Genomic DNA, 72,089 nt, shown 5'->3' on the forward strand with positions numbered 1-72,089 from the left:
TTATGATTAGAGATACATGCCTACGCAAACAACATCCACAAGTGTTTGAATATTATATGACCACACCAGGGATGCACTATCTGTGACGCACACACCGAAATGGCCAGTTAGAGACAGTCACGGATAGTACTCGGTCCAGCCAACCCTTTAAAAAGCATATGCATGAAAGAGTCGGGGCTCACTGCCAGAGGTCCATGAGGCCTCTGTCACTCCGAGCCCAGCGCTGTATGTACTTTACCTGTGACTTCTGTGACTTGAATAAAACTGCTATTGGGAACTGCAGAACTCTCCGGCTGAAATCCTCGGACTGTCAATAAAAGAACCGGGAGAATCTAACAACAGAGCTCCACGTTCTGCAGAGGGGGAGTCAGGAGGAGCTGCTGTGGTGGAGTGAGGGCACGCCGGCAGATAAAAGCTGGATCGGGGTTTGGCTTCGTGGTGCGGCTCACAGTGGACTGGAGACACCGGCGCCCCGTAGATCCTCTTTGTCCTCTGCAGCCGTCTGTGGAGAAAGAAGAACTTTCTTTCTTTGCATGGAGTGTGAGAGACGCTGTACAGCCGAAGGGCCCGTTTCCTCCTGCATCCTCACTTCTCTCTTCTTTCCTCCTTTTTTTCACTTTGACTTTGATCTGCTCTCCTTTCAACTCCTCACATATGTTGGTAATAGCCTTGGCGTTCATGGAGATTTTCTCCTCCAGTGCCGGGTAACGGCTGGATAATGCATTCACGCCTTTTGAGATGACAGCTCTGGGGACGGTGTCCTCCCTCTCCTCTGCTGCTCCTCGCTGGGGTTCGGGACTCTTCACAAGTGTGTCGGGTGTAAAACACACCTCACAAGTTCAAAATAAAGTTTGCTCTGGAGAAACTTACTGTGTTAGTGCCTGACTGTGCAGGCCTGGTGCTCCTCATGCTGTCGAGCTGCTAACCCTAACCCTAACCCTAACCCTAACCCTGCAGTTAATGAAGCTTCAGTCTGCTTGTGTCCAGAGGGCTAGAAAAGAGCTCAATAAATAAAACTCTTATTATTATTAGTAGTAGTAATAATAGTTATAATAGTATTGTTGTTTTCCTTGAATGCTCCTGTACATGTCACATGGTAGTATTGTATATTGTACCTTTCATTACTCTTCATTGTTTCACAGCTGCAGTTACTAGTTTGCAGATGAAAGGCTGTACACACACACACACACACACACACACACACACACACACACACACAGGTGTTTTCACTCTCTCTTTCATTAGGCCTGTCGGTGGGCGGAGCTACGCTGGGATCAGGTGACGTTGCCAAACTTGACACAGTAATGAGAATGATGAGAGGATGAGACGTCCTGAGAGCAGCTGTGGGTGAAGGCAGAACACCAGTGTGAGTGGACGGTGGGTGTGTGAACACTTTACACATTATTGTTCAACATTATTAGGACTAAACTCCTGGAGCTGCAACATTAAGGTGCTGCTCATACTTTAATGCATCAGTAGGAACAAATCAGCACCAGTGCTGCTAACATACCGTCTGTCTGGGTTGTGGAAGGTTGCTGGTTTGTTTTGGTGAAGTTTCAATCGCTTTCTGGGGGAATTAAAATAAAACGGTATGTATGTAGATGTTAACATTATTCATACCTGAATAAGTAAAAGCAAAAGAAAATGAACTCCGGTATTTAAGACCTGTAACAGCCGTTATATGACTCTCTGCACACACACCAGACTCCATTGACAAAAACAGTGATTTTACCTCTCAGGACACGGGAGCTGCTGCTCTGCTGCTGCCTCAGTTGATTAGTTTATTTGTCTTATTGTCATTTAGACACCAAAATATGTTTAAAGAAATGATGCCCAGTCTACAGATAGACCTGATTCATTAGGTTTTCAGCTGACTGAGAAGTGTGTTTTATTGAGTTATGACACTACTACTATCTTTAAGCTGATCTTTTATTAAGTGCTGCAGCTGTAGAAGCAGTAAGAGTCTGATTCTTAAAGCTCCTGATATAACAGAGGGACAAAGACAGAGGATCTCTAGGTGCTGATTGAGTCCTTAAATCTCTGCAGAGTGCAAGGTCAGTAGCTTATGACATGGGAAGTCGCTGTCCGAGCAAAGTGTACACAATCATTTATAGATGAGCACAGTGAGGAATTTCTCCAGAGACGACTTCCACTGAAGAAATAAAGAGCAGCAATGAGAGGGGGGGGGGTGCTCTATTTAACACTACAACCACTCACTCACTTCCTCTAATAACTCTGCCAGAGCTCAGGAGGATGCTCATTTTTATTACTGCGGTGTAATTACAGGTGTCTGTCTGTACGAGCGGTTCACCACGGAGGACTTAATGACTCCTTTAAACCTCAGTCATTCACTTTGCTTCATTTAGCTGAGTGTAATTTCAGAGAATAAGAGCCGCACCTCAGCTTCTTCCTTATTCAGAGCGAAGAACAGCTCTGTGACTCTAACAGGATGAAGCGCTGCTGTGCATGTGTTCTGTGTTGTGCTTGTTTTGTAGGCAGACAAGCGTTTCAGGGAACGGTCTTTTTGGGTGGAAATAAGCTCTATCTCTGTGTTGCCACTGGCAAAGAAAGCAATGATACTGACTTAAATTTGGGGAAATGAGAGGCTGCCATAATATGTCCTGTGTGCTTTGTTTCCAGCAGATAGGCAGAGAGCTTTGAAGTGTGGATTGGCACAGCAGGGTGCGAGCTTCTGTAAAGGCAGGATGCTAAACGCTAAGGATGAGAAGGACATGAGGTAGTCTATTACCAATACAGGAGCACAGAGGAAAAAAAAGGCAAATCCAATGATAATGTACATCTGTTCCAGTGAATTTATGAGCTTTGAACATTTTTTCATGTGGGATAAGTGGATCCTTTTTCTTACTGAATCTCAGAACTTCAAAGCAGATTCGCTTTGGATAATGCAAATGATCGGAATATGCCGGTTCCTGCCTACTCAAGAGCATGAAAAGAAAGAGGGGAAAGGAGAATTAAAGCTAATTGGCATGGCAGTCTTTTATGTGTGGAAAGAAGGGGGGAAAAAATAAAACACTTCAATTATTATCAAGTTCATTCAATTAGGAAACAAGCTGACAAAGTGCTGAAGTTCAGTGCGTCCGACCCAGTGGCCATTTGCATTGAATGTCACTCTTCACTGTCGCCATTCCCCTCGTTATATCTGATGAAATTATAATTAGCAGGATTAAATCCTCCCAGTAATCACCAAGCTGCCAGCGGAGGGAGAGGCTCTGATGATGTGGCGGCCGGGGTTACAAACACTCATCTGCTGGTCGAACGTCGTCACGTATCACAGCGCTGACTTTAGGTGGTTCAGGCTTCTGATTGGGGCGCCTCCTCTTGGAGGTCTTCCAACTGGAGGAGACCCCAGACAGACCCAGAACTCGCTGGAGGGAGGATATATCCCATCTGGCCTGGGATTCCTCCAGGAGGAGCTGGAAAACGGGACGGAGAAGGACATCGTGGTGTGACAACATGTGTGCTGCAGTAATTATCCAGGGGGGCAATCAAACTTAAGACTCAACCAAAAAGAGCCAGTGGTGTCCAGGAGGGTCCGACTCTCTGGTGGCTGCACACCTCTGACCTCTGACCTCTGAGTTCTGTTGGAGGTTTCTACCTGTTAACGGGGAGTTTTTCCTCCAACCTCTGCTTCCTAATGAGGAAGAGCTCTGTGTGAAAAGTGCTGAGATAATGTTTCTTATTAATTGGCGTAACAGAAATGAATTTAATCGACTGATTGTTCTTCTTCCCATCTCTTCAGGCGGCTGGGAAAAGCAAACCAAACACACGTTTGTCATCTGCAGAAAGAAAAGGGTAAAATACATGTATGTTTTCCTTTTCCTCTGTCATTTCACATCATTTCGTCTGTAGAGATTTATATTGTGCAGAGACGGTGGGGGTGGACGTGGTCCTGACAACGCTGAGCTATTCTAACTGATGGAACTCATGTCAGTTATGTAACTTCACTTGTAAATAATGTACTTATTTTAACCTAAACCTAACCAAACTGTCACCTGAAATGTTTCTCAGCAAACTTTTATTTTGAAAGTTTAACCGGATGTTGTTTCTTAGCAAACTTTAATTTGAGGTTGTAACGCGACATGTTTTATGTGTTTTTACATATTTTGCCCAAATATCTAAAAGCCTTGTTGCCCTGAAACGATTTAAACAGCAGACTGTTGCACTGGCGGACATGTTGCCTCATCACAGTGACCGCAGCACATTCACCATCCTGCTGCAAACTACAGCATCACATGTATTAATCCGCTGCTAGAAATAGTCCCCAACAAATGCGCTCTTTATTAATGTTTGACTGATGTTAGCTGAAAACTACAGTACCCAGCCGTTTCAGGGCCTTCTACCCCTTTGTAATTATCTTCTTCAGGAATAAACGCAGCTGGAAACGGTAGCAATAAATGCGGTTGGAGCTGGAGAACCACAGACAGGGTGGAGAAATGGGATCGTATTGAATATCCATTGATTCACGGCCACTACCTCGACTGCAGCAGTGGGAATTAGCTAGAATCAGAAAAAAGCGCCCGCCTCAACCGTGCTCTCATTTTCATCAGTAATTTATGCATTAACACGAGACCCTGTTCGAAGGGACATGTTGACCCATTTTCTTATGAACAGTCAGAGTCAACAGTAATGGATGTTTGCCTTCGCACAGCCATTTACAAGCGCTGCCTGACAGCCCCCATCAGCTGTAGGAGATACGACGCTCGCTATAGGAAACGTATTACTGAAAACACACAAGATAAAAGCTGCCAGACTCTTCTCTTCTCACCACTTGTTCATTCACTTCATTTTGAAGACAGCACGGTTCAACTTTTCCAAATTACAAAGCTGCCGTCTGGACTTCTAGAGACTGACTCCAGACTTCTAGAGATAGCGAATGAATAAAACAAGGCTCCAGAAAGTTGCATTGGTTTTTAGTAGATCATTGGAGCTCTTTCTCTTTGCAACATCAAAGGCAGCGGCGGCTCTTTGATGTGGCAGCATGCTGTTTAAGGTACAGAGTGAATGGAGAGATGTCAAGCTGCAAGGTGCCTCTGTAGTTTACGCTGAGTGCTGCAGAGAGCTGCAGATGAAAGGAGCAAACAGAGTTTGATAATGAATGTCCAACAAGTAGGACCCATCTCAGACGGCGCTCTCTCAGCGGGGTGCCTGCGCTAACCTTGAGCGCAGCACCCCAAACTTTGGGCAGACGCTGGAGAGCCGACTCCTTCAACTCAGCTGCTCCTGAAAAAAAAAAAGGGGAGGGGGGGGTGTCCTCTGATGTGAGCTTTAATCTTCCTGTCAATTAAATCCTGATTGACACACACACACACACACACAGTAACACACACATGCTCCTCTGAAAGAGATGCCATCCTCTTCCTCTGTTGAACACCCCTGTTTCTGCCTTGGGGAGGCCGTTTCTAATTATACGCTAATCCTTCCAATGTATGAGTCAGTTTGCAGTGTGGGGATCGTCTTACTGTTAATGTCTCCATTAATCACGCCACGTAAGCCACCTTTATTTGCCCCCCCCCCTCCTGTGTCTCAGAGGAATATGATATAACAGCTGGTTAACTTACAACTTACAGCTTTATTACGTGACACCGTCACTGTTACTGTTACTGATGTCTGTGTGGATAAAGTGGGAACACATTCAGTTAAAATCCTGAAGTCGTACCTCACCTGTACATATCACAGATCAGTGTTAACTCATCTCTGACGTCCAGATGTTCTGCTACCTTCATACAGGATGTGCATCTTTCTTCTAATTAAAGAAATGTCTTATTTGCCGTCCTACTGTTGTTATGGTGCTGCCCTCTGTGTGGTACAGCTGAGCTTTAATTCAAAGCTCACACTGTTTGTGTGCAACGACTTGTATGAAGGTTTACTGGAGGGTCCAGAGGAGACGGGTGGTGCCGATGTGCTCCCGGGGGTTGTGTGTCTCTGGCAGACCAATCAGCTCTCACACAGTCCATCAGTGCACCTGGCCTCGCGCTGAGCTCACCACATGTGCTTTTGATATCTACTCAGAAAGAATGCACAGCGATGAAGCGGCCGGAGCCAAAGTGCTCCATCTCTGCTCCACGACGGGGCCCGATCCAACTGTTACTCACTGACATGCAGTTTAAAACTTGACTTGGGCGGACGAGGTTATTTAGTGCTGGGCAGCCGATTTGGTCCACAGAGCTGAAGTGAGTCCATATGGAGCGAGGCTAAACTTTCATGCCCAATAATAAACTGCATGCAGAGGAGTGGATCCTCCGGCCAACTTTCAGTCTATCTGAGTGTCTGTGTGTTGATATCACTCGAAAATGATCCCGATGAATAATGTCTAATCATAATTTCTTTAAAGTTTAAAGGCCCATTTTTGCTCCTGAGTGGAAACTAGAGAGGAGACATTTAATCAGTCTTAATGACAAACAGCTGAACAGTGTTTTCTTCCTTTCTGTCCGTTCTGACAGCTCACACTGGAGGTAACTTTAAAAACATTAAACCAAAACCACTGAAGCAGAGACATTTAACCCCCCAGCAGGTCACAGGCTGTGTGCTTCCTGGTATTATTCTGCAATGTGACTTGTCTGTTTGTCCTCCTTGTCTGTTTAATGACAGGTGGCAGCTAGCATGCATTAGAAATTAACTGGTTTGTTGTTTCTATTGAGTAAAGTGATATTCTCATTGTTTTACTGGCCAGCCCAGAATAATTCTTTCCACCCTGGTGCTGAAGTGCCTCTGACCCTTTGCTATCACCAGGTTCTGCTGACGCCTCTCAGCCCATCTCATCTCGATTCCTCGATGGCTGACTCTTCGGAGACATGACGTTTACAGCGAGATGACAGGCGATCCAAACATGCACCAGCAATAATAAATAATACAAATAATTCACACTTCATCCAGCACCTATTTGTTGGTGATCCAAAGCTAATGAGTTACAGCCTCTGGCCACGGACGGAGGAGAAGCTTGTGTTTCTTGGCGGGTCGAGGCTCCGCACGTCCAAAGATCTCCTCATCAATAATGATGAAGGTGCTGAGAATTCTGCTGCAACAGAGGACAGAAATACCTCGAGACGTCTTTTGGGATTCTATCTGTATTTCTTATTGACAGTGTCTTACCTTCTTTTCCAGCTATCCAAACTTATCTGGACCCCCTACTGTGACTTGGATGACAGAGAGCTTCACGTAGGATGCCTGACAGAGAGTACCCCACTTTACGCTCCCCACGGTGGAGATGCCTGTTTCTTAGACAAGAAGAAGAGCGAAGAAAAGAAACTCACTTTAGAAAGTTTTACTCCAGTCTGGCTTTGATTACTTCTGCCTTTGTGCTGTCTTTGAGGCTCTCCCCCCACAGGGCACACTGAAGAAACACAATAAACTCATCACGGTGCTCAGGAGGGAGCTGTAATAACAATAATGATAAATCATCTGACTGTCCAGAAAGTCATTTTTATCTCGACATCAAAGAATGCAATGGGGGAGTAAGAGGCGATCACAGTACGAGCTGTTTCCAGGGCTGGGCTTCAGTTTACATCAGATACACAGCACGTTCTCTAATATTATCACTGTTATTACACTTAAGAATCATAACCATACTACAGTCACATCACACTGTATGCTTATTTGCAACAAACCCTTCAAGACCCACTCACAGCAGCTTGTAAGCATCAGAGGATTCCCAAAGAAATCACTGAAAACGATGTGGACATTGTGCACGACGAAGGCTGAGGGTGTGGGCGGGAGGAAGTCATCCTGTGAGAGATAAAAAGGAATAACGAGAACTGTCAGAAAGGGGAATACAGAGATGTAAGAAATGTGTCAAAGGGAGAGAAAAAAACAGCATCTTCAACAAACCAGGTTGTTTTTTTGTGCAACAGTTCCATCGTGTGGTTATTTCACCAAGCTGCAGCTCGTCAGGACCCAACCGGTCAGCCTGGACAGGCAGCTTTTACCTTTTGCATATTTCTGGAGGCTGGACTTGTGCCAGAACTTCTGCTTTTTAAAACTACAATTCCTCTTTATGGTTTTACAGAAAACTAGGAGAATACTGAAATGTGAACAATGGGCATTGGCAGGCCTTATTTAACCTCCTCTGAGTAACACGCAACAAAACCAGAAAAATAAAATTAGGGAAGTGAAATACCTGTTGCATTGTGATGCAAGTTTCTGTTTTGTGAAGCCTCATTTCATCTGGTGGCAAGGCTTTGCATTTCACAGGACGGACTTGGCAGTAGGAGAGCTTTTGCTTTCGTTTGTGGAATGAGGAAGACGTTGCAGCAGCGTCACCGTCCAAATGACAGATGGAGGGAAGAAAGCTGTCTGTTCTGGAAACTCTAACGTCAGTGATACTGTGTGTTACTGGCTTTTACGGTAATGTTGTGTGTTTGTGCATGTTGTCAGTGAGTGTGTGACAGAGTGGTCAGTGTGTGTGTGTGAGTCAACAACAGAAGAGCTTTGGTGTTAGTGAGGCTGATTTCCCGCAATCTGACGAACGGTCACTTTTGCTGGCTGTGGCAGGATGACGACATGTGGGTGCTCACCGTGACAGGCTGCGGCCCTGGAAGCACCAGAAGAGCACGCTGGACGTCCCTGAGCATGAATGCTGACATGAAGAAAGCATGCTGGTCCAGGAGCTTGTGCTGAAACAACGGACAGAGATACTGCACGCGCTGTGCAGCAGCGGCTCAGCTGAACACCTGGAACAGGTTCTGGACGTACTGCTGGCCCGGGGGCAGCTCATATGGGAGGACTACCAGAACGTACAGGTACCGGGCAGGGCGCTGTACACCAACGCCAGGCAGCTGCTCGACCTGGTTTATACAAAGGGTGTGGATACCTGCGGGTCCTTCCTCGCTGCCCTCAAACAGGTCCTCCCTGAAGCGCAGAGAGTCGGCCTCTCGTTCTCAGGATGCTGCCAGAATCTAGAAGAAGAACAAGAAGACCTGAGCACGTCTGCTCAGACTCTTCTGGCCCAAAGACCGAGTCTGGTCAGCAAGCTACAAGGCTGCATTGATGGTGCTCTGAAAGCTCTCGTCTCATCGGGACACTTCACCTCAGCAGAGTTACATGAAGTGAAGCTACCTCTACACACCCCCTCTCAGCAGGTACGGTAAAAACTGCCCCACATCATTCTGTCACACTTTTCAAACCATACTTTCTAAAACGGGAACATTTGAAATAACAAACACAGAGTCTTACCATGTTATAATACTTTTTGATGAACAACGTTAAACACTGACCGCTGGGGGGGTCTGCACATGGGGTGCTCCCTTATTGACGATCGCTCCATCCTAAGCTATGATTGGACATTAGAGAAGTCATGTGTTTTGATCACATGACCTCACAGCTTGCGATAACCTACAGGTTCAGTGACTTTAATTTGTTTGAGGAGGAACTGGAGCTCCACTGGAGCTTAGCTGTCCCACATCGGGCCGTTCACCCTGAACTTTATCAAACTGTTTGTATTAAGCAACCTGAAGCTTTGCATTCCTTACTACTGACGGCTTGTTATACAGAAGCCGTGTCTGGTTTCATGTTAATATTGCATACGTGGGAAAGTTTGGCCTTCAAAGCTTTCTACCAGTGTGTGTGTCCAGTGTGAAAGAGAGTCACAGATTACTTATTTTAAGTCTTCTCCTAAACCTAAACAAGTCATTCTGTTGCTTGAACCTAAACGTAACCATTTGCTCAGTGTCCCCACAGTCTAAATAAATGAGATGAGAGATCATAAATTAGAATTAAAATAAATTAGATATAATCATGAGATCATGAAATAATGAGGCTGTTGCCATCACCGTGTCTGTCAGGCGAGGCGTTTGCTTGACCACGTCAGATCAAAAGGTGACTCAGCGGCGAAGGTTGTGCTGCAGTACATTCAGCAAGAACAGGAATCTGCATCCCTGCAGGACCAGGAGAGAGTGACTCCTCCCAAAGGTACGTCACTGTTATTATCATCCTGGAGACAGTTCAGCAGTGTGTGATTGTATACATGAGTCTATGTGCAGGCTAAACCTGCAGCGTGTGTCTGAGACATACCATATATCTGCCTTTCCTTCAAAAATAGACCTGTAATTGAGAAGTACAGCGTGTACTGTGTGTTTCTGGTACTTTATCCCGTGTGTTTGCTTTCTGCCACAGAGGTCTTTAGGTATCAGAAGAAGCTGTGCAGCTCTGTGTCTGCCCAGTCCTGCTTCCTCAGGACGTATGGAGGAACCAGTCACATGCCTCTGGATGACATCTACACTGAGGGCCAGCTCGAACTGTCTCATGACTGTGCTGACGCCCGTGGACCTTTGGGCCTGGAGGACATAGTTGGCGCAGCGGGTACGGTGAACGTGGAGGCCGACACGGTGTTGGTGTCTGGGGAGGCAGGCAGCGGGAAGAGCACCTTACTCCAGAGGCTGCACTTGCTTTGGGCTCGGGGGGCGGCCCTCCAGGACTTTCTCCTCCTGTTTCCATTCAGCTGTCGCAGGTTGAACTCAGAGCACAGGGAACTGTCTGTCCAGGAACTGCTGTTTCAGCACTGCTGCTGGCCAGATAGGGAGCAGGAAGAGATCTTTCAGTTCATCCTGGACCACCCTCATCTCATCCTCTTCACTTTCGATGGCCTTGATGAGCTCAAGCTGAGCTTTTCAGATGAGCACAGACTCTGCTGCCCCACGCAGCGCGCACCTGTTCACATACTGCTGTTCAACCTAATCCAGGGTTGCCTGATGAAGGGAGTGCAGAAGGTGCTAACTAGTCGCCCAGAGGCCGTGGGCCCTGCGCTGAAGCAACACCTTCGCAAAGAGGTCCTCCTCAAAGGCTTCTCCCCAAGTGGGATTGACTATTTTGTTCGGAAGCATCACAGTGACCCCGCTGTGGCTGCCAAGGTTTTGGAGTCCCTGCAGACAAACACTGCTTTACTCGGACTGTGCCACAGTCCAGTCCTCTGCTGGATTGTCTCACAGTGCCACAAGGAGCTGCTGGGCTGTGGAGAGGGCAGCCCACAGACAATCACAGATGTTTACCTAATGATACTGCAGCACTTCTTCCAGCGCCAGAGCTCCCTGAAGAGCACCGTGGGGGCTGGTTGGCTTCAGGAGCACCTAACAACAGTCTTGCATCTGGGGCAGCTTGCTTTTGAGGGGATACAAACCACCTGTTACATTTTCTCTGGTCCAGACCTGGAGACATGTGGTGTCACTGAAAGGGACATCTGCATGGGCTTCCTCATCCGAAGCAAAGACATGTCCTCCACCTGCGGCAAACGCTATGAATTCCTTCATCTGACTATGCAGTGTTTCTTCGCTGCTCTGTACATTACTCTGTCAAACAGCACAGACCACTCAACCATCCCTAAGCTCTTTGAGCTGAAGGACGTGAGGGAGAGAGGTGTGAGCAGCACATGCTTCGGGTCCTGCTTGTCTTCCACTTGCCGCCAAGAGCAGCTTTTAGAGGGAGAAACAACAGCGGCTGAAACACCAAATCTGCAAATCACAGCCACCTTCGTGTCTGGGCTGCTGTCCCAGCGCCATGAAAGCCTGCGGCTCCACTGCTGCCCCAGTGTCGTGATGGACAAGCGGGTCAGACAGGTGGTGAGGTGCCTGTCCAAAGGCATGCAGAAACACTTCAGGTCCATCCCTCAGCCCGTAGAGGGGGAGAAGAGCATGCACGCAATGCCAAGCTTCGTCTGGCTCATCAAATGCATCTACGAGCTGCAGGAGAGCAGGATCGCCAAAGATGCCATGAGCAAGCTGGAGGTGGACCACCTGAAACTGACCTACTGTAACATCGGCCCTGTGGAGTGCACTGCGCTGGCTTATGTGCTCCAGCATCTGAAGAATCCCGTCGGCCTCCAGCTGGACAACAACTCTGTAGGCGACGTCGGAGTGGAGCAGCTTCTTCCCTGCCTGCACATTTGTAATTCCCTGTAGTGAGTATGAAAAGGTCACATTGTTCCTGCCATCTGTTTATCATAGTGAACAAAGCGTCCACTACAGCATGTCCTACGAGGCAGAGAAATCTGTGATGCTCGAGTATCTTTTTCCTTTACTAGCCTCAGGAATAATAACATCACAGACGAGGGGATCCGCAAACTGATTGCTAAAGGGATCCAGTGTGAGCACTTCCGGAAAATTTCGTAAGTTATGTCCAGATTAAGAATGCTATCTGGAAGTTACAAATGCTGTTTGATCAGTTGCCGCTCATAATCACTGTGTTTCCCTCCAGGCTCTTCAACAACAAGCTAACTGATGCCTGCACACAGCACTTTTCTCATCTTCTGAAGACCAAGCAGGATTTCCTCGCTCTGAGGCCAGCACACTCGATATTTTCAGATGTGACACTTAAATAGAACGATAATAATATGCAAATTAACTTCTCCATTTTCTTTCAGGCTCGGCAACAATAATATAACAGCAGAAGGAGCAAAGCAGCTGGCAGAGGGGCTGAAATTAAATCACTCACTGAAGCATTTGGGGTAAAAATCTTCCTGCAAAGATTACATGCATCTTTCTGGTCCCGCATTTCCATTTACCACTTGTTCTTTTTATTTCCAGGCTTTGGGGCAATAAGATCGGAGATGCAGGGGCAGAGGCCCTGGCCAGAGCCTTAGAGGGCAGCACGTCTCTGCTGTGGCTGAGGTGATATTTGCTTTGAATTTGTGGCACACGTTCAGTAGACTTAAGAACATCAAAGTATTAAAATATGTCCCACTTATTTGTGAGGTTGCATAATGACTACAGTCCTATGTATCAGTTGTAAAATATGATTTTTGCTTATTTTTTACTTATTAGCAACACATCCTCCTGCAGCTGCAGAGTACTTTATGTGAATATTATTCTAACTTTGTGTAACGGCAGCCTGGTGGGCAATGGTGTGGGGAGTGCAGGAGCGTGTGCCCTCGCCAACTTTATCAAGAACAGTACGTCACTGGAAGACATTTGGTGAGTGTCGCAGACTATTTGTGCTTGTACAATACCCGTATGGTTGTTTGACATTTGAGCTCTCACTGAAGAGAAGTGCTGAAGCTGCTCCACCCTCTCATTTCCTGTGAAAGGTTGACAGAGAACTGCATAACCAGAGCAGGGGTGGAATGTCTGATTCAAGCCCTGGAGCATAACTCTCATATCAAATCAGTGTGGTACGTGATGAACAGATACTAAAGTGTACTAAACCAAACTCCCCGCTGTTTCTGATGTGGTTACTACGTGTGTTTGGTGATTTGGCTGCAGCTTCAGTGCCAAGACAAACTGTTGTTGTTGACACTGAGTGTTATTTTGGCAGCAAATTGTCAGTGATTGATTTTGTCTTTTCTTTTTACGCTGCAGGTTGAGAAACAATGACCTCAGTGTGGAGGACGTCGAGAAGATGGCACAACGTGAAGCAAGACTTGTCTTCTGATTTCGTATCAAGGACCTTCTGTTGCTTAAATCACAGCTCCTATTTATTTAAAACTATATTTTATTTTAATATGTGAAATGCACAATGTGTTTGCTAAAATGTATTACACTACAGACGATAAAGATGCTCCTGCGTGTGGAGGTGTTGGAGGTGACTATTATTACTACCACTGCTGCTACTGATAATACAGTTTGTACAATATTTTTGGGCAGAAACAAGCAGTTTGAAAATAAGAACTTCTTCTTGAGTATTTCAATGCTACCTCTACTCTACCTCTACATTGTATGTTTCTCTCAAACTACATTTACTTGGCAGCGATAGTTACTGGTTTCATATATTAAAAAAGCAGCACATATAACACATTATATTATAGCAAGGCTCCAATTCTGCATACTGAGCACTTCAGATGATAATAGTAACAACAACAACAACAATAATAATGATAATAATAATCCTCTAGTTATGGTAAAGGTGTGAGTGCTAACCTAAAATATTAATAATAGTAAATATTGAGCAGTGAACTCTTTCTTTCCCACAGCATCATCTGCCCTGGGAGCTGCACTGCAACCTAACTATGCGCCCTGCCATTCATGGGAAAACCCCACTGAGTGGGACTAGCTTACAAACACAACGAACAGCCAATCAGCGCTTGAGAAGGACGCGGTTGACCAATGGGAGTGCAGTGATGTCACGCATGAAGTTTCGTGAGGTCGTCTCCTGTAAATAATATATCTAATGGCTGTAGCGGTACGCTGTATTATTTCACGTCTTTCCCATGGAGAGGACATTTATCTAAATGTTGATAGCGTACTGTAGAGGGTGGCAGTCCTCTGCCAGCCTGCTTGCTGTCGAGCAGCTCGCTAGGCTAACTTTAGCCTGATACTTAGCTTGTTAGGACGCTAGCATTAGCTAGCCGTTTAGCTAATCAGAGGTTATTACGGGAGGAATCTCGCTCTTTTCCGAGGCCTGTATCTCACCGAGATGGACATTTGGAATGACAGTCACCTGTAGCCTCCACCTGAACTGACACGTATCAAAGGTAAGGACTCGCTGCGCTCGGCTTTGAGCCTAAATGGCTGTTTGGTGCTGTTTAGCTGACGGCACGTTAGCTACTTCCCTCTCTTAAAGGGCCTCTGACTGACAGGTGATGGTGACACGCTGCCGCTCCGGTTGTCAGGGGAAATGTTGATGAAAACGCCCCGTGAGGCTGTCCTCGGCGGCTCCGACACCGGGAGACACACAGGTGTGACCGGACGTGTGGTTGTCACCTCAAATGGCACGCTGAGTGAAGTCAGACGGGGTCAGCCTGACATCACCTGCTGTAGTCTACCTGTGCTGCCTCTTTGCCCCTGGCCATGACGGTGCTGCCTCTTTGCCCCTGGCCATGACGGTGCTGCCTCTTTGCCCCTGGCCATGACTGTGCTGCCCCGCTGACTCTGGCACTGAGCTGCTGGGACTCCATTTATTGGAAGGAGCAAGTTAATTGACCCCAGTTGATGCTGTGGAGCCCAGGGTGACTGGTGTAGTGTGAACGGGACTGTGTGATCATCATATCTGAGGTGTCAGCAGGGGAAATCCAATAGTCCGCTAACTGAGTCTCACCCTGGGTGTCAGAATAAGTCAACTCTCTGCTCACCGTCTATTATTAGCATATTCAAATCAGTAGATATGAGTAATGCCTCACGAGGTGCTGTAACAAACAGGGGCAGTGGGGATGGTGGTGGTGGTGGTGGTGGTGGTGGGGAGGTGGGAGTTACCAGCTATCAGGTTTCTCACAACAAACCAAAGTGCAGCAGAGATCTGTTCACTAGACCAGCAGTGTAGTTACCCTGCTGATTTAAATCTCTTCATCATTACCTGGAAACCACTTTCCGTCACTTCAAAAGGGAAAGTTCATGATGATCCTGATCCGTAGTCGGTGTATTACTGTGCAATGATTTGTGGACGGGGGACAGCAGCAAAACAGGGTTTAGACACCTAGTAAAAGACCTAATTAACACCCAACGTTAAGTGAAAATGTTCTCTCAGTTTTTCATGGCGTCAGAATAGCCCTTTCCAACATCACTCTCTCTTTGCTCTCTTCACAGCTGCCAGACTCCCTTGACAAAAACAGTAATTTTACTTTGCAACACACACGTCACACGTTAGTTCTGATCTGAACCAACCATTTAATGCACCAAACTTAAGCAATAACACAAAAACACGAGCAGGCAGTGGTAGATCAGCACCTCCCCACCTCTGTGAGGTAAAATGACATTTTTCGTCCATGGAGCCTTGTGGCTTTGAAGAAAGCAAAGAAGGAGAAAGAGAACAGCTTTATATCCCAGCTGGAAAGGGACTAATCCACAGCAGTTCATCGTTCAGCATCCTGCCTGCTTCTCCAAACTGGGGTCGTGCCGGCAGCCATCTACTGAAGGTGATACGCTGACTATAAAGAAGGAGCACAGACAACCACACTGCACATAATACGCACTGTCCCTTAAATGCCATTAGGGCAGTTCTATCAAATATCTGGTCATGCTTCTTATTTCACTATAGCTCATCAGCCCTTCATTTACTACTGATGTCTACAGATAACTCTATCTCCACTTGTCTGCTTTTAGACAAAAGAAACCGGCTGCCAGTTACTTGGTTTCAGCAAGGAGATATGCAGTCGTGCTAACAGAAATCCTGTTTGAAGTATTGAGTTGCATCCAGAGCTACAGTAATCCTTTTGTATTGCCCATTGTTGCACTTCTGTTTTACCTGTTGTGGTGTTCAAATGCTTTGTTTTCCAAACCACAGAATGCCTCAGCTGTTTGAACACTCACACAAGTGTGACATATTTAGAAATGTAATGATGTGTGCTGTGGGACATTTCCTGCTGTCTGTCCTGCCAACTGACTGAAAACATTCACTGGAAATTGATGGTATTTAACTGTGCGGTGGAATATTGTATTTCAAAGGTGGCCATATGTTGTTTGTCCCTACAGACCACAGGTCAAGCTCGCCTTGACGTTGGACCTCCTGCCTAGCATGCAGCCATGAGCTCTGCCCTGTGGAGCCAGGAGAAGCCCAGTGGGGGCTTCAGGGAGGACTGGCGCTTCTACATGGTCATCAAGGAGTGTACGGTGGAGAAGCCTCCCCAGAAGACCCTGAGGATCCCCCGTGGCAGCCTCGGTCAGGCCTGCCAGGAGCGCAACAGCCTGGGGCGAACACTGCCCCCATGCAAGGGCAAGAAAAGTCTCCGCATCCTGGACCAGACCAACGTGGTGCTGAGCCTGGACGAGCGGGACGTCCTGGAGCTGGACGAGAAGCTGGCTGAGCTGCTGTTCCCCATCACCAACTGTGAGGAGCGATACGCCCTGCTCTGCAACAAGTCCCGGCTAGAGCGCGTCCGTGACATTGACTGTGGTTCGAAGGTGCGCGTCCAGCTGCGCTCGGGGGATGAACCTCTGCCGGGTGTGGTCCGCTTCAAGGGCTCGCTGCTCCCTGACAGAGCCCTCTCTGGAATCTGGTTTGGGGTGGAGCTGCTGGTGAGGATCCTTCTGTCTTTTGTTTCTTCTTTGGAGAGGGTGATGACATGGTGATTTTGCCTTTCCTCCTGTTAATCGTTGTGCACGAGGGTTTCACTACAGTAGAAATGCCCATTTCAGTGTCAGAGGCATTGTTTAAAAGTGTACTCAGCAAACCTAATCCAGTACGCTTTTTGTCAAATTCAGCAAATACCCCTCACAGACCGCTAGCTGTCTGCTCTGTGTGGTGGGAAAGGGGCCAGTGGGAGTGAGAGGGAAGTTAAATCTGACACACGCTAACAATCGAAATAGGCTAACTAGCTAAATAACAACAATCTCTGCCCAGAATTGATGACTACGCCTTAAACGTACACAATTTCCTCTTTTAAAAGAATGATTCGGGTATCTCCTCACATGACAAAAAGAAAAACCGACCTTACTACTCGCCCTTAAGCCACTTCAAACGCACATCATATCTGTATGTGTGTGTGTGTGGCCGAGCCACTTCATCAGTCTCATCTGAAACAAAAGAAGCAGCCAGGAACTTTTTCTTTTTCTGAAACCAGGTGATTTTTCACCCACGTAACACACCCAGAGTCCAAGCAGTGAAAACACACACTCCATGCTGCCTTTGTGCATTAGGCCTTGGCCTTCATTAGTGAAAGTGCTCTCGGCAGTTCAGATGCAATGAAGCGTTTGTACTCTTGTCCCTAATAAATAAGACAGAAAGTAGTATGGGATTTTGTGAGCAACACCATTCATTTGCTGAAGTGTGAGTCTGCTATTTTAAGCTCAATGGGCTTTAGTTCCTACACACATAACAGCGGGGGGGAAATCCAATGAGTACAACTGTTTGTTTATTCATCCAGATCCTCTGTGCTCACACATCGAAGTGTCTCACCAGCTTCATGTGGGCCCGTCGGCTTGCAGCTTGAGTTGGAAAGTTGTAAATGCAACTCATCTTCGCTTTGCCGATGATTGTAGAGTTATTTTGGTGTAGAGCTGATTGTACAGAACACTGGGCAGAAAGGAAAACTGAATTACATTCACATTCGTGTGACATTTGCCACGACGGTGTCACAGCGTGGCGCCTGGTGCATCATATAGGTTTTGACACAGGAAGTAAAATAAGAAACTGGCTGCAAATGTTGCTGTAGTGTTTTCCCTGACACAAGGGCAAGCACATAATGACAACATTTTAGCTTTTGTGTTAACTATTCCTTTAATCTCAGCACTGAATCTGATTATTTGATTTCATGCCGTTCATTCTTTATTGTATGTACAGAGCAGTAAGTAACCAGATACAAAGGGTTGCTTATTGCAGCACAATGTTGTTTTTATCCCTCCGAGTCCAGCTGTAGTTATGAGTGGGCCGAAGGAGCTCAAGCATTCAGACTGCAGCTCAGTATAAATGCTTCAGATAAAAATCAGATTTATTGCCTGCGCGCAAAAAGGAACCTGTGTTCCTTTGTCATGTCTACAGACTGCATGTGAAAAGAAGCACATTATGTCACAGCATTTTCTGTGAGAGCATCCAGAGTGTGTAGCAGAAAACTTTGAATGTGTTTATCATCGCAGTAAGTCAGCTCATATTCCTGCTGCAGTAATCGATCATGTGCTCTCGCCGCTCTGTGATGTTGACTATCCTTCCCTGAAGAATGCTGAGCAAGTGGCCCCGCTACCTGCCCTACTTATTATGACAATAGGTTGCTCATCCCTCTCGCCCTCCTTCTGTCTCACTCTCTACGCTCGTCTCATCTCCTCTTTGCCTGCGTCTCCCAGGAGGAGGGCCGGGGCCAGGGCTTCACAGAGGGCTCCTACCAGGGCCGCCAACTCTTCCGCTGTGAGGATGAGTGCGGCGTGTTCGTGGCCCTGGACAAGCTTGAACTCTGGGAGGACGATGATGACGAGGCCTTGGGCGAGCTGGAGGTGGACCACGTCACTCTGGTGGAGGAGGATCAGGACTACCCTCCTCTGGAGATCAACTCCAGGGTCCTGGTGCAGACCAGGGACGGACCAGAGCGAGGCACCATCATTTTCTGTGATCTGCTGCCAGGAAACGAGAGCCTGGGCTACTATGTGGGAGTTGACATGGTGAGTAAATGAATAGCTGTTGTACCCGCGACATGGCCCTAACATAGTTGATTTCCCAAAATGTGGAACTCCTCCTTTATATACAGTTCATTACTGGTGTCTGGCTCTCAAGACACAGCAGATCTGGATTTTACATTTTACATTACATACTTAATATGTCCCATAAATGTCCCATATTAAGTGTTTACATGTTTTCACTCCGTTTCAACGCTCCGTCCAGATCAGCTGAGACAAACTAAACTTCATCTCCCACGGTGTATGAATCTGGAGCTGAGCCCCGTCCTGTCATCTCTAACCTTTCCGCTGACCACACGTCTTAAACGTCAGTACAGTTGATCAAACAGCACTGTGTCACTGAGTAGAAAGCAATGATTTAGTCAGCTGGGCTGTCTGTCCCTCACCAGATGTTGGCTGTGATGCAGGCTTGTTGTTTGGAAATTGAAAAGAGGGCAAACAAGAATAGATTTAGGTGTTTTGATGTTGCTCAGGTGTTCCCCGGTGGCCTTTTCACATGGAAACAACATTTTAAAATTTAGGCCACTTAATGTAGGTGTCGTCTGCATGCTCAACCAAGAATTCACTGACTGACCGTGACAATGCAGACAAAGTGTGGTCCCGCCAGAGCAGCCATACAGAAGCTTCCTCATGTACCCAGTGATTAGAGCTATACTTGAATTATGTGTTTATTTTTGACTCACAATAAAATTCTTGCTCCGTTAAGTCAGTTATTCAGTCGAACAACAGCCCCAAAGCTGGCAGATATCTGCCAGATGATGTGTTTGTCTCACCCAGCAGGCATCATGGAGGAAAGGGAAGCATTGTTCATTTGCATATACTACCAGCATCGTAATGATGCAAAGCTGGTTGGAAGAAGTGTCACCTGGTCAGTGATATGAAGTTTATAATGAAGTGGCATGATGTTTTAATGATGAATTAGGATGCTCTGTTATGTTCCCGCCTCAGTAGAGGGTGGCAGCATGCAGAAAGTTACTCCATTCAGAGTCAAATGATCAGAGTTAACGTCTCAGGCCTTCTGTCAAGACTTTCCTTGTGTTTTTGTCTTTCTGTTTTGTTTATTTTTTATGCCCGTTCCTCTTCATGTTGAGGGAACATGTCTTGTTGCCTGGAATCACAGTAGCTGGTATCTATGGCTACTGTTGTCAGGCGGGAGTGGTATTGTAGTCATAGAGAGATTGAAACACATAAGTGAGGCATTTGACTGCTGATCGTTAGCAGCAGCAGCAGCAGCAGCGGCAGCATCGGCAGCAGCAGCAGCCCACTCAGTGCATCTGAGCCACCCACACAAAGGCAAGGCAGTCACGCGGGGAGTGAGGTAAAGACTCAGTGCTGTATGACCCAACAGCGTGGCAAGGGGCCAGCAGGCAGCTGAGGAGAGCCCACTGCTCTGCCTCACTCTGCGTCCAGCCTCGCCCTGCCTTCTCTAGCTACTGGCTCATCTTGTCTTGTCCCGCTGGAGCCGAACCCTGGACTCCAAACTAGAGAGGAGGAATAGTGTGGTTGCAGAGAAAGTAGAGATCTCACGTGGAAGGATTTGAGGAGCGAGATCGGTTGTTTTGGTGGAGAGGATGAGATGAGGGGACACAAAACAGAGGATCAAGCTGAAGCATGATATTTGGATAGGGTGATTAGACCATAGACATCATTAAGCGCCAAGAGGATCCTGCAGGAAGAAGCACGTGTGGCACCTGCTCGGTCAGTTTTACGGAGATGAGGAACGCCTGCGAGGGTTGTGTGTGTCTCATGTCTCCAACTCTTTCAGGACAATCCTATCGGCGACTGGAACGGCGTGTTCGATGGGAAGTTGCTGTGTAATTTTGCCAGTTTGGAGCACACTCGACTCGTCCCCATCTGTGACGTAATGCCAGGTGAGTCGCCTGCTGTTGGTGTTTTCTGAGAACGGTCAGCTGTCCCTCTCTTGGACCAGCCCCGAGCTCCTTCTGAGCATTCTGAGTTTGTGTTTTGCTTGCAGCGGGAACAGAGAGCCTTTTGTGTTGGTGGCTCACTTGTTTGTGAAAGTCAAGTGAGATACTCGGGCTCTTTGTTCCCCACATTGGCATATTGATTTGTTTATGTGTGCTTCTGCTTCCTCCCTGACCGGTCACACTTACATCCACCAAATCTTAATTGTGCAAATTTGTCCTGTTTGTTGGACACCCTTCCTGTTGTATACTCCAGACGGGCCACATGAAATAAGTGTTGGCGCTCAGTAGAGCTACTTTTAAATCGAACCCCAAACCAAATGAGTTACTCATCGGTTCCTAACTTGTCAGGCTTGTGATACCAGACAGTTCAAAGCCTGCTTTGTGACTGTCAGCCTGTGTGCAGTGGTTAAAGTTATGGTTAATGTCACATCTGGTGTTACTACCGCTATCACACCCTCCACACGTCATACATTCAAATGATGTTTCCCATAGCTAAGGAAACTAAAGCAGAGGCCCCTTACTGTATATTTAAATGTGTTAACATCCATTGCAAGTGGGCCGTGGGGGACATTTGGTGCATGCTGGTGTAGCGCAGGCTGATCTAACGTGGATGTATTTCTGGGCTGTGCAGAATATTCCATGCAGGACCAAAGGCTGCAAAAGCACAGTTTTGCCCCCAGAGGCACCAACAGTGACAAGTCGTCCTCTGGCCAAAGCAAACCAAAGAGCAAAGGTACTGCACCGCTGTTACTGTACAAAGCTAGCTGACCCTGTGCCCACAGCTGTCTGTGCTGATAATTCTTAAAGGGGCATTCCACCAAAATTGTCCAGTTGTGACTCCACAAATGTATAAAAAGCAATCAAACTACTTTCTGTCCTGTCCTGAAGATCCTTGGTGGCTTCACAAACTTCCAGTGATCCCCTGAAGCGATTTCTGGATAGATGAAGTCTTTGTTTTACAGAACTCTTGAATGAGACAGCAGATACACCACTTTTGATGGAAAGTCCCTTTTTAAATGATGATAATAACAGAGAGCATGCTTTTAACTCCATTTTACACTAAATTCTTGTCACAGCTGCACTGATTTGATGTGAACAGAACGTGTCGCTTCCTTTAGTTCTTTTATTATCTCTCTTTTGTGTTTACTGACTACTGTAGCTGATCATTTGACCTTTTCCCACAATTGTCTCCCCTTTTTATTTCCAATTTACTTCCAATAAAAAGGAGACCAAACATGCTCTCACACACACACACACACACACACACACACACACACACACACACACACACACACACACACACACACACACACACACACACACACACACACACACACACTTTTCTTATCTCTGTGTGTTTTTCCATGTACTTGTGTTATTTACAGGATTAGGTCATCAGTGTGGCAGTAGAAGCAAGTCTGAATTTTACTATACTTTAAATGGCAGCTCTGTTGATCCCCCCGCCCAGTCCAAATCCAAAAGCACATGGTACATTGATGAAGGTAAAACACGGGGACTCATGGGATGTCAACCATCTTAACAGCAAGCTCCTGTTTACAACAACTGTCCTCCAAACAATAGTTTGACAATAGCATGGGAACCTTCTTCTCTCACCTGCTGAAAACATGCAGCACATAATCATTTTCTGTAGGTCTTAACTCTTATGTCTTATAGTTTTGACATACTATAGTGTTTAATGACGTCCACTGCATATTATCAGTGCAGCAGTCCACGTAGTAAGTGAGCCTTCTAATCTAATTTCAGCAGCCGTGGTGCTGAAACACCACCAACAATAGTGATTACTGCCCTAAACTTGACCCATTACAGATGTTTGTTTATTCCACAGTGTAACTGAGCATCTTAATGTAGTACTCACTGATGTAGTTGACCTGAAGTTGACCGTGTGCTTTGACTGGCTGCTTCTGACACGTTTGTATAAACAGTATTTGTCTCATTATAAAGATACTTTAGAAAACAGCCTCACAATTCAGACATTTTACCGACATAGTTGGAAGTCATAAAAAAAAATAAAATAAATAAAAGTTATGTGATGAATGAAGTAGAAAGTGGGAGAAGTGGAGGTCCATGCAGATTATATTTGCTGTATTTACAGTATGTGAAGGTTATGTCCTGTAATTGGAGCATTCTGGGACAAAAAGCCCACCTTCATCCTGCACAACTTCATCAGTGGAAGTAAAAGTTTGCTCTGAACACAGTTGGCTGAAAAACATCCGTCAGTGGTTTGTTGCAGTAGCTTGCTGTAAAGACCTCTCCACTAGTCGTGCCCTTCATCACCATTTTAGTGTCGTATTCCTCCTGCATGGAGTCATTGGTGTTCCCCTCAGGCTTTTGATAATGCTGAGTGCTGCAAATAACTCTCTAACTGGCTGCCGTCTTGTTCTGGCTGCAGATGCTGATGAAATATCCAAATTTCTGCGTGATAGTATTTGCAGGCCAAAGCATCAGTAAAAGCCTTCATTTCTCCTGGTGATTCAGTCACAGTGGCTCATTGTGTCTGTGTTTTGGGGACAATTGGGGAAATTACATCACTCATATCATCACCAATCCATGTCAGTTGTGAAGGAGTTTGATGAGTTTTATGAAAATCGCATCACAACATCTCCTGTAGTGAAGAGGGTGGAGGCAGACCATCACTGAGTGTGCGTCACGTGCACACAGACGTTAACTCATGTCTCTGTTTATGGTCACATTCTGGATTCTTGTTTTCATCCTGATTGAAACCGATAAAACTAAGAATAAAAAGCAAAAGCGGACGCACAGTGTCACCTCAGGATGACGGCAAATACTCTCATATGAACACTTTGAAAGTTGGACTGAATGACTGTGTTGTTGCCACACACACACAGCGCTTCACTGCCTCTGATAGTATTTCAGCTCTAATGCAGGAATCAGGAGAGGTCAGTCATAAATGGCTGACGTGCTGTTTTCACAACTGCTTACTCACCCTGTGAATGTGTAATCATCCTCATCTTCCTCAGGGTCACTTTCCACATTCTGGGGTGTTTTTCTTTGTGGTTATCCAACTAGACTCAAACCTCCCACGTTTTCTCACTGTTCGGGTGTGAACAGGCGCTGCTCGGAGAAAATGCACGTTGGGATGACTTTCTTATAATAACAATAATCAGTCCACATTCATTAACATATAATCATAATGATGGTGTAGGGGAGGTTGTTGAACTGTGGCCAACAGTTTTCATATATGTTCCTGCTTTCATAGCAGAGTTTCAGCAGCACAAGAGACGCAGACACACACTTCGCTGGCTGCCATCTGGTGTCATTGTGAGGACTAACAGGACATCATTTCAGCCTGACGTGTGAAGTTATTTTCTTTTCAGTTTTTTTGCTTCAATGACTTGCAGTGAAATCAGAAAAAAAGTTTGAGAGCAGCGCCAGATATTATTGTTTACAGTCCCAGTGACATCACAGATTTCTCCAGCCGTCTGTGTGACGTCTCTGCTCTGGAAATAGTGGATTAGATGCTGCACATGGATTGAGTTATTTAGTTGTGTCCAGACGGTGACGTGTTCCCTCAGGAATAAAGGAGGTTCACCGTCACCAGTTTTTACATGTAGGAGCATTGACAGGAATATTAGAACATCAATAGGAGCACTGATACTAAAATATATATGTTAAAAGTACAAGTAGCACACAGTTCATGGGCAGAGAAGCATAACTGGATCAATACTTAAAACTGACGGTGATAGCCTGCGAGACAAAAACAGTGTAAAGGTGTCAGAGGCTGTGCTGATAACAGAGGTGATATATATGTAGTATGGTAGGAGCGAGGTAATTACAGGAAGGGTATAAGATAAAGTAATATGATTAAATAAATAGATTGTAAGATATGACAGATATGTGAATACCTAAATTACTAAGAATGATACATATACATGTTGGAAGTGGAGACAGAAACAGATGGGAAACGTAAAGTAAAAGTAATTTCTTCTCATAACTTATGATGCTGGAAAATCTGAGACACAGAACATTTTGGACCAAACATGCCTCTCATTGGCAGGGCAACATGCTCTCAGCCTGAAATACTAAAGCAGCTTCACTTTCTCATTTCTCTCCTGCAGTTGGGGAGGACCCCGCCAAGTCACTTACTGACACGCCCCCTGACTTCAACCAGTCCTCCCCGCCCTCCAGAGCCCCGCCCTCGGCCTCGTTGTCCAGCGACAACAAGTTCCACTCCCTGCCCTTCAGCCTGAACAGGAAGACCGGGCCCATTGACAGCATGAGTCATGGGCCTCTCTCCCTCTCCGTCCAGTCGGTGATGGGAGAGCAGCCCGAACCCCCGTCACCCGCTGCCCCGCCCTCGCCGCGGCCTACCACGCCTCCCCGGGGGCAGCCAGGTCTGGAGGTGGGCTCTCTTGTGGAGGTGAAAGAGAACCCCCCTCTGTGTGGAGTCATCCGCTGGGTGGGTCTGCCCCCCGGCCTGCTGGAGCCTTTGGCCGGACTGGAGCTGGTGAGACACACAAACACAGCCCAGTAAACATGGAGGGTAGAGTCAGATTTCAGTAGCAGTAAGTGGGGGGGGGCAAATGGTCAAATGATATAATCATGTCAGGAGATGGTCTGATGAAAAACAGTATCAGTATCAGTACAGCGCTGAGGTGCTGGTGTGTCCTTTCTGCTTGGTGCCATTTCAGCCCCCCCTGCCTGAGCTAAATGCTGCTGATGATCAGCCAACCCCTCCTTCATTAACTTCATCATCCAAACATCTTGTCAAAGTAATTGTTTGACATTTTGGGAAATACACTTATTTGCCTTCTTACTGGGAGTTAAATGAAAAGATCTGCACCACTTTCATATCTGTGTGTTCAGTATAAGGCTACAGCAACCAGTTAGCTTAGCTTAGCATTAAACTGAAATCAGGGGGAAACAGCTGGCCAGGCTGTGTCCTCAGGTAACAAAATCTGCCTACTGGCACCTCTGAAGCTCCCTGAATAACATTATAACTCGTTTGTGTAGTACAAAACAGTGCACGGGTGGCAGTTTACAGTAGCTGTGGTTACATGGACAAAACTCCTCCAGTCAGTCCAGTGAAATCATCCTAAACTGTTTACCTGACTGCTAAATATACTGGTCTGATCAGATGTGTGTTTATATGCCCCAAAACATTCAATCAGAGTAGAACTTAAACATGCCCACAGTGGTTCAGCCTGCTGTGAAGCGTCTAATTCACCAGAGATATAGCAGAAGAAGACGTTACAGAATACATTTATTCCAACCAACACCAGTAGAACAAGTGTTTACATGGTTATTAGTCGCTCATAGTTAGGCTAACCCCATCAGGCTGGTCTCCTCTGATCTTTATTCTGGTTGGGCTGTTATTGGCTCCATTTAATCACAGCTACTGCTTCCTGGATTCTCAGCTGGTTGCCTGGCAACCTCATGGTGACAACGAGGCTCCAGGAAGTCACTGCCACCCACAAAAAGTGAATAAACGTATTACCCAGTATGTGAAACTACTCCTGTGAGCACATTTTCCTGCTGATGGTTTGTATGCACATGTGCTACTGAGTGAAAACACATCAGTCACTAAATCGCTGTTGAGAAAACAGTGCTGACGAACAGGACGAGGCATTGGGAGAGGGCAGACTACACAGATGGAAGGGTTTCTGTAGTTCACACACACAGCGCCTGGCAGTAACAGGACGACGTGATGCTGTCCTCCTCTTCCAGGAGGTCGAGTGTCCTGGCTGCACTGACGGCACCTTCAAAGGTACGCGATACTTCACCTGCCCACCCAAAAAAGCCCTGTTTGTGAAGCTCAAATGCTGCCGGCCCGACTCCCGCTTCCCGTCCCCGCATCACTCCTCCAACCCCATAGAGCGGTGCAACTCCATCGGTGAGTCAGGAGGAGCAGCCGGCGCCAAATTAACTGTGGCACCCCAAAAGCTCTGTGTTCACACTCAGACTGTGTGTTTTTCTGCAGCGTTTGGAGGTTACCTGAGTGAGGTGGTGCACGAGAACACACCGCCCCGCACAGAGAACGATGGCCTGGATGTCATGGTGGGGAAGAAGAAAGGCATCCAGGGCCACTACAACTCCTGCTACCTGGACTCCACCCTCTTCTGGTCAGTACGTCTGACAGGAAGCACATCACTAGCTACAGTACTCGCCATTTTCCGTTCATATGTCTGGAGCTCAGCCACATCGATCGGCTGCGTGGTGCCTCCTCAGCCAGCAGAGCTGTGTTTGCCCAGAAGCAGAAGCTAATTAGTAAAGTGTCCTGACTTTGCCCACTGGCTCTAACAGCAGGGTGTTCTCCTGCTGTTCCTGCTGCTCCTGCCAACACTGCCAAAGGGCCGTTAAACAAAGCAGTCAGCCCAAACATCTTCAGCACACTACCGCAGATCCAGAAGATCTGAATAAGAGTGAATATTTTTAATAAACTGATACAATAAATACACATTGAGCAAAATGCATTAGATGAAAGTTGACCACATTAATGTTCTTGGATGATATCCGTTCTTTAATGTGAGGTTAATCACCACGTACCTGGATGTCCACTGTAACCTGTGTGTTCTGCTCTGCAGTCTTTTCTCCTTCAGCTCCGTTCTGGACACGGTGCTGCTGAGGCCGCGCTCAAAGACCGATGTGGAGTATTACAGGGAGACGCAAGAGCTGCTGCGCACAGAGATCGTCAACCCCCTGCGCATGTACGTCCGACTGGTTTAGTACTCTCGTCCTCTGCTGCAGGTTTTTGACCCATGTTGTTGGTTTTGACTTCGTGCTGTCATCACCTGTTTTAGGCCTCTCCAGACTTTTAAAGAAGAGCTCACATGATTTAAGTTCAGATAAAGAAAAGAGAACAGCTCGCTTCTAACTCCTCCTCGCTCTCTGTCCTCCAGACACGGGTATGTTTGTGCCACTAAAGTCATGAAGCTAAGGAGGATCCTGGAGAAAGTCGAAGCTGCTTCTGGATTCACGTCTGAGGAAAAAGGTATCGGAATGAGACAGAACATGTGTTTATCGGTCCTCCAACAAGTGTTTGTTTGTACTGGTGCAGTTTGTTTCACTGTGGAAACAGTCTGTAGGAACACACCCAGCTTGATGTTGTTTGTTTGCACTGGATGGCAGCAGTTACACAGGAATGTCACCTCACATCTCACCAACGTACATATTTTACTGCAGATCCTGAAGAGTTCCTCAACATCCTGTTCCACCACATACTGAGGGTGGACCCGCTGCTCAAGCTACGGTAAGGGCCAGCTGGAGCCACGGCCACCTATGAGCTGTGGCTGTGGATAAAACTCGGGGAAAAGGGGAGTTAAATGCATGAAAGTAAAATAATTCATGGAATTCTTTATACGACCGTGCTGCTGTATGATAAGTACGATATGGTGAAGCATGAATGTTGAAGGCTCAGCTCTGCTACTGCATCAGTGCAGTTTATCAACAAAGGGACAGTTTACACCCACAATTTACAGAAAGTATACCCCTGAATTATTGATAAAGTTATTACTGAATGAGGAATAACTTATTTGAAATGATAAAATACCTTTTATAGACTGTGGATCCACTGTAGCTCATTTACTGCCTATAGACAAAAAGCAGCTCGTGTGGAAGCACAATGTTGAGATGTAGCATTATTATTGTCTCAGCTGCCTTTTTACTGAGCTGAAATGGTTTACACATCAGTGCAGAACCACATCTTAAACCAGACCGTGTCTCGATCTGCAATATGTAGATTTACTGTCACATATAGTTTCACTTCTGCTGCGGTGCTCACGCCGGAGACTTGATGGCAGACGTGTGGGCAAAGTGGTTTAACTGTAGGAGTGTTTTTCATCGTGTCATGAAAACTCCCTCTACAGTTTAAGGATATTTGCATTTGAGCAGATGCCTCACCACAGATATAGTGTGCTTTGTTAGCACATTTTTACTTATATATCTGTGTTAAATATCTCTGTCTTATAGTGTCATATTTCTGTGTCTTGATTATGCACCAGTTTACCAGGATGAATTCTTTGTATTGTGAAAACTTTCTTGGCAGTAAACCTGATTCTGATTGTGAGAGCCAGGCGTCATCATCTCACCAAAGCCAAAGCCCAGCAGTGACAGACCCACAGGGCTCTTAATCTGAAACACGAACCCGTCTATACAGCTATCCAGAGACAGGATGCAGATGTTACAGAAACTGTGTTTATGGTATCTGAAGCTGGAAGCGTTTGAGCAGACCTGCTGTTGGTCCAGTCAGATAAACATACAGAGAGGGATCTTTTCTGCTCACATTATGGTTTTCCCCTGAGGAAGGAGGATGTGGATAAAAAGGAGATAAATGAACCACGCCTGTGTCCTTGTTTTGCAGGTCGGCAGGACAGAAAGTCCAGGACTGTTACTTCTACCAGATCTTCATGGACAAGAAGGACAAGGTCGGAGTCCCCACCATCCAGCAGCTCCTCGAGTGGTCCTTCATCAACAGCGACCTCAAGTTTGCAGAGGTACGTGTCATTTGGTGTCCTAGTTTAAGTAGAAGACGTTTCTTCTGGCTTCTGCTGCTGTGATCTCGTATCGAGGTTAAACTGACAGTTTCTGTTAAATATAAAACTATTTCTAAAATGAATTGATAAAACAACCTGACAACAGACCTCAGCAGAATGTGTGTGAGGTGTTCAGATCCAGAAAACATTCATTTCTGGATTATTAGTATTTTTAAACCAATGATGAATAAACAGTCCGCCCCTTCATTCATCTGAAAATACCTCTGTGCTGTAGCGCCCCCCTGTGGTACATGTTGGTGAGTGGAAAACTACCTTCCAGTTAATTACTAGTTATTTAAGTCAGACGTTGTTTTAACGATGATGAGGAGAATAAACTGCTGTCCGTCATCTCCATATTATTTTAAAAGGTTGTTAAAGTCTGTAATAGGTTGGAACAACACTGCATTCAGTAGTATTACTGTTTGAATGTGTGTTTTAATTTTTCTTATTTTAGTGAATCTTGCCCTTCTGGCCTTGTCACACCTGCAAAAAGTTTTCTCCCGTTAACTGTGGAACGTTTTTGGATCTCTGTCATCCAACAGAAAAATAACAAATGAAGATGTAACAATCGGTAGAATATATAAGGTCCAAATGAAACGTCAGTGGACTCGAGCAGCCTCAGGGGCCACCACTTAGACTGGGAGATCTAGAGTCTGAGGAGGAGAGGAGGACCTCTGTAGTCCCTCCCTGCTCCTCATCACAGGCCGCTACACAGGAAATATCAATGACCGGCTACATTTGAGCATTTAAAATGTGTAATACAAACATTACATTACACAAATGGCAGTGAATGAACGTGGAGTGGGACTGTCTGCCTGCCAGCTGTGGTCTGTAATGTGTAATGTGTGTGTAGACTTTGTCCCGGCAGCCCTTCGGCCTCACATTTCACTTCCTGTGTTCACTGAGCTCCGCTGATGTGTCCACGCTGCTTTGTTGATCACTACATACACCCCCTCCCCCTCCAGGCTCCCTCCTGCCTTATCATCCAGATGCCCCGCTTTGGCAAGGACTTCAAAATGTTCAACAAGATTTTCCCCTCACTGGAGTTGGACATCACAGACCTTCTTGAAGACAGTGAGTTGCAGCCAATAATTTTTTTCCAGAGTGTAAGTTTGATGTGTTGTTTCTGATCAATGTGCCACCGGGTAATGAAACCCCACGAGGTGTCACTGCTACTCAGCGGAGATGAAGGAACTCTTGTTTTCTAGCTTTCGGAGCGGCTCCTCACCTTTTAAAGGACGACACTTTAGTGTGTCAGCCAGAATAAAGGTATGTGTTTTTTTTTTTATCATCCAGCTCCGAGGGAATGTCGAATCTGCGGAGGCCTGGCGCTCTACGAGTGCCGAGACTGTTATGAGGACGGCGACATCACCGCTGGCAAGATTAAACAGTTCTGTGAAAAGTGCAATACACAGGTAAACATCAGAGAGCATCACTGCAGCACCGGCAGTAGAGCGAGGGTCAGGAGTGTCCACTAGGTGGAGCCACATCCAAAGGAATCACACTGAGTCAGTGCACAAGTTCTGCTGCAGAAGAGCGGCTTCTACAGCACACTGTAGTTCATAGGCTGTTCATTTCTCTCACCAGTACTGGGTGCATTTATTGGAGTATTGTTGGGCTTATGTCTAAATCACCCACCTGCCAGTGTGAATCCTCAAATGTACCTCAGAGCTTTTTATTTTCTCTGATTTAGATCAACCATGTTCAGCATATTTAGTTTGACCTCAGCAGGCCACAGGAACAAACAGTCCGTGTGACGGCGTGTACCTGCTTGTCCTGGTTTAGGTTCACCTCCACCCGAGGAGGAAAACCCACCGGCACGGCAAACTGTCCGTCCCCAAGGAGCTGCATGACGGTACAGGGCGGCAGGGCAGCTTCCCCCGCCAGAGGATGGAGCTGTTCGCCGTGCTGTGCATCGAGACCAGTCACTACGTGGCCTTCGTCAAGTACGGCAGCGCAGATTCCGCCTGGCTCTTCTTCGACAGCATGGCCGACCGTGACGGTGGGTGTCACGGCCTTGTGATGCCGCGCGGCTGTGACATCAGACTGATCCTTGAGATGACGCTGTGATGTGCAGGGAATGTTTTCTGTAACACTGACTTTCACATCTTAGTGACCCAGATGGTGTTTTATGGCCTCAGAAACCCAGTGAAGAACACACTGATCAACAGAAAGCATTCATGCTCTCTGGTCTGCTGTTTACATCCTGAGCGTCCGTGGTGGTTTTATACTGTACGGCACAGTGGAGACACAGAGGGGCTGTTTATTCCTGCAGCGATATCAAACATGGCTGCCACAGCAGACGAGCGCTGCCGTTTAGCTGCAGTCTAATGTGGGTCCAGTTACTCAGAGGGCTGCAGCTCTAAATGACTTTCATTATGAATCCATTCACTGATCATTTTTACACTTGACTCATTATTTGAGTAGTGAAATGTCAGAAAAGTGTTTTTTCCTGTCGCGCTCCTGGAGGTAAAAGAAGTTATTTGGTCCATTAATTGATCATCACAACAGTTTCTCATAATAACAATAACATAATAGATTTCTAATTGCTTTTTTATGTATTTTGGCCAAAACATGGAGTGTTAATTCATGTGAAAGTCACATAAAACGACATAGTGAGTATTTAAAAACCAGTTTTACCCCCCCCCCCCCCCCCCCAGCCTGCTTGTGTTGCCCTGATGCATTAAATCCTGTTCCTGCTTTAGTGTCCAAACACTAGACTGTGAGTGTGACGTGACTGTGCTTTTGATCATGTTGTCTCTAATGATGGTGCGTGTGGTTTTGCAGGAGGGCAGAATGGGTTCAACATCCCCCAGGTGTCTCCCTGTCCGGAGGTGGAGGCCTACCTGAAGATGACCCCGGAGGAGCTGCACGCCCTGGATCCCAAGAGCATCCAGGGCCAGGCCCGCCGCCTGCTGTGCGACGCCTACATGTGCATGTACCAGAGCCCGACCATGAGCCTGTACAAGTAGAGTCCTCTCCCCAACCCCCAGCCCCTCCACCCGTGACCCTCAGCCACGCCGCCTCCCCCTCTCCCAGGGCAGGAGATTCCCAGAAAGACCAAAAATGAAAACTAAACTAAAAGAAGAAAGGCTGCCTGCCAGCAGGGGTGCTTTCCCTCTCCGCCCCGCCTCTCCTCGATGCCTGCCCATCACGGGGGGCCGGAGAGGAGGAGGGCGGGGGGGAAGGCCTATTTGCACTGTGCATTTGTTGAAATGTTGTGTTCTTCATGTAGTCCTATGTAGCTTCCCTGTGTCTCGCAGCTGAGCGTTGGCGGTGGATGATGAAGCATAGGTAGGCCTTATGAAGGCTCCCTCCCTGCTCCGAGAGGAAGGAAGAGGGGCGGGGGGGGGTGTGCTCGCGTCACCGCGGCTGACAAAACACGTGCAACAAAAACAAAAAGATGAGCTAGTGGGAGGACCTCGGCCACCTCATTCACCTTAAGAAAAGAGGAGTCCTGCTATTCTTAATCACTGTAGAAGACGGGAGCTTTCCAGAACGCCACATGAAGGAGGCAGTGCAGCATCGAATCCTCCTCCAGCCTCTGTGTACTCCTCTAAAAACTTGTGTAAAGTCTCTTAGTAGCATAGATTTCTCCAGGTAGTAACATCAGCAGTGTAGACGTCCACCCACTGTGCAGTCGCATCAAGACCAGAGTGTTCTGCTCTTTGTGAACCGGTTTGCATATTTCCCATCATGCTGTGTAAATGTTTTTACAGTTTATGTTCTGCAGAAACAGACGCAGCCATTGTAAAAGTCTCGACCAATGCTGCACTTGTGCTCGACGCCCGTGTGGACCGGGATCGGGGAAACGCTGAGGTTTTTCTCTCCCATTGGAAGTCACAGCGAGTGTCTAATTTGTTGGTTGGGAGACATCAGTTTTGTGTTACAGAATACAAATGTGCCTCTCCTGTGTAGCAGTAAAGGAGGCTGTGCATTGCTAATGCCGAGTAGATGCCAGATAAACGCATGAAGGGAGACTTGTACAATGGCTCCTGTTGTAAAGCTGGTCGGTGGAGCACTCCATGCATTCACTGGGTCGATGGGGTGAAGGACTGGAAAGCTCCGGCTGTTTCCTTAAAGAGTAAGAGAGCGGGGTGTGACGAATTTCACATGCAGTGTTTTTATTTTTATGTCTCGCCGTGTTGATGACTAAATCTAAATTATATTTTATGTTTACGAAGCCTTTTCTCTGCCCGTCATGGCAAGTATTGACTCTCGCTGCCTTCCATGAAGATGTGACATGCAATGTTTCCAGCCATGCACCGCGTAACAACACAAGTGTGATCAAATACTCTTATTTATTGTACTCTGAAGATGTTACAAACTCATATGTCGTCCCTTTTTCAAGAAAAGCAGACAGGGTTGATGACACTGGCTGGGGCACTCCCTGTCCTCTTTCACTGTATATTGAAGTGAGTTGTTGTAGTTTACGCTGTCTCATAGCAACTACTGAATGTCAATAGTGAACCAGTGGAGAGCTAAAGGACGGGTCACGGACGAGAGGCACAGGGCCGGTGACCTCGGGGCACCGTATACGTGTATTTAAAGAAAAAGAAACGAAAAAAATGATTCCATTTTATTCCAGTTGTAGCTAAGAGTAGCTAAAGCATACCAGTCATGCCGTGGATCAACATAGAAGGTGTCTGTTGGTTTTTATACTTCACACAGAATTGGATGAAAACAACAAGCTGCACATGTTGGCATCAGCATTATATATATTTTTCCAAAATCACAACTTAATCATGGAGCTAGTTGTGAGTATAAACGTGTGTGTGAGGGCGTTTTTATAAATTAGGTTCCAGCTGACAACTTCCATTTTGCTCTGTGTTGGTCTCCACTGTCCCGGGACCCTGACGGGGAGCCTTCCTGTGTCAACTGTTTCTGCACTGCTGAAGCTTGTCGCTGACTGGAGCCTTGTTCTCTGTGAGAGAAGTCTCAGAGCGCAGGATGAGATTTAGACTTTTTTCTTTGTTTTCTGTTGCATCTGTACAGTATAGACATATGTAACGGGTGGAAAATTAATGTCAGTGATGTTCCTGTAAATGTTAACAAAATAAAGCCCATTTTGAAGGGTTGCAGTGGCGTCACCGGCTGAGGGCGGGGGGGGGGCATAACAGAAGAGATTCTGTCACAGGTTTGGTGCTTCAGGGTCACAGACCGCCTCGCTGGGTAGTATGGAAGCCCATGTAGGCCAAAAACACAACAGCAACTCAATGATAAATGCTGAAGAACTTTATTTTGTGAAGCTTCCTCACCCTGATGAGGTGTTCAGCTCTGTTGTGCCGTCAGTCTGCGGACAGACATGAGAGCAGAGGGAAACCGGAGTCACATTCCTTCTTGTGTTCACATACTTGGCACATGAAGCTGATTCTGATTTCTCTTCCGTAGAGTAAGAAAATAAAAACGGACCCCCTCCCCCCCAACCCCATCACGTTCACAAACACGTCCCCTCGTGGATTGTTCTCCACGTTGTGTCAGTCCCAGTGGTGGAAAGTAACTGAGTACATTGCTTTATTTATTATTTTATCATTATTAAAAGGTTGTAGGCACTTGTTTCTTTACAGATTTCACATCAGACTTAGACATTGTTAAATATTAAACACGACCTTTTGGAGCGTGAGCCCTCAGACGACCCCCCCCTCCCCAAACTTCTCACATGGTTTCATTTAAATGACTATAAAATTATTAAATGTTTTACAAACACAAAGACGACAGAGAAGTATAAACAGTAGCTCCTCAGATTTATCCTGTGAGCCTTCGTTTGAGAACCTGTGTTCTAGTTCTAGAGTGTTCTAGTTAAAGTGTTCTAGTTAAAGTGTTCTAGTTAAAGTGGTCACCAGCACACAGCAGTAAATCAGCACTTCTGATGCTTTAGTGCGTCTTCCAGGTGAATCCAGGACTTGCAGTGGAGGATTTTGTGGTCACTGCATCCTGACGTCTCTTTAAACTGATCTTCTGCTCTGTGAGACAACACATCAAGCCTTTAAACGAGCGCGGACATTTGGAACTGCAGTGGTTGTTGCACATCAGCCCGTCTGACTGATGTGTAAACGCTCGGTGTGGGTCTAAAAACAGTGAGACATCTGACCTCCAGTCCAGCAGCAGCTTCACCGGCGGCTCGTTACTCCAGATCCTGTTACTGAAGCTGAAACATGAAACTTGGTGGAAACACAAACAAACAAATATGAGTGATACACGATGTTTAAACCTTTCACAAATATGATGTCGGTGGCTTTGTGTGTTTAAAACCTGCCTCACATTTCACTTTTAACATTTTATTATTATTATCATGATTATTTCTACCGTTATTGTTGTTATTAATGATAACTTTGTCATCGTTCAGCTCCTCCTGGTAGCCTTTGGGCGCCGTAACACTAAATCCTGGCTTTCTGGTGTGTTTTTCAGTGTTTAGGATGTGTGTTATCCACTCCCACAAAGATCTGATTCTGTGCTGATAGGATTACTATGATCAAGACCAATTTAGGCTCCAGTGATGAGCCGCCGACTCTTAAACGTGCAACAACAATGTGATGGCAGCCTGCAGGAGGACGAGGATGACGACAGTAAGTATGCTCTGTTTTGACCACTTGTGTGGCTCCAGGCTTCTCCAGCCTGTACGTCCGGATTAAGTCCACATGCAGTGACCCAATTCTCCAGACACCTCTGTGTGCTACACATGCACCCCCCCCCCCCCACGGAGACCCCGCTCCACACCTTTCCCCGTTTAGTTTTTAGTCAAACTTGAAACCAGCTTAGCAAGCTGACTTCAGAAGTGCCAGATAAGTATTTGTCAACAGAACAGCTGGCCCACAATGCCCTCTTGTAGCTTTATGCCACAGCATATGCCAGCCGCTCGTAGCGTGTGGTAATTTAGCCGGGCTGCTTCTCCAGGAACAGATGGGCTCAAGTATTGTTATTCTCGCTCCAGCTCAGGGCCCCTGGGGGGAATCACTAAATAAAATCAAAGCAGATGGACCTCTCTGGGCGAGGCTGTGTTTGTGATAAACAGCCAGTACAACCAGTGTCCATCCAACACCTTCACCCCCCCCCCGCCCCCTCGGCTCACTGTCAGGAAGCAGGATTACAGTAGTCTAACCTCACCTGCACTGGCCCTCCGCTCTGTTCACCCAAACAGCAGCCAAACCCAAACAGACAGACGACAGGAAGCACATCAGCGCTGCTCTCTCGTCCCCCCCCCCCCCTCGACCTTACACTGGGAAATTCTCCCAAAACAGAAAGTCTGATTCTGTTGCTGATCTGGAGACGTCTGACGTTCCCGTTCTTTCTCTCTCCGGAGGACTGTTTTGTTCTTTTGTAACCTTGCCAGGATTTCACTGCTGTGGTTCTCACATGCACACCGTGCACGCAGGCCTTGGTGGCAGCGTGGTCACAGTAAACACCGCCTCATACGGTAATACTGCCCCCCCCCCCCGCCCCTGTTGTTATATAGAACATGAGAGTGTGTGGGGCACTTCTCACTTAGCACTGAACTCCACGTCTCCGTCCATTCCCATGGGAAACGACAGCAGTAGACAAAGGAATCCTATCAGTGCAGAAGAAGACGGTGGATGTTTAAGAGCATTAAGACAACAGGACAGCAGTGATTTCTGCCACTAAAGATGAAAAAGAGTGAAGCATGAACGTCTCTAAGCCAATCACTTTTAACTCAATAGACCACTTAGGCGTTGTTTTAACTCCATCGTGATAACCGCCTGTATTTAGTGTGTTCAAAGGTCCCTGATGAAGTCAGAGTGTAATCAGCCCAAAGTATGAACTCTCTCACTGTCAGATGCCCCCGAACCCCCCACCTGTGAGACATATTTTTTATCATTACCCACATCAGGTTTTCTCTGCGTGGACACATGCCCTAAAAAAAGACTCTTCTCATCTTGTTTTTCCCCTCAAACCTGGACTGAACACTGGCAGAACATCTTTCCAGTGTTTCTTCCATTTTGGATCATAAATGTGCGTCACTTAGATGATTCTTTCATTTTATCCTTCAAATGTAGAAGTTTACTCATCAAAGTGAATAAATGTCGGACATCTTCAGCTTCCTAGTCGTTGACGTCTTACTTCCACCGCTGGGTGTTTCGATGCTGCTGTCCTGCTCTGTAATCTTTCCATTTGTACTCATCTAAGTAACACAGAAGTCCCCCTCCCACATCTCCAGGAAGGACCCTGGCCGCTCGGATGAACAATTAATTGGCTCTAAAGCAACAGCGACCAGATGTTGTTGCTCCTCAGAGCCAGGTGTGGATAAATCGCATATGCAGAATGTGTGTAAAATATTTAAAGTTCTATCTTTCACTTAAGGTGTGAAGTGCTTTTATTGCCCATCACTGCATTGAGCGTGGTGAGAGGAGAGGCCGGCGTCCCCCCCTCCCTCCCCCGAGGCCCGCCAGGCTGCAGCTCAGCACCTGTGGTGTTAAGACGGAGGCTGACAGGGAGTCAGCGTGCCTGGGTGGGGTTGATGCATGGGTGGGGTGTACGGTTGGAGGTAGAGGGTGGGGGGCTGGGTGGTCCACCTGTTCGCCCTCCAATTCCCCCCCGGCTGCCACCTTTAACACTGCATCCAGGTGCTCTCTGGATGTATGTGTGTGTGTGTGTGTGTGCGTGTGTGTGAGCAGGAAGCCGCTTTCAACCAAAAACTCAATAAAGATAACAAACCTCAGTTATAATTCATCTGTCTAAGCAAAGTTATAAAGTTCTTTAGAAGATTAGAAATAAGAATGCAGCACAAATGGTGCTAAAACAAGTTGTTTCAGGCAGCGGTGGTGGAGACCAAAAGCTGAGCTACAAGACAGAGAATGCTTTGATCCGTCAGGTGACACATGAGGGACCCCGTCGCTCTGGACCTGCTGGATAAGTTCAACATGTGGACTGAAGAGGTGACGACACGTCAGCGTTCACAATCCTAGACGTTCCAAACACTGATGTTTCTTTTGTTTTGGTGTGCAGTGGAGAACATGTGACCACTTAAAAACAGCAGACCTGCTGATTAACGCGGGAAAAGTTGGTGTTTTGGAGATACAGACTTTATCTGTGTGTGTGTGTGTGTGTGTGTGTTCTCTGCAGTGGACAGTGGGTGTGTGATCACCAGTGTAGCAGTGTGTCGGTCCGGCAGCCTCCCCGATGATGTCCAGCCCCCCCCCCACTACACACAGATCAGGTAAAAATCCAGAGAGCGGCCTCAGGCAGACACTCAGCATCGTGCTCTTTGCAGAACTGCGTGCTATCATCCGCTGTAATGAGAAGAAAATGATGGCGAGGGTCAGATTAGACTAAATAAATTATGTCCTGTTCCCCTCACCAGTGACCTTTTTATAATCTCCCTCACATTTCCTCCACAAACGGAGCAACGATGGTCAGATTGGACAGATACGTCCAGGCCGACCTGCAGTTATCTGAAACAAACAATCATGTGATGATCAAAGGCCAGTTAAATGATTAGTCTGGGGGGGGGCTTCTTACTCTTCTCTGTTTGTGGATGTGAACACAGGAAGGACACCTCCACACACGAAGAGCAGCCCCAGACTTTTTATTATCATTACCAAGTACAGATCTTAACGCTAATCTGGACGTTCTTCATGAAACCAGTGACCCACGTGTTACTACGTCACCCCTCTCTCTACCAGGAGCACCAGTCGGCCCGGGGGCTCTCTGAGTGCCCCCCGCCGGCCGGTCGAGGTGCGCCCTGTTCAGATGAATGCATAAACACTCCTTGTACGCACACAAAGGCATCAAGCAGGCATTTCATTAGGCCATTGTGTGATATGGCAGGCCGCTGCTGTGAATGTATTTATTAGTTTGCAATACATGCCTTTTCCTGTTGTTCCCGGGGCAGTGGATAATGCCGGTTTTGTTCACGGCCCAGTGTGAACGGCGCCTCGGCTGCCAGCTGTCAGGCCTGATACCGTCTCATTTGGATTCCCGGCCTGCCCGCTGAATGGCTAATTAGATTTGCCATTTTCAATCCACTGATTGCTATACATGGTGGGACAAAGGGGCTGACAGCGTGTAGCATTCAAGTCCGACTGTAACAATTAATAACTGCGGTAATTAACATGTGTGTTGGGCACCATTGATTATGACATTACCTGCAGAACGGATGGCCTGGCCTCGGCCGCTTCATTAAGGAGCACAGATATAGACGGTTATTAATAAACTGCTCTCTGCAGCTGAGAGGGGGTTATTAATTACACAAACTAGCGGGTGCATAGGGTAATCAAGTTAAAGCGGTTCCGTTCGCAATAATTGATCTAATTTTTACTGACCACTCCTGTTGGACGGTGTCACACGCCCCCGTGTGAAGAGAAATCACCTCATTAACAGAAGTTTAATCCTAATCATAGTTCTTGGTGTGCCCGGCTTTAAGGTCATATCTGAATGTCAGAACCGTTTGAAATTGATTGGTGGTAAATTGAATCAATGTCATGTTTAGAGAAAACAATAACAACTAATGGATGAGCCAAGCCAGGCCGAAACAAATAGGTTTATTGGGAGGTGTGTGTGTGTGTGTGTGTGTGTGTGTGTGTGTGTGTGTGCAGAGGGAGGTTAGGCTCACTCTGACACTTTCATAATTCATTATGTCTATAGTAAGAGAAATGTCAGGATCTGGGCAATTAGCAGCAGCTGCAGGGACCTGTTGGTGGTGGTGGTGGTGGGGGGGTGGGGGTGTACTGGAGAGTTGACAGAGATGGAGCAGGAACAACTACAGTGAGACTGACTGAAGAATCATTTTACAGTTTAAACAATAACTCCCTCACTTTCAAACCCAGACTGTTCATATTCTGGTGTCTAGATGACAGGAAGCTACGAATAGTGTTGGAATTGATCAGATCTGAATTAATCAGATGTAACTAACTCTTTAAACCAGCAAAGTCACACAAACACACTGACTGATAGAGGCAGCAGCAGAGCAGCAGCTCTAAAATCCCTGTTTTAGTGAATGTAGTCTGGTGTGTGTGCTGTTTGTGGTTAAATCAAAAGGATCTTCCAGGTCTCTCTCTGTAGGGATCCTTTCCATGATGCTGTCACACACTTAGAATAACACTCTGAGCCTGTCAGTGGATCAAACAAGCTCTTTTAGTGGACCTACTGTGATCAGGTGCAGTTGTCCCAAAGGATCACGTTGCAGCCATTGCAGCCCGTTTGGTGGCTGCTGGCTGAGGTGATCTACTGGACCAGTTCCAACACTTTTACTACCTACCAGTCACTCACACACCAGGATGTGTTACAATATTACCCAGGTTTAAAAATACATGAGTTATCCTTTATTTCAAAACTGGCCTGATGTATTGGAGACGCTAATGTGCTCCATTCTCAGTATCATAATACAGACTATGATCCTACAGAGGTCTGATACAGACTGCTGCACAGTCAGGTGGCTGTATAAGCTGTTCTACAGTAAACCCTCAGAACAGACAACAACTGGGTAACAATAAAAAGCAAGAACATAAAAAAAGTCAGGGCCATGCATGTGACATTTGTCTAATTGTTTTAGGCCCAACTTAAGTAGCAGACATTTGACATTTGGCATCAGTTGTGGTCGTCTTGGCCACAACACAATGCAGAAGTCCCTTTGCTTTAATTGGCTTTTCTGTTTCAGGTGACGGGCAAACTGCCAGCACAAACAAATCCTCTTGATCCTTACAAAGCTGCAAAACATGGAGGGAAATGGCCAGTTTCGTTTTTTTTTTCTGACAGGCCCACCGTGTAGTTTACAATAAAACCTGCATCTCCCAACCTCCCAACCCCACAGCACAGCCGCTCTCTGCACAACGACAACAAAATACACATCAGATTTCCATTTCCCCTCCACCTGGCAAACCAGCAGCCACTCTCATCATCCGGAGCGTGTGAAATTTCACACTCATTTTTCACAACACATCTTTTAATATGCACTGCTCCTTTCCCCCCCCCCCTGCCTCTCCCCTCCCGCATATGAAATCCTTCCATCCTTGGCGGCCAACTCCAAAAGATGCAGCCAATCATCTCCAAGCGATGGCAGTTACAATTTTCTGTGAACAATTTGCTCCCTTAAGAGGAAAATTGCTTTCAATATAAGCTCCCTTTGAAAGACAACAACAATAAAAAGACACAACTGTAATGCTGCCGCCTCTGTCAGCACTTGGCCGGGACGGCTTCAGTGGGAACGTATGACTGGGGGATGAGGTGCTTACAAGTCAGCCTTGTAATATCAGCATCTGTGTGAGACAGTCCCGGCAAATGAATCCCACTTTGAACATAACAGCTCGGCATCACATGAAAATTACTGCCATGAGCAGCAGTTGTCAGATATGCTCTTGCCATTGTGATGGTGAATTGTCATTTATTATATGTTGTGCCTGCCTCTGTCAGCTCCTTTTGACTGTGTGTATTGATTTGCCAGAGCAGAGGGGCACAGAGGTCACTTTGATCAACACTCTGCGACACGCGGGAATCACAGCGAGCTGACATTCCATTACCTGAGACAAAAAGGACTCAAAATGAAGAATATGTAAAGCAACGCTGGACTTCAGTGCAGCGATATGACTGTAATTAACGGGGAAACGGACGGCGCATGTCGAACTGCCGAGGGGCCGTTTGGTCCCGGAGGCTATTGTGCTCCGGAGATGAGCCTCCTTCATGTTACATGCTCGACCTTTTGCCTCTGCCACTCTCCTCTGTGGCCTTGCTGCGTTTCCTGAGCTCCTTCAAGTCAAATACAGTCTTTTCAGGTGCTTTAAAATCATCGGGCAAGGCAGCGGTCGCACAGATATAGGAACAGAAATGAAATCACTGTTTTCATTTACTTCTATTTCACTTTGAGCAAAACCTCAAAAGATTTGGTCTCTACTGGGGTTGGTGGCAGCACCACAGTATGATGTATGAGGTAGAAATAATAATAAAAAGACTTACATACACAACTGATATCTAGTTTTTAGAAAAATAATTCCTTTGCTGCAAAAAGCTCTGATATCTGTGTGACTTCAGCTGTAACATCACAGTTTATTTACACTTTCCTGTGTTGAATGAATCAGTTGTGTGTTATATTTGAGTTGTTTCTCAGATGCTCAAGAAAAAATCTTTTTAGTCACTCATGAATTGAAATTTAATAAAAAATTAAATTAAATCAAATTAAATTTAAAAAAATGCCCCTAAAAGAAGTGAGGTCAATGCTTTTCTGACATGCTAGTTTCTATTGTTGCACAGATAATGTCCTGTTTGTAGTAAGAGCAGTGAAAACAGAACAGGACTGTTTTTACTGGAGCTTCTTTCAGTTTCCAATCAGAACGAACACATTTAATAACCCTCATGTCCCGAACCTGTTATACTGTTTAGAGATTGTTCATGTGAAACCCTGGAATAAGATGTGGCTTCTTGAGGCCTGTGCTGCTCATCTGACGGCAGCAATATGCTTTTCGTTATTAACAAGCTGCAGGTACTGATGAGTGTGAGCGTGGGCGTTCGCTTTGACTGCACTGTTGCAGATGAAACGTGTGTCTCGGTGCTCTGTGCCCGGGTGACTGGCGTTATTGCGTGGGCCGGCCCCCGCTGCTGTCTGTCGTGCCTGTCAAAGTCATGAGAGGATCACTTTATCATCGTTTGTCTGCCACGTCTGACGCTATTGAGTGGGAGGGAGCCCTTAGGGAAACGGGGGCAGGCTGCTGTATTTGCTGTATGCTCCGTTTTTACTTAGTTGCTAGCTTGGCTTTATCAGGATTGTTGTTCCAGCCTGTCAGATTGCTCGGTAAGGTTTGTTACACGGCTCCCAAAAACCAGCAGCCCGGCCTCATGTGGTATCACTCAGACAGTATGACAGCTCGTCGAGGCCACATAACAAAGCTGCTCTGTCAGAGCCTGCGATCAAACGGCACTTTGATGGGTCTCATGACTTCTGTTGGTCTGCCGTGCTGCACACATACTGTAGGACAGCGGATTCACTTCCCAGGCAGCTACTTGAAGGAAGAACTGGTTGTATAACAGCACCAAAGTCTACGGCCATGCTCGTGGCACAGGCTGACATTTCTTTAGTAATCCTGCGTCATTCCCGTGGGACTGGAGTCAATTTCACTCTGCAGTCAATAGCAGCAGGTGGATCATAGTGACATTAGTTCACTTTTTATTGATAGAAATGCAGCTCTCAGATGATAAGACTCTTTATTCTGAACCTCATGCTGGTCGTATCATGCTATTCTTTTTCTTCTCTCCTGTCCGCTCTGGTGGTTGGGTTGAAGATGCACGCTGCAGCCACCAGAAATCAAAATGCCACCAGTGTAGACGGAGCTTTGGGCCACGTCTGAAGCTTTAAACTAGAGTTCAGAGTGACAATGTTAAGACTCCCGTCCCCCGCCTGAGAAAACTCAACACACAGCTGTAGTGAGATGGGAGTCATTCCTCAGGGGTGGGACCATGTGTCCCTCTGTTTGGCACCGATGCTTTGAACTGAATGCTCACATCAGTATGCCAACATGCAGATATTTAGCAGATAAAATGTTCACCATCTTAGTTTAGAAGTCGGTTTTGCAGATATTTGGTCTAAATCAGAAGTAAAGGGCAACTTTAGATTTCACTTAATTTTAGGATTTGTCTGTGTCTGTGTCTGTGTCTGTGTCTGTGTCTCTGTCTGTGTCTGTGTCTGTACAGACGTGAGTGTTTGTACCAAATGACATGTATCCAGTAACCACAAACTTCCCCCTCATGGTGGGTCTAGAAGAACAGTCAGGGGATCTTTAGGATAAACCTCCTGGGGATGACGAACGTCTGTACAAAATGTTTTTTCCCTGCTGAGACGACCATGAGGTGGGAAGCTCGGTGCAGACGGTCCGAGCAGATGGACAAACGGACTTGAGTCCATCTCCAGCTCTGTGACAAGGCCAAGGACGGCGCCTCCATAACACCAGCAGATGATATTAGCAGCGTCCTCCATATGAAAGCATGACACAACATTGGGAGCTCATTAGTGCAACATTATGATGCCGAGAAGCAAATTACATGGGCTGTGAGCCTGAGCACAGGAAATCACAGAATCATTCCAACGCATTACACTCAAGTGAAACTGATGTAGCTTCCTGTGAAACTGAATAGTCATGCTGGGGCCCGGTGGAATGAGGTTAATGAGGTCTGACTGGTATTAACATTAACGGACCATGTCGGCTCAAACAGACCAGTTTGCATGAGTCAGACAAACTTCTGCCTGTTTATGAAAGATTACCACGAGCGGCTCAGTCGGTGCTCTGAACTAAACGGGCAGCGTGTTCGCTGGACGATATGGATGATTCAGTGTCAGTTAACACATGCGCTGCTGCCAGTAAGCCAACGTGCCAGCTGGCTCTGCAGATTCTGTGCAATCAGCCCTTAGAAAGGCCACATCCACAGCTCTGAAACCAGCAGAGCATTTCCCAGTTAACTTCCAAAGCAAAGCAGGTTCTCCTCTAATGTCACACAAAGGCTGAACCGCCGGACAAGCGAACGAGCTTCCCGGCGTAATAAAGAGGCCTCAGAGCGGGTGGCAGCAGGGCACATGTGCACCCAACATGATAAAGCTCAGTGATACTTCACGGCACAGTTATCATCCAAGTTTGAGTGGAGACGCGTCTGCGTACATCCGTCCCGGCAGAGACACCACCATGTATTACACACCGCTCCGGGGCAATCCACAACGCAAAATTGATTAATATTTGCTTTCAAAATGACACGGCTTGATGCATGGCGGCTCTCCACATGTAAATTAACATTTTAAAGGAGATGAATAGCCTCAGCGGAGGATTGTAAAGTTCAAGCAGCAGATTTGCATATTTATATTACAAGTTACTGATAATAAGCAGGGCAGGAAGAAGCAAATGCAATCCGTTTGTCAATGTACTATTCCTACATTACAAAACTAGGTCTTATTAGCTTCTGTGAACTGATATGTTCAATTACTTGCCACGATAGCTGTGCTGAAGATGTATTGTGCCGCGTTTTGACTTTATAATACAATTTAGATAAAGACAGAGACATGAGACAATTGATGATTCATTTAGGATGCCACTCCGAACATGGAGGAGGAAAATAAATCTCATCTCAGCCACATTATGTTATTTCTCACTGAAGTTTCCTATAAACACAAGCTCGGACTGGATTTCTGCCAATATGGAAAACCATCAGTCATAAAGTGGCTCGGTCTGTGTTTCTGTGCTGTGATCAGACAGCTTGTATCCTGCAGCTGTGACTGTGTCAGTGTTACAAGGGTTTTTCCTTTGAGGAGCCACAGTTCACCTTCAGCATGAACGTCCTGCTCCTGAGGAGAGACACAAGACTGGACGCCTCCAGGGAGACGCTCGGCCGTTCGGCTTTGTGAGGGGAAACACAGGGAGCTGGTGGTGTCCAGGGGTGTCCAGTGGTGTCCAGTGGTGTCCAGTGGTGACCAGGGGTGTCCAGGGGTGTTCAGGGGTGTCCAGTGGTGTCCAGGGGTGTCCAGTGGTGTCCAGGGGTGTCCAGGGTGACCAGGGGTGTCCAGTGGTGTCCAGGGGTGTCCAGGGGTGTCCAGTGGTGTCCAGTGGTGTCCAGGGGTGCCCAGGGGTGTCCAGGGTGACCAGGGGTGTCCAGTGGTGTCCAGTGGTGTCCAGGGGTGTCCAGTGGTGTCCGGTGGTGTCCAGGGGTGTCCAGGGGTGTCCAGGGGTGTCCAGGGGTGTCCAGGGATGTCCAGTGGTGTCCAGGGGTGTCCAGGGGTGCCCAGTGGTGTCCAGTGGTGTCCAGGGGTGCCCAGGGGTGTCCAGTGGTGTCCAGTGGTGTCCAGGGGTGCCCAGCGATGTCCAGTGATGTCCAGTGATATCCAGTGATGTCCAGTGGTGTCCAGGGGTGTCCGGTGGTGTCCAGTGGCTTCCAAAGGTGTCCAGTGGTGTCCAGGCTGATGTCACTTCTCCCTTCAGCAAAGCCTCATAGCTATTCCCAGTGTTCCCGGTCTTCCCGGTGTTCTCCGTATTCTCAGTGTTCCCTCTGTTCCCAGTCTTGCTGTTGAAAAGCTGCTTAAGGTAAGACAGAGTTCTATAACTCATATTAATCTAAAAGGCTCAATCAGAGGCTACTTATGATATTAGAACTAAAACTGCTGCTCATTAATAGAATATCCTCAGGTATCCGTTAACTGACACTAGAGTTCAAATGAGTTTTTGTTTCCATCGGAGAGGAAAACATCAGACTGGGACGCTGTCATGTCTCCCACTGGATGGATTCAGGCAGCTGTGTTGTTTCACGCTGTGTTTTCGGCCCGACGGCGTCCGAGTGTTGGCAGGTCTGACTGTAATGAAATGATTTGTACACACATTCGTGGCCCCCTGAGGATGAATCCTGCTGACTTGATTCCCTGATGTTTCCTCTAGTGCCAGACAGAGGTTGATATTTTTGTTCTTTACTGAAAGACGTCCTGCCAGAGGCGCTGAGGAGCGATGTAGCGACGCAGGCTGCACTGGGACGACGGACCAAACCTTCATCTTCTCCTAAACAAGTTGCAAACCTACAGAAACTGCGACTGTCTGTTGGAGCATGTGTTTATTATTGTTACCATGACGACAAAGGTCCAGCGCACCTATATGACCAGGGCGCCAGTAATGACGACCTAGAAACCATTCGGAGTGAAGGGATGGGGGGGCAGCTGCTCTGAGCCACAGACGAGGGTGTGATGAAGAGGAATCAGAACGGTTTGGAAAATCTATTGGATGAACTGTAGCATCAGGTCATCGTTTTAGTTTATGACCAAATACCTGCAGAGCTCATGACATCATTCCCATCAGCCTCTGCTGCACTTTGTGTTTAGTGCTGATTAGTGAACGTTAGCATGCTAACATGCTAAACAAGGTCCCCTTATTTCAGAAAACACTATGAGTTTGACAGTGAAGACTGTAAAGCACTCAGTGATATGTGTTACCGACGCCAACGTGGCCGTAAAAGAGGTGAAAAGTCTGATCAGTTTGGGTTTGTCAGCACATGGGAGCGGCTCTCCAAGGCTTCAGTGAGAGTAGGGATTTATTTTTGGGTGCGTCGTCCTTCTAATGGCGTATTTTTACACTCTTATACTTTTATGGCAAACTGACATTTTATTGACTTGCAAAAATGATCTTTTAAATTGAGGAGCATCATGTGTGGGAGTCATGGCGCAGGATCGACCAGGATCGACCAGGATCGACCAGGATCAAAGATCACTCTTCACTACTGGAAAGATTTCCTCCAAGGTAAGACCCACAGTGATCCACTGGGCCTCACCGCTCTGTTCCTCATCTGCACGTGTGTCCTAAACCGTTTTCTGTTTTCTGTGAGAGCTTCAGTCGAGTTCACCGAACTCTTTGTGAGATTTTACTCTTAATCTTAATCAACCCCTCTGAAATGGTCATACCGCCTACTGTAACGCCACTTTATGTTTATGTGCAGTATTTATTCACGACACCAAAGAGAACTCAGAGGAATCAAGAATGAGCAGACGAAAAGATAATACGTTCAGCGGAGAGAGTAGAGAGTGAGTTAGATGTTTTAAGGTGAAGTAGTCCATCGCTGATATGAGAGGCGGTCCAGGGGACCATGCTGACTTCATCCATCTGTTGAAGTGATGACTTTTTGTCATTCAGAGCTTCTTTATGCAGATATAAAGAACCATAATAGCCTGTATCAGGTACCAGATAGACTCCAATAGCTGGTGCGATATGAGGAATAGCAGAGAACATATGTTGCATGAAGCCACTGGATGTGAAAGATGATACTGCCAAAACAAAACACAATATATGAGTAATCTAATATGTGCCATATGTTGACCATACATATAGGAGCTCCTGTCTTTGCTCAAGTGAAAAATGAAATCAAATATCACAAATGAGCAGAGGCCATTAAATTAAGATGATAGAGGCTGACCGGAGTGTAACACACACCGTCCTGGCAGTGGGACATTTTTGTGTTTGGCTGACACTCAATATGTCAAGTCACTTTGTCCCCCCACCCCCCCGCTTTTTCATCAGGTGAATTGCGTCTATTGAGCTCCTTAACAAGTCATTATAGCGTGGAGCTCGGAGAGGGCCGAGCCAGGACCCCAGGTGTTAAAACACACTTGGCTGAGCCAGCAGGCCGAAGCAGCAGGAGAGTCGGCCTGCCAGACTGCTCCTCCTCACCTCCTCCACTGTTAGAGGGAGCTCTGCCTCGCTCAGACACTCACTCACACACAACCACAAGTCCACAAGTGGGAGGCCAACACTCATTCAAAGTGCTTATTACAATATTAAACATGTCTCCCACTGAAACACTCAGTAGACATTTAGCAAAGTGCTCACATCCACTCTCAGTATCTAATAAGATTGTTAGTTTTACTAATGAATTGGACATAAAAATCTAACCGGCCACAGATGCAGATTTAATTTAATCTGGCACAACTGCTGTGACCACTGGAGAAACATTTTTGTTGGTATGTGTAGGAAGCTGAAGTTGGTCAGGACGGGCAGACGGCTGAGAGCTCGCGCCATAAATCTCCATCGTTTTAACAAGAAGAGACAGGAGCCAATTTGTGAGATTTATGTTTTCCTTCTTCTTCTCCTTCTCTCAAATATGAATGAAGAACGGACATATCTGTGAAGCAATGATGATAACCCTAAATCTAATCAGCGTGGAAAATGAATTTTAATGGGCTTGTCGTTACAATTTAAGTCTCATAAGGAGCTACTCCTTCTGTCACGTTAATTCAATTCCCGATCACAGAGATCTCCGCAGGACGCAGCAACTTCTGGACCATAAAGAGGGGCTTTAAGGGCAGCATTGCATGTTGGAGAGGGAGAGATATGTCCTGTAATTGAATAATAAACAATGTCTAAATTGCATTATAGTCATCCAGAGTAACTGGATTAGAGGAAAAATGCAAGTGAACCACATAATAATAACATATAAAGAAATGGATTGAGAGCAGTGTGCTGGTCATTGGTGGGACAGGAAGGGTCTGTGCTGCAGCTCTCTCAATGTGCCGGCTCTACAATAGAGGTCTCATCGAGGGTGGACGGGCTCGCTCACACATGCATGCAAACATACAGTAAGTCCACACACACACACACACACACACACACACACACACAACATGAAGTGTCTGCATGTGAACGAGTGTGTTCCCTCACAGCGTCGGACTCCAGCTCAGAAACAGATTCACTCCCGTGAAGTCGAGAAAACAGTCTTAGGAGTCTCTGACCTCGTTATTCAAATGAAAGAGGAAGTTTTTTTTAAAGAAAAGGAAAAAACCCACAAAACCATAAAACACTGTTAATGTATTGAGGTGGAAGAAAATTTGCTCAATCCAATCATTACACTTGGGAAGCTCATATAAATGTGGTGGAAATAAATCAATGCAGAGGTCAATGCACCAACTTGGGTTTCAGCAAACCCATTAATTTACTCGAGTCAACTGCGAGGAGATCTTCACACCTTCTGCACGAGAGCTGAGACTGTCGCCCTGCAGCCGTCAGAGCGGGTGGAGGCCGGGACGTGGATCCTTCATGGATTACAGGATATTGGATCCTCTCGGACCTCCATCCCTACGTTTAAAAGTTGAGGTTATATTTCTGAGCTTTAGTTTTCTCACTGGGACCTCTTATAGGTGCAGAAAGTCATTACTTACCCACACACACACACACACACACACACACACGGATACTGGGCCACATGCACCTTCACCCCTTCACCACACACACACACACACACACACACACACCGTTTTTCCCACTGGAGGAATTAAGTGAGACAGCTTGAAAGAGTGAATAGCTCAGCTCACCCAGCATGCCTTGTCGTGCATGGCGTAATCTGATAATATCAATCATAATTGTGTTAGATGTAATCCATCTGACTTTCAGTTTGTCGGGGTCAGGGTAGGAAGCAAGGCCCCACTTGCCATCAATTATCAGACATAAGAGAGTAGTGGATGGAGCTCTCCTCTATAAATAATATGGTGGGGCCACGGCGCTGCCGATCGATGCCGTACAGTTCCACTGTCATGGCTTTAATGGCAGCTGGCTTTCTTGGCTGCGCGGATCAATAGCGTGTCTCCTCAGGGCTCAGTCTGGGTCCAGGTCACGCCTGGTGACGGGGACGTAAATGACACCTCTGTTGTGATTGGAAAACTGGAAGCCTTTTGGGTTATTTAGTCCCACTTCTCTCTCCCAGCGCCTACAGGGAGCACCTGTTGAGATGAGTTGGGTCTTTTGCTGATTATTCTTCACCAAAATATTCAAAAATAAGGTATTTTCTCCTTTCAAAATAAAAGCCCAGGTCACATGCACCAAGGAGCGCCTTCAGCAGTATCTCTTTTTCTCTGTTTGACTGATACTGACGGAGCGTCAGGCAGGCAAACATCACGGCCACTGAGTAAAGTACAGTACAAGGTCACGTGAAAAAAAAAAAAAAGAAGCATATATATATCTTGTTTTATTTTCCGAGAGAAATCACTCACACTACAGATTTTTATTCCCAGTGTTCTCGGGGTGTGTAAACAAGGAGAGAGCCCTTTAAATTCCAAACAGGCTGGTTTGAAGTGATGTCTAATTGAAAAACATGAAGAGGCACAGCTGCTCAGCCTGAATGTCAATGGAAGCAGGAATGACAGACAGCACAGCAGGCGGCCGGGCCAGGACTGCCTGGCCAAGACTTACGAGACACATAAACAAACACACACAAACAGAGTTAACATGGAGACGCAGACACAAAGCCAAAGTAGGTGGCATCGGCGACAACAAAAAAAAGGAGCAACAGACAAATAAAACCAAGAGGACGGGGAGATGGCTGAAGTGTTGCCTTCAAAGGAACACGGACGGGGGGTTAAAAAAACCTGACCCCCAAAAACCAAGATGTTTGTCATAAGGACACAATGCTGTAGAGCGCTGAAACAGTTAATCTGTTTCCGCTGCACACACACAGACTTCTGAAGTGTTTCTCCCTCAAAGAAAAGCAGGAGTAAATCACCAACATGAGGCCACAGCAGACGCAGCGCAAATATGATATTTAGCATGAAGAAAACATTCTCCAGTGTCGGCGTCACATGTGAAACACAGCAACAAGATCTCGGGGGCGGACAGATCGACGCGAGATTAAGAGTTGTTTGTGTCACACAGAGGCCACACAGCTGACACAAATCTGTGTCCTTGTCCTGTTTTATGGGGGAAGTGGCCTCACCCTGAGGACCGGGGGTGTGAGAGATAAACTACATCTGTAATTAACAGAGATATGGGTCAGTGGGCAACCCAGGCCTCGCTCGCCAACTGGCCCTTTCTGTTGTTCTTTTTGCTCCCTGGTTGCTCGGAAAGGGGCGAAGAGAGAAGCGAGAGTCTCGTCTTCCAACACGCTCAGACACTTCTGATTCATTGTGGCTGAAGAAACACCCCGACGTGAGTGAATGAAGCTCCGGCTGGGGAGCACGTCTGACCTTAGTTAACACAAACCCGTGTGCGGGACAACTTTTGTTCCCAGTAGTTAAGATACTTGGACAAAACAGTAGCCCAGCCCTGCTCCTCCACTGATGCTGGATTAGCTTCATTACACAGGTGCTGCTGTCCACAAAGACAAAGTCAGCAGATACTTAAAGTTCAGCTTCCACTCTGCGACTCGTCCGTGTTGTGTAGACACGACACGGTCCGGCTTCCTCGACTGATTGTTTTCTCAGTGATACAATACTTGGAACAAAGTAGGAGCTGGACACCGTTCACAGTCGGTGACCTACATGAAAGAGGGACACGCCGGGGCCTCGGCCACACGAGCAGCACGACGCAGGTACAATCCCAGCACATTTCTTCCCAAAGCTTGTTTCACTGGGAACAAGAAGAAACTTGTGTAAAGTATAAATCAGCGCTCCAGAGGCTGAGTTCATTGTCCACACAGCTCTTTCCCAGAGAAGTAATTGAGTGTGGAGGGAGGTGATGCCGGGCAGGAGGGAGAGCCTGTTTCTGCTCTGCTGCCGCCATCGGCTGCTCAGGGCCGCGGCCGCCCTGGAACTAATGGAGCTTCCTCTGGGCCGCTTTTCCCCTCAGATGGGCACAGCTGGGGGAGATCCGCCACCCAGAGCTGGGGTTACACCCCCCCTCCGCACCCAGCTGCCGCCTCCTCCCCCCTGCTCCTGCCTCCCAGGCCTGCTGTGCCTCCAGTCTGCTGAACGGCGCTCACTCCCAGCAGAAGGGGAGGTGAGTGTGGGAGTTCCAGACGTGGGTGGACCACCGTGATGAGGACCGTCAGGCTCGTATCTGCCCTCAGAGAAGGGCGGTTGCGTTGCCTTGCCCGTTTCTACACAGCAGGTCCCCCCCCACGGGGGTCAAGAGACAGGCATGCTTAAATAACACGGCCATCTAACAAGGCCAATGAAGCCGGCTATTTGTGCTGGACCCGGGGGTGGTCGACCTTTTGATATGCCTCTGAGGAGCAGGCCTGTGGGCTCGCTCAGCGCTTCACCTCTCTGACATTTTACATGGCCTGGGAGAGGAGGCCGGGAAAAGAACCTGTGCCATAAAAACGTTACAGCGGCGCTGTGAAGCAGGGGCACAGCACTGTTTGATGTTTTCACCCTGCATTCTTTGTCCAGCAAGAAAAAAAAAAAGTCCACTTGACTCTACTTTCTATCGCTGCGGTCACCTGAGTGAACTTCTCCCTCGTTCAGCATCAGCGGCCTGTCGAAGCTCTATCACGCTTCCATTAAACGCAAATAATGTTCGTACACGTACAGCTTCAGTCTGCTTAAAGCCGCATCTCAACCGAAGGAAAAGTTTGCGAAGTATCATACATGTGCAGCGACGACGCTTCACTAACAATACCACGAAGGCCTCCCCTCCCACCGTGTGTGTGACGGATGGTGCGTGTGTGTGAGCAGGTTATAAAAAAGTGTACTTCCACACCGTGAAACTTGTAAAACACAGCGAGGGCTACACCCTCTGCAGCCACACAGCAGGATCCAATTAGGACTCTTATCTACTAATTATGTCCCTTACACATCTGCATTCCAGGGTTTAAAAAAAGCCCACTGTCCTCGCTCCGTAACAAGCTCTCGAATTAATGAGATTGCTCTGTAATTGAACCTCTTCATGGGTCCCTTGGCAGGGAAAATACGCTAAGTTGAATTTGTATTAACAGAGCATCAATCATAGCTGATCAAACGATAAACAGTGTTGATGATCACAGGCGCACAGGGGTTACACCTCCATGTAAATGTGCTGTCCACGTTGGAGCAGAGGCGCAGGCAGCGGGGGGAGCTGGGACGGAGGAGCACGGTGCCGGGCTGGGCCACTGTGGGGCGCTGTGCTCCAGATCACAAACTGTGATCACACTCAGCTCACATGAGGACACACACACACACACACACACACACACACACACACACACACACACAGAGCTACGGTCACACTGTACGTGGAACAAGTTTCTTCTTTCCTTTGGATATGATGGAGCTGGAACACGTGCTGTTGATATCAGGGAGCGTAACCACACACACACTAGAGGTGTTTCTGTCTTCGTTAGAGTATCAGACCACATGTCTGACAACACAAGTTACCATGTGCAGGAGGGATCATACTAGATCACAACTGGTTGGTAAACTGTAAATACATTTGTGCACAAAAAAATTTAAATTCAGATTTTTCAGCACTTCTGCTAAAACTCTCTCTCTCTCTCTCTCTCTCTCTCTATATATATATATATATATGTACACAAACACACACACAAATATATATATATATATATATATATATATATATATATATGTATATAGAGTGATTACACCTGAAGATAGATGATATCCGTGCTTGTGGGTGATGAACCTGAAGTCATAACAAGGTTTAAGGTTCACATGCTAATGCATGTTTGTGCCTTATAATATGAATTTGATCTCCGGTTAAACAAAGTCACAAGAGTTCATTCAGTTTCCATGAACATTTATTCCATGAATGTAGATTAAATCAAACAGCTTGTGTAACTTGACCTCTATGTGCAGTCCTGGAAGCCTGAACTATGTAAACTAGATGCAAAACAACATGCGCTTACAAAAGACTTTTAATATTTCAGTGAAGGCTAAAATGATTACAAGTATTAAAACATCTGTATCAGGTGGATCTGAATTTCTTCTATTTACAGTTTCTTTTACTTTATTATACTTCAGTATTAAATGTATCCTATTAGTATAATAATAATAAGTTTTAATTCCTTTACTCCCGTCACTGTTTCAGTTTTATTCTCCCCATGAAAGTATTTGTGCTTTCCCAGGCTGTTTCAACCTTTTAGTTAAGAGAACACAGTCCTGCAGTCAAGTGTTCTCACAGTTTAACACATGCTTGAGACTTAAGAGAGGGAGACGTGCTGGCAGTGTGGAGGTTAGCACAGGTATGTAGAGAGGTGAGCACTGCAAAAACACCGAGACAAGCAGATGGAACATATTCATCACTCCGCACGACATTTAACGGGGAACGCTGTTGGTCATAAACCTGGACCCCTTTTGTGCAGATTTTGGTGGCTAAAATACTGGAAGGTACAAAAAGTTATTCCAGCACATCTCTTGTTTGATCCACTGACAGGCTCAGAGTGTTATTCTAAGTGTGTGACAGCATTATGGAAAGGATCCCTACAGAGAGAGACCTGGAAGATCCTTTTGGTTTAACCACAAACAGCACACACACCAGACTACATTCACTAAAACAGGGATTTTAGAGAACAGGACACAGGAGCTGCTGCTCTGCTGCTGCCTCCATCAGGTAGTTAGTGTTTCAGGGTGGCTTTGGTTATAACCTGATTATCTAAAACACCCAAATCACCAAAAGTCCAAGTGTTCTGCAAGGTAAATGTACTGTTTTGTACTTTAGTCTTTCAGCAGGAGGCTTTCCCTAAATCACTGCACTCTTATATCGTTACTTTGCCTCTTTTCATGTAAACACTTGTGTAGAATCATCAGGTCGGTGGAAAAATATTAAATACTTTCATGGTCTATAAGCAGTAGTTTTTCAGTGCAGTGGTATCGTAGAATATCATCAGGAAAGCTCATATTCACAGTGAGGAGGGGCTTTAGTTTCATCTTCCTTCTCCTTTTGTTGTTGCTGCTGTTTTTCCGGCACCTGGCCATGAATAACTGTTAATAGTTGTGCTCCCTGACCTGGACCTCGTGTCACTGATAGTCAAACATGTCCCACATGTAACAGGACAAGGAGAGCGGCAGATCTGGAGGTGAACGGAGGAGGCGGAGGCTTTCTTGTGAGGCTGAGCTCACTTTATTAGCATTGATTCCCTTTTTATATATTTTGTCACGGCTAATGCTATCGATCAGAGCTGCCACCAGCCATGCCCCCTTTAAAACTTACACACAGTCTTTTTTTTGTGTGCCATTTAGCCTCAAAAGTGTCTGACGTCCTTTTAGAGGCATTAATCATCCTCAGGGAGGGATTGTGCTCCTGTTACATACATGCAGGAAGTTTAAAGGATGCTTTCATGGGCTACTTCTGCTTTGTGAAGTTAGAAATATAACATTTTGTGAGGATTTAAATGATGGGATGTCTTAAAACAGATTTACTGTGCAACAATGTGCAGATGATTCAGACTTTGTGACTTCTCCTGTAAAGCTTCCAGTAGAAGATAAAGTCAGTATCTTCCCTTTTCTTCCTAATATCATGTTGCATGTTTGTGGCTTGTTGCTGGTGGTTATTTCAGCGCACAGCCGTGGAGATGCTACGATGACGAACTCTTTGTGAGAGAAGAGGAGAAGAGGCGTTGGCTGTGAGGATGGTGTCAGCTCTCCTCTCCTCCCTGTGGCCGAGCATGTTGACAGTGCAGCCGTGAGCGGCAGCCGGGGATCCAGCTCGCATGTCCCCTCCATCTCAAACAGGATCCCCACTGAGGAGAAGAATAGCAATTAGCATGCTAAAGGTAGCACTAATGCGAGACCATCTTTGAACCCCCCCTGAACCAGTCGGCCCATTACTGATGGGCAGATTGGCTCAGTGTTTGTACAGGATAAAGAGGCATGTGGAGTTTAGTGAGCAGAGTTTGGAGGCTAACTTGTGTTAAACTGAGGGTCAGAGAGTCAGTCAGCGGGGATCCGAGGGGGAGCACCGCACGTGGCCACATTAAGGACACTTATTTAGTAAAAGAAGGCCTCAGTAAGAGCAGCAGTATTCTAGTCATTATCCGTTAATCTGTTGATTATTCTAACGCTTAATTGATTAATCACAAATAGGGAAAAATGTCCGTCACAGTTTCCCAGAGTGAGTCCAGTGTGGTGTGGGGCTGCCGCCTTTTTAAATAATCTCTACAAAAATGCTAATTAATAACAAGTTCAAGTTGTAGCTCAAGTGTGAAAAACATGGTGACTGATCATACAGTTTGTATGGACTCAGAGATGTGTGTTATCTGTTCATCCACAGACGCATGTGAGCATATCCTCCATCATAAGGAACACACTGTTTATTCTGCTGTGGCTTTATTTCCACTGACGCTTCAAATTTAAATGATTTAACAGATTGAATAGGAAGTCTGATTCTCTGTCTCTCTCTTCTAAATATTAATATTATATTAATTATCCTCTACTAACTGAAATATGTTCCCATGTTCAAATGTCTTGTTTTAGCTGAAATGATATAAAACTTACCAGAGAAACTGAAATCAGAGAGAACAGTTTTAAAAATGACTAAATTCTAGTTGCTGACTAATTTTCTGCCAATCAGCTCATTGATGAATCGACTAATCGCTGCAGCACCGGACTCAGCAGGCTTGTTGAATTACTTATTTTATGTTTCGTTACAGTCAAACGTGCTCTGTTATTTTTAGCTACTGCATCTGCTGTCAGGCGACTGTGAAAGTATTGATACTTGCTGACAAACAAGGCTGAACAAATGAATAATTATTGCTCAAATGAGAGTTTTATCCAGAGTGAACATGTTCTGTGTTGTCAACCACATGAACACACATTATTATATTAATGCACGTTTCTGTCCTCTTTAAAAAACTTCAGGTTTTCAGCCACTCTGGGGAAATTCTGTCTCCTGTGCTGGAAAGATGCCGACTGGGAGCCCGACACGGAGTGAGAGAAGGTGGGTTTGCAGATTCATGTGTTTTAGAGTTTGACACGTCCTGAGTGTCCCCGCTGACGTCAGAGCTGCAGAGCAGAGTGTGTGTGTGTGTGTGTGTGTGTGTGCAGCGACGGGCTCGGACGCTCCTCATCAGCTTATGGTAATGCTGTGAGCAGTGTGACTGCTCCAATAGAAGGCCAGCTGACAGCCAGTGACACGGCCTGCCCGTCACCTGACACCTGCCAATAGAGGGGGAGGGCCACACACACACACACACACACACACACACACATATAGGCACACACACACACACACACACACACACACACACACACACACACACACCTGATAATCATTGAATTATACACAGCGCGCCTCTTTCACTAACCTCTCCTCTCCCGGGACCCAGCTGTTCATGAAATACCTCCCAGTAAGACAGTGGGGATGGAGGAGAGGGGCAGCTGGGGGAGGCTGGAGGGAGGGGTGGAAGGGAGGAGGGGGAGGAGGAGGAGAAAAGGAGTAAAAAAAAAAAACATCACGCCTCACTGGCTCCCAATACCATGCACATTTTTAAGAGAGCCAAAGTGAAAAGATACAATTTCACTGAATGAGGCGGGCTGCAAAGGCAGGCACAAAGGAGACAAGATAGTGCAATCTAGAGGTCAGTGACACTGCCTCTGCTGTAATTACTACACTTCCTTTAATACTTCTGCAATGCAACCGCTCTCCCACCCCCATCACACACACACACACACACACACACACACACACACACACACACACTCACCTCGACCAGACAAACATGAACATATCAGCAGGAGAACAAGAGTTCCCCCTCACAGCGGTGCCCTGCGTCTTCATTCCCTTCATGTGCTGATCTTGTTGATATTTGATGACAAAGAGCAGGTTTGTGACCCAAAACCTCTGAAAACATATTCCCATCCTCCTCCCTCACTGCGCTGACGGTCAGTAGGGGAATAAGAGACATCATAGCAGCAGCTCTTTGGTTTCTGGTGACACGGCTGTGGGATTAAACTTCAGGTCACAGTGTTGATCAAGAGTATCACAGCTGAAATAGGTAAAGCGAACCTGAACGTGCACTAACTCAAATGGACGTGAAAGCTATTGCAGACCTATGGGTTTGCTCTGAAACTTTGAAGGCTATCATTTGGCCGTGTTCTGTGTTTGCCCAAAGTATAGGTCTGCTGAAACTTTGCCTCAAAGTACAGGGTTACTGCCAGGTTCTTCTGGAACAATTTTCAATTGCAATTCAGGTTTAAATTTGCAATTTCCAGAAACGGGAAAGTCCACAGGGATTCAAAGTGCATCCTCTGTTTGTACAATACTTGACACGTTATCATTTTTCAGATCAGAGTTGTGTCCCACAAGAGAAATTCGAGCGGCGAGCGGGAATGAATCACATGAGCAAACAGTGTATTTGTCTTGGGTTAAGTTTTGATGTGTGTGCTTGTGCTGCTGTTTTAAAGGATTGCAAGCTGGGTAAGGAAAAGGCTGCAGTCAACAAAAGGCATTATATACCGTGCCCAGCCAACCACTTAAGATATCTTTGAAGATGAATCAATCACTATATTATAGTGAAAGTCCACAAGGTGCCTGGCTCATGATCGAACACTGCGTCTGCACTTCATAGCAGTCTGCAGGGCATTGATGCTCTGATTGATCGCAGAATGGAAGTGACTGGAAAGAAGAAAAGGATTACGCTTGTCAAACGCAGTCAATACGCCAGGCTGGTGGTCAAATGTTTGCAGTAAATCTCAAATAGTGTCTGCAAAGCTAAAAAGGAAAAACAGGCCAAAAAAAAAAATTCATTTGCTCAGAGGACCATCCTCTTGCATCCCCACTCAAACTGACAGGCCTGCAAATATGCAGTGGGATGAGTAGCCTGAGGCTTTGGGAGATTAGCAACGCTTTAAACATCAAAACAGCCCTTTCTATTATCTCGAGAGGGACCTGCCATCTAAAACTGAACGGATTCAGCTCAGACCAAAGAATATGCTGCTTCATACACAATCAATGTGCGTTATTGTTTCACTTCTGCAAGATTGTGATTTCAAACTTTGTTTTGTACACCACAGGTTCACCGCGGGTCTCCTGACAGTGCCGGTATTAAGTGTTGCCCCATTTGAAGAAATTCTACGCACAAGTCAAAGCATCAAATCCCCGCGTCGGCACGAGGATATTGGAAACAGGTAACGATGATATCTGCACATCAACCGAAGCTCAGCAGGGCTGCTGCTGGGCTTAGAGCATTCGATGCGCCAATCGCTCGAGTGTTATTTACAGAGGTTTTTCTTTTATGGAAAAATCAAGACGTGATTGATTCAGGTTAATGTGACTGCAAGCCAGCACCAAGCAGCGTCTCAGTGCTCAGGTTAACAGAAAACACTAACTTCCATAAAGGGCTATGGAGATAAATCACTGTTATCCTGACAGCAGTGACAGCAGTTTAAGCAGCGGCAATCATCAGAAGCACCTCGGGAGCCCCTGCGCTGCATTTTGCAAAATGTCATGGGGTGTTGATGGAAGGGGAGGAGACGGGTGGGCTGGCAGGGAGACACTGGGGCGTGGGGGAGGGGGGGGCACTGGGAGAGATGGTCGTATCAACCACCCATCGGTGTGTGCAGGTGCTTTACATAAACATCCCAGAGCAGCAAGCAAATTCTGTTGACGAATAAAGGTAATAAAACAGAGGGGTTGGAGGGGCGACCGGTCCCAGGTGTATCCGCCTCGCACCGCTCGCTCGCTCGCTCACTCACTCACTCACTCACCAGCTCACCCCCAGTGAGATTATGGTGTTTGCTTTTATCTGTCACAGATCAATATTTCAAACGTCCGATAAAAGAGGAAATTGAACTGGGAATAGACTGAAGTGCTGTAAAAGTACAAAGCACAATTATCAAAAAGCACTTAAACTGCCTAATAGGATACACATATTAAAAATGCTCAAATGGACGTCTCACAGCCATAATGAGAGCTGATTCCCCCCCCCAGCCCCTCTGCTGTCTTTTGATCACAGCACAGTGTCCTTCTGGATGTAGTCACACTGCTCAGTGCACTCTGGGCAGGATATGGACCCCTGGAGGCTGCGCTCACTGCGCTTTAACACGCCGCCATTAGGTGTGAACGACTCTTTGGGCCTTTATGGGAAGTGCATTACGGATTTAAACTTTTGCGAGAGAACTGTGGGGATACAAGAGAGGCCCGTAGAAACAAACAGGAGGAGAGGTGAGTCCATAACCCTCTCTTGTTAGATGAAGGTCACTCGGTTTACTCAGTGTAATGGTCGCTCCGCTGCCAAGAACTTAACCTCGTGTCACACTGTTATGGATGTGAGTAGCAGAGCAGCGTCTGCTTGTAGAGCGCAGCACCGGCACGAAACCCTTAAAGCCACATTTAATTCTCCCTGCCACCAAAAATTACCCTTTCTCCAGCTCATGCTCCATGGCATGTGTTATGCATGGATTCTGTGGGGAGGACTGAAACATCTGTTGGTAGCCAGTGACCGAGCAGGTGGAGGGTCTGCAGCCCGAGACCATAAGGGGCTTATGTAGTAAACTTGTGTAAAGTGGCAGGAGTAGTTTGGGTCACACATATTAGCGTCGTGATCTTTCAGGAAAAGAGGGGCAATATCAAGGGCAAAAGGGTTATTATATGTGTATTATATGTATTATGTTTGGAATATCCCTTTAAGCAGAGAACATTAGATAATGAGGCAGCGGCGCAGGTTTCCATTATGAAGATGTAGGAGGCTTGCTTTTACTGATATCCGGGAATCTTCAGATAAAGACATCCTATTACTCCTTGACATGATATGATACGCCGGCCTATTCTTCTCCAGCCTATCTAAATGATCCTTCATTAGAAACCTGATCAATATGCTCTCTTGATTAAGTGGGATGTGAGACTCTCATTTCATTTTCAAGCATTTTTACTAATCGATGGCAAGATTGTCTTCCAACAAATGACAGGGAGGCAAGGAGGGCATTCTGAACGCAGGCCAATAACATCATCTCTCACCGGCTTGTTTTTCTCCAGCGCCTCACACACACACACACACACACACACACACACACACACACACACACACACACATTCTCACGCAATGATTCACCACTTTAAAGCATAACCTGCAGGAATGGGCTCATATGGGAAACACATCGACACAAACAGGCGCACACCCCCTCTACACAATCACAGAGTAAATCATGGAACTTGGTAATCACTGGCCTAATATAATTGCAGACAGAGCTTTTTAATCTGGAATGGTAAGACATTAAGTAAATTAGTTTTTAAAGATTTAAGATGTTTAAAGATTTCATTTGCAGATACCTCTGATTCAACGCAGCGAGGGGAATCGCTGCTGATTGAGACTGATAGATGGTGGAGCTCTGTGAAATGTGTTGACACTGCAAAGCCAGGCTTCATCATGGAGCAGCGTACACCTCCGTATGTTTTTAACCTTTATTTATCCCGTGTTAAACTGAGCATGCCTCACGATAACACACTTGTGTGTGTGCTTCCACAGCTCGTAGCAGCAGAGCAGAGACATGCTCCTCTGGGTTTCTCTCCAGGAGCCTCACTGGTAAACGTGAGGGGTCGGAGCCTCGCTCATGACGGCAGCTCTCACAGTAAAAGTTCAACATTTTGGGAAACACGTGTTTTTGTTTTCTGTCTGAGAGTCGGATGAGCAGATTGATACCACTCTCAAGTCTGTGAGGTCAGTGCAGAGCTAGTCAAGATAATTAGCTGAGGTTAGCATAGAGAACTGGAGGCATGAGGAATAAACCAGTGTGCGTATTCATTTCACACCACTCAGTTTCTACCGACTTAAACTGGGCCTCATGTCATTTCAAGCGCAAATCTCAAAGTGCAAAAAAACATGGAGGTGTGTGTGTGTGTGTGTGTGTGTGTGGGGGGGGGGGGGTCGGTGTGGACAGGCGGGTCAAACACAGGAGACCAGGGTCGGTTTCCCATGTGAAGCCAAAAGTCAACACTGGGTTATTCTAACTTACATCACTTCACTTCCCTGACTAACGTACTGACTAACGTACTGAGGCACAGCTGGGACAACAGTGGGCTTTATGCCCCGTCTCATGAGATCACGCTGTCTCGTTGTCCGTGCAGCCTTTTGTGGCTTGTTGTGTAACAAGCAGAACAGTCAGGATCGTTTCATTAAATGTATTTTACATGTAATACATGTATGTTGTCATCAGAGCGCTGACCACCAGCAGCAGCAGCAGCAGAGGAGCATCAGAGGAGCATCAGGTCACTGCTGCAACACAAAGGAGACTTAGTTTAACTGGTTGTAAGCTGGTTGTAAGTTAGCTATAAAGGCTGCTTCTGGTCTTTGTGCTCAGCTCAGCTAATCTCAGTCTCCATCTGCCTAAATAGTTAAAGAGTCCTGGTCAAGTTTCCCCAGGATTTTCCCCGGCTGCCCAGGTATTTAGCCGCTCTCACAAGCTTTAAGTGAGCACCATCCACTTGGCCTTTTTAAAGGGATACTTGTGGTAGCAGCAAAATCACAGGAAACAAGAGACAGCCATATTATTATCAGCCGAACCCCGTTCAAGATGTTTCTTTTGTTATTCAAGTTCAGGAAGTGAAGTGTTCTTAAGTCCGGCCACATCCGAGTCCCCGCCACAAGGACGGGAGCGATGAGAAGAAAGGCCTCTAAGAGGATACATTTTTCCCATTGCTGTGCAGAAGTCCAACATTTTAAGGGACGACCCATTAAAGAGAGGGCGCCTGAGTCACTGGAGGGACTTCAATTAACCCCCGGGGCAGTTTGGTGTGCGCTGGGCGGCTCTGGGCGGCTCTGGGCACACACTCTCCAGGGTTCTCCTGGCAGCGCGGCCATCTGAGAGCCAGCTCAACAGACTCAGTCGATGCCTGTAAAAGACGCACTGCACCGTTCCTCCTTGCGGCGTCCTTCAGCTTTAATTTTTTCCAGGATTCAAATCACATTTTTGATATTTGCTTTATATGATAGAAAACTGAAGAGAAAAATCTTCGGGGAAGAATTAGAGCCTTTGTGTCGGCCTCAAGGGCGCCGATCTGAGGCTCAATCTAATTTGGAAAAATAGAAAGGTCTCGCTGTGTTATTATCATTTGTGCTGCTGCATTTGATACCGGGCAGCCTCTGGGGGTTGAGCAAACAGACGCCAAAGGCGAGAAGCGACATCTTAAAGTGGTATTTCACTTTTGTGGACTGTTTTCACTTAACAGAAGTTCAGGAGCATACAATCTCCAACACTAGGAGCCCGGGGGAGCCACCGACTGCAGCCCCCCCCGGCACAGAACACACACTTTAACGCCTTGATGTGATCACAGAACTGCTGGAGATGTCTAGCAACTTGTAGAGTAAGAAGTGAAACTTTGACTTTTGGTTAAGTTTAATGATATTTCTGAAGATTAAGAGGACTTTCACATTGTCATCCTTGATTACAGAGAAAGGGGACTGGGTGTAATCTTGAACTGGGTCAGATCAGTGTGGGAAAATTCAGCCCTCAGTTCAATAAATTCTAACAGCTCCATGTTATGAGACGTGGGATAGTGCAGCTTGCACATACTGTCTTGGCCCCTGTGAGGATAATTCATTAACTTCCCTAATCCTCTCATGTGGTGTTGCAGCAGAAAAAAAAAAAAGATGAAAAGCTCACTGAATATCAAAAACAACGATTTCTAAACTCCTCATCATCGCCTTCGCACTCTTTCACAAGTGGCTCTGAAAAAGGATGCTACATGTTCCAAGCATGCGCGTCCTGTGTTAATGAGCTTCAAAATACATTTTCGGCAGCTTATGGCTGCCGCGCACCGCTGTGGGATGAGAACAGCTCAATAAAATATACACAGGAGGTCGAAACGGTAGGGAAATAAAAACCCCTTTTTGACAATGTTAAGCCTCGCAGCTGCTTTGAGGCAACTGAGGGGTTTTTATCAGCTCTTCAGATGTTGGATCATAGGGCGCAGAAAGCTTTCCAAGGGTAAGCAAAGTCAGAGGAGTCAGTACTGTACCAGCACATGCCTCTACCCACATGATTAAGTCACATGTCATACTGTTTTCCTGCACTATATGTGAGGTCCTGCTGCCTTTGTTCCCTGAATATCTGCATGTGCACGTGTTTATTTGGATTGTCAGCATTCATCTTCAATGTCACGGCACAAGTTATCAACCATTTATCAGCATAGAGGTGGATTTTGTCACAGTACAGTAGATGGGGCACTGGGAGCAGCTGCACGTTTCAACCTTTTACTCATTACTACTGTTTCTATTACTTTTAGGTCCAGTAGTGTGTCTGTTTGATATATATATTTATGCATATCTCATTTATCAGCTGAGATACTTATATAATTATTTCCATGCAGCCCCTGGTGACTGCAGAAATGCCCCTGGTAGTTTGTTTGTTTGTACAGAGTAAATCAGACGAGCTTTGAATCTTTGATTTATATAGAATTTTACAGCCGGTAGTTGAAGCAAAGGTAGACTAGGACTGACTCAACAGCTGCTTTATCTTAGATTCAAATGAGTGTTCTCACGTGGGAAACAGTAAACCTTCACCATCAGTCTGTCAGTCTGTGTGCACATCAGGCCACGTACCTGAGTGTGCGTGCTAATGAAATGCTGTCTGTCTGTTTGCTGGCTTTGCCTCGTAACATTAGCTCGTCGTCCAAGTGAGGCGGAGGAGGCACTGTGACGGTGTGAAAGGAGCCTGGAGAAGCCTCCATCTGTGGGGGCCAACTGCAGCTGGGACGGGGGGAAAGTACGAGGACGGTCGTCAGCATGAATTATCTGAAGCAGGCTGAGAACAATATTCAGTGATCACAGGTCTCCTGATACCTGATGCTGCTCATGTGGGGATTCTTGAATCCTTCATTTGGAATCTCTTAATTAAAGAGTTTGATCTAGACCTGCTCTTTGTGGGAAGCGTCTTGATATAACACTTGTTATGAATTGGTGCTATATAAATAAAGACTGGTTCCTCATAGAAATATCTGGGGAGTAAAAAGACTGCAGCCACAACAGGATTCAGGATTCAGCCACGTCTGAATTCATTTCACTGCATTTACGTGTTTGTTTGAATTTGTTCAAACTTGATTTTTTTGAAGTGAGTTTTTTGAGTGAAAACGCTCCCTGATATAATCTCATGTCTCTCTCTCTCTCACAGCCCAGCTCGTTTGTTTGACACATGTCTCATGACTCGTTCTTCGTCGCTGTAAGTATGAACTCTTAAAGACAGTGTGATAAAGTTATCTAAGGCAGCCGCACTTCTGGGAGTGAAGGAAGTCTTGATGTAGAACTCAGTTAACTATTAAAGAGATATGACACTGAGCTGAGGTGGGTTACAGTTGAAAAATACATCCCTTGACCCCCGGTAGCTGCCCAGGGGAGGAGGAAATGAGTTTATCGATGCGAGCCTCTGTCCGTGTAGATAGTGTTATAAAGGAGAGGTCACGTAACAAAAGGCGCCCTCAGACAAACGTTGCAGGAGCGTTCTATAATGACCTTCCTCTCTGTAGGTTAATGACTGTGCACCTGGTCTGGGCTGCTAACAATGATTTCTCAGAGGCGGAGGTGTGATGTATGATGCCGTGATTGTTTGGGGTGTGTATAAATTAAAAGCACGCCGTCTCGTTGACATTCTGGATGATGAAATAAGAGGCACTTTAGGTAATTCCTCTGATAAAGCAGCCCGACCCCACCGCGGATGATAGAATCAAAAGCACTTGCGCAGGTCGCTGTCAGGATCATCTGTCTAGTCAGTCCATTAAGGCTGAGCGCGAGGACTTCGACTCCCTGCCAAGACAGCATGAAGCTCCTCTGCCCCGAGTGGGAACATCCTCCATGAAGACACGGGGGCACAGAAAAATGAAGAGCTTATTGTCAGCGACACAGTCTCAACCAGGACACCTCACGGTGATGGAGCAGGCCGCTGTCCATCCTGCAGCTGATATACTCTTATTGTGACCTGCCCCCCCCCAACCGGGCCACAACGCACATGTTTGCACCATGTGGGGATTAATGGTGACGCCTTCTTCTTCTTCTCTGATAGTTCCAGCACAATGGACACAGTCCCAGGAACAGCGCTGGGCTTCAAAGCCAGTTTGACATAGTGGTAAAACCATGTAATTACACCCTCAATCCTGGAGAGTTTAGACAGTGTAGCATGGTTAGATCGTTTCATCCATATTCAAGTTAGCAGAGGGCTGAACCGGCTTCACAGCAGGAGGAGCCACATTTATTCTGATTAAATGTTCTGGGGCACGTTAACGCTCATCTTATTGATCACTTTAGTTAGCGTCCACCTGGAATCTCTAGTCAGAATGATTTCTGTAGGATTGCAGAAATAACGTCCGTGTGACTGCAGCTCATGCCGGTTATGATCACGATGAAATCACGTGATATATCGTCGCCCTCTGTGATTCACCTGTTTATGGAGACGCAGTTGTAGAATCTGAGGCCACCTCCTCGAATGGAAACGGATGTTGACTTTCCAAGGGCAATATCCTGTCTGTATCCACATCCTGTCCTGGGAGGGAGCCTGTGTCTGTTGCAGAGGAGGGTGTTTATCATTAGAAATGATGATATTGCATCAGGGCGATAAATAAGTGAGTAAATATGTGGACAGGAAGCAGGATGACGGATAGCAGCTCTTGCTGCAGCCCATTAGTTGTTGACAGCTTCTGCAGGGGAAGCAGGCCGGAATCTGTGGCCTGTAATTCTGTCTCATTACCACGCCAGTCGGCACTTCCTCCCCCGGACCTTTAATCCATCTCTTATAGTTTGCCTGTCGCTGGCCTTTGTTTTATTGCAAACGAACTCGCGTGCTATGATGCCTGATTTATGGCAGTAATCGAGCGCCTACAAATCAGAGAATATTTTCATTGATTACCTCAAATTGTCTAATCTGTTCTATGTTCTTGGTCCCTGATTGGGTGGTATTTACTGATTGCCTCCTCCTAACTTAAAAATCAATCAGTGGCCACAATCTGAGTGGCTGGATGAATCCAGGCCAAGGCAGCTGCTCCTCCTCCATCAAATAACCTCTGAGGCATCGAATGAATCCTGATTCTTGATGATGTTTATATAAGCAGCACTTATCTTATACAGCACACTGGAAAATATTGAAGGTATTAGGTCTTTATTTTGAAATCCACTGTATTCAAATCCATTCGGTCCTCTCGCTGCAGCAAGACTCAAAACGCCCCATGATAAACAGAAATGTGTTGTTTGGCTCCCAGCTTTGGTCCTGACTGAAATATTGGATTCATTGTCATGAACTTTGACTTTTCCTCTCGAGCCACCGTCAGGCCGACATTTGTGGTGATAAGTGAAATGTCCCAGCAGCCACTGCATGAAACTAAGATGGCGGCAACATGTTAGCACTGTGACTGTGAGCATGTTTGCAGGCTGATGTTAGCTCCTGTAGCCTGGAGCTGTTAGCACCACTGTTGACTCTCAAAGTGTTTTAACGTCTCATTATGAAGTAAATGTTGATTGAACAGTTTAACAGCTGTACAATAATGACTCCATCAGCTCAAATCACTCATGTGGTGCTCTCTGTACTTGATCAGTAAATAGCACAACCTGCTCATTAATACAGGCGGATCTTTTTCTTCTAAAATGAGTTATCCTGTTATGATCAAGGAGTCGATGAGCAGACAGATGGTTGAATATTTGAAGGCGCTGGGAATCGTCTACTTCCACTTCAAGGTAGAGCCACTTTACATGTCCGTCCCACAAACCTGACCCGCACCTGCTGTCACGTCTCTGATGTGGATAATAACCAGAGTGATCAAAGTCTAAACTATAAATCCTAACTTAATGTCGTGCTAGTGTCATGGTCTCATCTTTGAAGGGCAACAGAGGTGATGTCAGAGTCATCAGACACATCACAAACAGGCCAGAGACACAAAGTCAGACACATATTTACATCCAGGGGCTGAAACGACAACACGAAGCCACTGTTGCAGTCAGACTGCGTGTTTCCAGCAGCATCACCTAAATCTCATTTCAGTCCTCTGCAGCTGCTTTGGCTCTTGTCACCATCAGACTCATTTTCCTGACAGTGACCCTGGCTTTCACTTGCACTTTTGACATGAGCTGACTTCCTGATACAAGGTGTGGCGGATAATTATAGAATGCATTCAGGGCAGCAGAGGTGTGCTGCTGTCCGGGCTGAATCTAATGCAGTCACATCTGTTTAACTTCACCACGCGGGAGCACCTACAGGTCTGCGAGGGAGAAAACAAAGCGACACGGAGAGAGGGAGACACTGCCGGTGAGACTGGACAGGTTTAGTGCTCAGGCGCAATCGAACAGCAAGGAGGAATCTGCACGTTCGTGGAGGGGACGTGGGATCAGTGCCTGTGATATGAGTCTGTGATGACAAGTGCTGATTTATATTGAGGTGGACGTGGATGTACAGAGCCCCGAGGGCGGCTCACCTACTCACACATTACCGTCACTGTCAGGAGGGGACAATGAGAGAGGGAGAGGGAGTTTTCTTCATCCAGGGTAACCACAAGGAGCGAGACTCTCAGCACCTGGAGACTACATACAGTTTTATTAATCTGCACATGCTCTAGTTTCTTATTCTCTGTTAAAGTGATAATCTAAAATCTAATAAATGTCTCTTAATGTCACCGTCAATATGTGAAAGAGGTAACACAGCGGTGACTGAACATGTCAAGGAGAGGTCGACGTCATGAATAAATAGAAATTCGAAGGAAAAAAGAAACAAATTTGATGGAGACAAACAGTGAGAATGCTGTTTGGTCCAAAGACACTCCTGCAGTCACTACGTACTGTCAGAGGAGGCACCAAAGAGAGAGACTGGAGATCACCTGAGAAGAAGACTGGCACTAGAAGGGTAAGCCGAGACATATTTGAAATCACTCTTAACACCAAAACTGTGTCCCCCAAAACAACAAATGTTAACACTCTTATGAGTGAGGAGGAGAAAAGGTGGGAATACTGTGCAGAGGGAGGATCAACAACACTTTGGACTTCCACAACGTTGGTTTCTTTTAACCACGATCACCTCTTTTACCAAGTACCTGAACCTCTCCACCTCCGACATCTCCTGTTTGGGCCTAAATAGAACTAAAGTTTTACCACGTAGGATCAGAAACTGATCAAGTGCAGCCTTCACTTCCTCCTGACTTCAAAAGTGACACATTTTCATGACGATATCCACCATTTTTACTGGTCATGTAAATCTGTCATTGAAAAAAATGAATACGTTTTAAAGCCTGTTTGAGATATTGAATGAGAAACTTAATCAATGGAACGACTCAAAAGAGAGCAAAGCAGAGGGATTATTGAAGATTATTGGCAATAAATACATTTTCTAATCAGAAAGCTTTGGTTCTGCTCTAAATGTTTGTAAGGTTGCTCTTACACGACAGAAGGTAGTGTTAGGCAGGAGGAGGATGTTGTTTGCTACCTCGGATGTGAACTTTTTGCCAAATTTGATGTAACTAAATGCAAAAAATATGAAGACAATGTGAGCGAGAGTGTGTGAGAGAGAGAGAGGGAGGGAGGGTGGGAGGGTGGGAGAGGCATGGCGTGAGAGCAATTACCCTCAGTAATTTCCTCTGCTGACATACACACCGTAGGATCATTTTAAACTGCAGGTCTGAAATGGGAATTTTTAAGCTCAGCCATTAAAATCTAAGAATTCAAATAACTTTCTTCATTGAGAATTTTATAGATTCCACATTACAAATGACCTTGAAAAGAAAGGAAAAAAGATGCTAATGAAAAAGTGCTTGCTGGGATAGAGTTACAGAGGAGGTTGATAAAGGTACCAGGCTGGATTCGCTGGCAGCACCAGTCTGTGGTGAACATCGGGTCCATGCATGAGCAGGTGAGCGGTGCTTACTTGGCAATGAGACTCATCACATGGTGGTGGTGGTGGTGGTGGTGGTGGTGGTGGTGGTGGTGGTGGTGGGGTAATCTGTGGTTACACAGGGCCGCAATTACACCAACCCCAAGAGCTGCTCTCTGTGTCTTGCTATCAGACAAATTACATTATTAGAGATTTTCTTTGATGATATCGCAGCCTGAGATCTTTTAAAGGAAAAAACATTATGAACTAAAACTGCTCCTTTGCAATCAGCCCCTGATGAGTGAGCCATCTTTGACTGATTAAAAACTCCGACATTCATTTTTGTGGGACTTCCTGTTTGGTCTGTCTCACATCCCTGTGTGTTTGCCACATTAAAGTCCTCTCAGATATTTACAGAGCTCCTTTTAATAACTGCATTTCCCTCACAGTTCTCCCCCCCACACACACTATGCTTATAAGCATCTCTCCAGTTTGATTTTGCTCCATGAGAGATTACAGTGATAAGAAAACCTAAACATCCGCCAGGTTTATCCTTCATAGGCAGTGTTTTCAGCGGCGTGCATTGTCTCTGACAATTAGCCCGAAGAAATGGAGTCCTCGGTCGCAGGCCTTGCCTTTATTGTATGCTGACAGACAATTCCCCCCGGGGTCGCAACTCTGCAGCCACACAGAGACAATAGAAAGACAATAGAGAAGGCAAACCACAGAAATGAGCTATGAGAAGCAGCACGGCTTTCTGCTCCTGTGGGGGAACAACCTGGCCGACAAGTAGCGGTAGGTAACATCAAGCTCATCCACTGTCCACCGCGCTTGAGCGGCTATCTACTGTTTTCTCCTCATATCACCTCAGCAGCACCTCCCCCCTCCCACCAACTCAACCCCCACCTTCAGGCACCCACCCTCCCCGTCAATAAATCCATGTGGGAGATCAATGCCGCAGCGAATCACTAAAAGTTATCAGCTGAAGCCCTGCCAAATCAGCAAACACAATCACTATGTAAATCCATCTTTACTTCTCCTCCACAAAGACGGGAGTGTGAGGGAGCCGCTGCCTTCTCCGAGAACTAACTGTGTGATAGAAATGGACAGTATTGGCAACTCTGGCTGGCTGCTGAACCTCAGCACATTAAAGTATATGGTTGAGAAGACAGTTCTCAGCACAGTGCCGAGAGCCTCCCCAGAGGAGCTACATATTCTCAGCCCACACTACAGCTCAATAATAAAGACAAATAGACAGGAAGTAATGCCGGCCATCACATGATATCACCTGGCAGATGTGATTCTGTCTGTATGATATCAAGCATAACAGCAGCTACTTTGTATGTTCTCATGTTTACTAGAAAGTCGCCACGGGCTGGTCATTTATATGCTTAGATTGAGCTCTGATGGTGACATCTGTGCTTCTGTCAGTCACGACGCTGCCGCGGCCCCCACCTTCCCCATCGCCGTGGGCAAACCCCCCCGCCACTGCTCCTCTCTCTCGCTCTCTTTCAGTCTCTCTGCCTCTCTCTCCCCCGCACTCTCTCCCCTAGACAGCTTGGTCACCCAGGCCCGCAGGAGAGGGTCTCACCGTGATGAAATAGAGGTAGGCAGTTGTTCCTTCAGCCCCAGGGTCATTATTTAAAAAGTGACAGAGACTCCAGTGAGTGAACGTGAGAGAGGTGAGGAGGGGGGAGAGAAAGAGGGAGAGGAGAGAGAGTGAGACCGGCACTCAGGGAAGAGGGGAGGGCAGAGGAGAGGCAGGGGGCAGAGGGGAGGGGGGGGGGGAGCAGTTGTGCAGGTGTATTGTCCAGCG

At 46.4% G+C, this 72,089-nt stretch overlaps 2 protein-coding genes across 3 annotated transcripts; both read left to right on the forward strand.

The window, feature by feature from the left end:
* The first annotated feature begins 8,586 nt into the window (after positions 1-8,586).
* Positions 8,587-15,694, forward strand: nod2 (nucleotide-binding oligomerization domain containing 2). The gene is given in 13 exon segments (XM_070837646.1): positions 8,587-8,611; positions 8,614-9,095; positions 9,798-9,924; positions 10,129-11,905; positions 12,029-12,112; positions 12,202-12,285; positions 12,368-12,451; positions 12,531-12,614; positions 12,834-12,917; positions 13,031-13,114; positions 13,302-13,524; positions 13,913-14,413; positions 15,462-15,694. Coding segments are annotated over 11 exon segments (2,988 nt in total). The 3' UTR covers positions 13,375-13,524; positions 13,913-14,413; positions 15,462-15,694.
* On the forward strand, positions 14,097-34,476 carry cyld (cylindromatosis (turban tumor syndrome)). 2 transcript variants are annotated; one of them, XM_070839466.1, is made up of 17 exons: positions 14,097-14,121; positions 16,347-16,889; positions 18,651-18,962; positions 20,743-20,848; positions 21,537-21,638; positions 22,291-22,407; positions 25,003-25,391; positions 26,612-26,777; positions 26,865-27,006; positions 27,469-27,591; positions 27,784-27,875; positions 28,067-28,133; positions 29,244-29,376; positions 30,381-30,489; positions 30,712-30,830; positions 31,201-31,417; positions 32,203-34,476. In XM_070839466.1, the coding sequence occupies exons 2-17, from the start codon at positions 16,398-16,400 to the stop codon at positions 32,385-32,387; spliced, it is 2,871 nt and encodes a 956-aa protein (XP_070695567.1). In that variant the 5' UTR covers positions 14,097-14,121; positions 16,347-16,397; the 3' UTR covers positions 32,388-34,476. The 2 variants fall into 2 exon arrangements, with proteins under 2 accessions (XP_070695567.1, XP_070694880.1); XM_070838779.1 differs by lacking the exon at positions 14,097-14,121 and adding an exon at positions 15,695-15,790.
* The last annotated feature ends 37,613 nt before the right edge of the window (positions 34,477-72,089 follow it).

Source organism: Pempheris klunzingeri, chromosome 1 (assembly GCF_042242105.1).
Source record: "Pempheris klunzingeri isolate RE-2024b chromosome 1, fPemKlu1.hap1, whole genome shotgun sequence".
Lineage (NCBI taxonomy): Eukaryota > Metazoa > Chordata > Actinopteri > Acropomatiformes > Pempheridae > Pempheris > Pempheris klunzingeri.

Excerpts from the sequence above, each read along its gene's own strand:
- cyld (XM_070839466.1), top strand. The coding sequence starts at position 16,398 with ATGAGCTCTGCCCTGTGGAGCCAGGAGAAGCCCAGTGGGGGCTTCAGG. Across the intron at positions 20,849-21,536 it reads CATCTGTGACGTAATGCCAG|AATATTCCATGCAGGACCAA; the intron begins GTGAGTCGCCTG and ends TGGGCTGTGCAG. Across the intron at positions 31,418-32,202 it reads CAGCATGGCCGACCGTGACG|GAGGGCAGAATGGGTTCAAC; the intron begins GTGGGTGTCACG and ends GTGGTTTTGCAG.